The following is a 67,928-nucleotide window of genomic DNA, read 5'->3' on the forward strand; positions in this document are numbered from 1 at the left end:
TGTAAATACTCCATGGAATCAAGCATTTGGCTGATTACCATTCCATATATAATAATTTGAGCCTTGTGCTTTTCCTTTGCAATCTAGTCTTATTCAGTTTCTTGGAATGCATTTTAAGTTTAAACAGTCAATTTCTTGAAACAAATGTTTTCATAAAAATAAAATGAATTTACTTGCAAAAATAAAGGTGAAATTTCTTTCCGAGGTTTACAAACAATAGGAAGAATGCAAATAGTTGCTCCGAGAACGGTTGAGACTCCGGGAACCAAGTTTTCCCCATGAGGTCGCTTTGCGAACATCTCCCGATGACGGATCTTTACTTCAATTCATATTACTTACTTCGGACAGCGGACAACTGATAACCAGATATTCCCAACAGAGTTCGAACTCCAAGAAGAGGACATCTTCTGATCCACAAGAATTTCAGTCGTATCATAGGATTTTACATCCGCGACAATTCCATTCACATTCACTTTACATTTTATCATTGTCATAATATTCATGCATACATTACATCATAATTGCATAGCCGAATCAGGCTTTGATCCTTTGAATGCCCGAGTCATTGAGGCATGAACTCAAGTTTCCCCTGCAAGTTCCGGAGAAACTTTTTCCTTCGAGACAACAGTTCATACACAAGGATCTCCCCAAGCAAGCCAACAAATGGTTGTCTCCCTCAAGGAGATAGTTTGTTCACTTTTGGAATTCCTCAGCCGAGATTCTCCTGCAGAGCGACATTCAACAGTCTTCTTCAGATAAGATAGTCTGCTTCGCATTTTGGAATTCCCTACAGGTTTGGTATTTCCCCAGCGAGGTCGAGAGATGCCACTTTTTCGTCAAAGAAAATAATTCAGGAAATCTGCCAGCAGATCGACAAATGATTCCCCAGCGGAGTCAGCGAATGATGGTCTTCGTCCAGAAGATAGTTCAGATTCCCCAACAAAGTCAGCAAATGGCAGTCTCTTTCAGCAGAAGACAGTTTGCTCACTTTCCTTCACGACAGGGTCAACAAATGGCAGTCTTCCCCGGCAGAAGACAGTTTGTTCCTCTAGCAATTGGCAAATGGCAGTCTTTTCCCAAGAAAAGACAGTTTGTCTGTTAAATACTCAAGAGATCGACAAATGGCAGTTTCTTCAAACAGTTTGTCTGTTTCAGGGATGTTTAGTTCCCCACAGAGTCGATAAATGGTAGTTTTCCCCTTAGGAAAACAGTTTGTTGATTCCCCAGGCACCAGTCGACGAATGGCAGTTTCCACCCCGAAAACAGTTCGTCCGCCTTCAAACAAAGTCATTAGCCCCTCAAAAGAGCATGGGCCCATATGACAATCTTTCAAAGATGCCAGGTCAAAAGGGAAGATGGTGAAGTTTCTTTATTACCGTCAAATGGTATCTCATCTCCAAGTGCTGATGAGAAGTTTGATGAGGAAACAACCTTTGAAGTTTCTTTATTACCGTCAAGTGGTATCTTACCTCCAAGTGCTGGTAAGAAGTTTGATGAGGAAACAAACCTTTGAAGTTTCTTTATTACCGTCAAATGGTATCTCATATCCAAGTGCTGATGAGAAGTTTGATGAGGAAACAACCTTTGAAGTTTCTTTATTACCGTCAAATGGTATCTTACCTCCAAGTGCTGGTAAGAAGTTTGATGAGGAAACAAACCTTTGAAGTTTCTTTATTTACCGTCAAATGGTATCTTACCTCCAAGTGCTGGTAAGAAGTTTGATGAGGAAACAAACCGTTGGAAATTTTCTCTTTATCTGAGATATTGTCCAAACACAACTAAGACCAGTTTCGAGATATGGACATCCGAAACAAGGGGGACGTTGTTTACCTTTTTCTAAGTATCAACACTTAGTTAAAGAAGATGGATTGCGCATCCTACATTGCCATCCATTCACCAGAATCCACATCAAGTATTTCTGCAGGAGTTTGTCTCCTCATCCCCCGCCAAGTGCGACAACGGGATCAAATCATGCAAAGATTTTATCATCTCAGGAGCGCCCAAAATTCGGGCATTCTTTGATATTTAAGTCTCTTTTACGCAGGAGAAATCGAGATCTCAATCTCTCTCCCTCCAGATAAAAGAAACTTAAATAGGGGCATCTGTCATACCCTAATTTTTGACCCCCCTGAGATGACATATCTTCAGGATTTTCATCAAGTCAAAGTAAGTACCCAGGGCAGTCTGGCATTCAATCGAGGGTGTTCAAAGACAAGAAAACTCAGGCAAAGGATCAATCAATAGAGGGATTATTCTCTAATACAATCATAAGACTCAAAAGCCTCATTATTACACCTATAATTGATTAAGACACCCAGTCATCTAAGTACAGGATTACTCAGATCAACACACTAGGGTTTGGAGCCTATCAAGGACTAAAATCAGGGATCACCTTTGGGAAACCCTAAAAAGCCCCAGGAAACCATTCAAAGACATTAATCATCTTCAAATAACTCTTATGACAAGATCCACTGGACATTACACCTCAATTCAAAGTCTACACTCATCATTGTCCTCTGGTCGACAATTAGGGTTTTTGACCTAATTCACCAAGATAGTTGACTTTTAATCAGGGCATGGATCCAAAACTCAAGACATGATTCAAGAATCTCTACTACCTCAATATAATCCATTTACATCATTCATTTGAGGAGAAGATCTTGTTTCTACACAAAAGCCCAAAAATTCACTTTGTCAGGAAAAGTCAACTGTGTGGGATCATCATTGACTTTTAAGGTTTTGGGTCAAAAAATGACTTTCAAAGATCAATATCATCAATATATGTATGTCAAAGTCATTTGACCAAAGAAATTCAAAGAAATTCATCAAGGAGCAAAAAGTCGGGAATTAGGGTTTTTGAGGGCATGGTGAGAACTCAAAATTTCACCTACACAACTCAAAAAACTTCCAACATGAAAGTTGTAGATCTTGCAAAATAAAACAACATCTCACATAAGAACTTTTTTCAAAAGATCAACCATTTAAGGGTTTTGAAAATTTTGAAGTTTTAGGTCATAAACACTTAGAAAATTTTCTAAGTATTTTAACCTAGTTTTCATCCAACTTTGGGCTCATTTTTCACAAATTTCCCAAATGATTCTGAAGAAGACATAAACTAATGATTTGAAGTAGATGTTTAGGGCTTTCCAAATTGTGTTCAACCTTCTCCAAATTCAATTTGAGCTAAGAGTTATGCTTGTTCAAAGTTGGCCTCATGAAGTAAAATTATAGGTCATGCATCATTTTTGAACTTTGAAATTTTGTGCACATGACCTCAATTATGGATGCTACACGACCCATAACATATCTGAAACAATGCCATGCATTCATTTTCACCATGCCATAAGGATTGAAGAAGATTCTAAAAACAAGAACATGTGATTATGTAATGATTACATTTGTGAATTTATGGCAAATTGATGAATCACCCAAGGAATCTTCTCACCAACCAATTAGAGCTCATTTCTGGCTCAGAATTGTCCCCTAAGATCAAGCAAAATCGAGGGCTAGGGGATTGATCAAATGGAATCAAAATTCTCATCATTGCATAAGAGATATTTGCAAACTTCCTTCATGCTTAAGAAACCAAACTTCTTTCATTAAGCAAGCTCACTCTTCTGCAACTATACTGAACCAATTGCCTATAAATAGAGGCCTCATTCTCATTCAAAAAACACACCAAAGCAACAGAATTCTTGCTTTCTCTTTTCTCTCTTCATACTTAGTTTTTTCAAAGGTCCTTTGGCAAGAAGACTCGGATTCTTCAAACCAAAGCTCTCTCTTTGAAAATAAGTATTCAAACACATTGAGGGAGGCATTTGGAGGTGATCCAAACCTCTGGAACACTGCTGGGCGTGGAGAATCATCATCTCCACCTCTCATTTGGAGCACTTGCAGTTGGAGGACCACAGAACAATTCAGGAGGTTTCAAGCCAAGCCAATCATCCAGGCACACTCCTCAGGTCATAGTGAAGCTAACCAGATGGCTGCAGCTCATCTGTAACTCCAAATTCAACAACCTCCATGTTCACTTGAAGCTGAAATCGAGGGAGGTCCATAGAGCAATTCAGGAGGATTCAAGCTCCAATAAGCATTCAGTTAGCATCATTGAGTCTCAGGGAAGCTATTGAGATCATTCATTCAAGCCCAGGTGCTCTCTATCATCCTCACGACCTCCATTTTCAGAGGTAAGTTTCTGAACCTCACCTCTTTAATTTAAGCACTCTTTGTGATAAAACTCGATTCTATCTTGTTCAGCATCATCAGAGGATTGAAAACCCTCTATCATCATTCATTTATCTTTCAGTATAGTCATTTAATTTGATTTTTAAAATTTAGGGTTCTTCACGATTTCTGGTAAATTAGTTAGATGTAGTTAATATAAATAGATATTAGTTACATATTTAGATTCGTGAGGAAATTTGGAGTGAAATTCATCTTTACATCATCACGTTTGGTTGAGAAACGAGTAAGTTCAGAAGTTCAAATTTGAAGAGCTTGAGGTTGAAGATGAAGATGGTGGGTGGCGCCATTTTTGGATTCTCAGGGGAGGGTTTAAAATATATTTAACTGAAAGCGTGTTTTAAACGAATACATCGTTTGCCCTAGTGGCCTCACATGCGCTCTTAGTCTCCTCATGCCTCAAGTCTGGGGTTCGAATCCCCCTCGCCCCAGACTTTTTATTCCTTTTATTTTTTTCATGATTTACACGTTTATCTGAAAATATAATGTGTTGGATGTGTATCACTATCACCATGCGCGCGCTGGCCCAGTGGTTTGGTTTTGGGTATGTGACCTAAAGGGCGTGAGTTCAAGCCTTGGTGGAGACATTCCTAATTTTTTATCACTTGTCACACCTATTTTCTTCACAACTTCACACAATTAATTCACCTATCAAATTAAATCATTTTCACTTCATTTTTCATACACCTATTATTTAATATATCTATTTTGTGAATAGTCAAAAAAATCATAAAAATATTATTTATTTCATGAATTTTAATTAGGTTTAAAATAGTATGTTTTTAAGTGTTTTCTTAAATACTTTAAATATATATTGTCACTTTATTTTAACCTAATCACTTTGTAAATAATTTTATGATAAAACCCTAATTGTTTAGGTCTTAATTAGTTAAAAGTCTTTATTTTTACCTTAATTAAGTTGACTTTTGTCAATTTTCAAAACTGTTTTCAATCTCCGAATAAATCAAATGATTAGGGTTTTCAAACAACAAAACCTTGTATCATTCCAAATCATTTTTCAAATTGCTTTTACACCAGTACTGTAAAATACTGGGCCTCTAATAGAGTGTAAGTCCCAAAAACCTTCTCTTCTTAGCTTGTTTTCAAAACTGTATTTTCAAAATCTTCTTTCTGTTTTCAAAACATTCTTCTGGTATTTGAAGGGCATTATTCCCGGTGAAACTCTTCAGATACCTATGTGACCTTTGTCCATCTTCACTTCTTCTGTTTTCAAAAACCATTAACTGTTTATCATATATATATTCAACTGTTATCAACAAAACAACAAAAATTACTGTTGAGGCTCTGTACATATTTCTCCAAAGGCCTCCACTCCATCCAGGTTAGGCTTTACAAGCTTTCAATTTACAGTCTTTATTTAAATTACTGTCAAATATAAACTATGCATATATTAGTTTAGAACTACGTTTGAGTATAAACCCTAGGACAGTTAAACTATATATATATATATTATAGGAATATGGCCTAGGATTGAGAATGTCTTCCTGGTGAAGGCTCTTTCCTAATTAGAGATCTGTAGTTCAAACCCCCAAGATGAATTATTCCCGGTGAAACATCTTGGTAAAAACCTTAGAATCCAAATAATAGGACACATCCACCCAAAGAGGAATTATTCCCGGTGAAACCTCTTACCCATTTGCTTAGAGCCAAAATAAGTTCAAAACTACATAGCTTTCTCTTGTGCTATAACAAGGACCCTCGATTAGCCTCCTCTTGGGCTTTGTACAAGGACCCACAGGCTTCTTAAAAGCATTTCCAGCTTCCTCTTGAGCTTGTATACAAGGACCCATCAGGTTTCTTATAAACATAGGAACAGGTCTTTAGTCACCTTTTAGCCTACCCTGGTGAGTTTCTTCCAATTTAAACCAGACTTTAAACAAGCTAAGTTTGTCTCAATTCTACATTGAGTACATTTTTTGGAATGAGAGACATGGACAGTCTCTATCACCCTTGTCTTCATCAATCTTCCTTAGCAGAGTCTAGGATCTATGTTTATTTTCTCCTCAGCATGTGTCAGCCTTCATCTTGGGCTTTAAACAAGAAGTCTCCACTAGATAATCTTTCTGCCAGTCATTTCAACAAAATCCCTGGAAAGGGTTAGCTTCCACACATTCTTTCATTTTTAATATAAATCCCTGGAAAGGGTTAGCTTCCACACATTCTTTCATTTTTAATATAAATCCCTGGAAAGGGTTAGCCTCCAAAGTCAATTATTAAATGTCAAAAAAAAAAAATAAAGATTCATTTCTCTTAGGAGATAATTTCCCCAAAAGAGTCAAAACCCCTGGAAAGGGTCAGCCTCCAAAAAACATGATAAAGTCAGTCTTTTACCAAATAATTTCTCCAGCTGAGTCAAAATCCCTGGAAAGGGTTAGCTTCCAAAGAAAAACAGTCTTTCAATAAATAAAATCTCCTCAATAGAGTCAAAACCAACAAAAAACAGTTAGCCTCAACCTTGGGCTTCATACAAGGCACCCAAACAATAAAACTCCCCTGTCAAGAGTCAGCCTCAACCTTGGGCATTGTACAAGGCAGATAATAGAGTCTCCCCAGTGAGTTCTTCATCATTCAGTAGCCACAACCTTGGGCTTTGTACAAGGCAGATAAACCATACTTTCATGTGTCAAAGATTCCTAACACCTAGGATCTTTTCCCCATAGAGTCATCCATACTCAGTTTATTTAAGAGTCTGCCACAACCTTGGGCTTTGTACAAGGCAGAAAATAATGTTTTCCCTAGCTAGAGTCAGCCACAACCTTGGGCTTTGTACAAGGCACATAAAATAGAGTCATTCATTCAATTATCCTCAACAGTTAGCCACAACCTTGGGCTTTGTACAAGGCACATAAATAGAGTCTCCCTAAGTAGAGTCAGCCTCAATTCTGGGCTTTGTACAGAACACAAAAATACCCTGTAATTAATCCCCAGTGGAGTCATCTCCCAGAATCAATAATATTAATTAATCAATCAAAAAGCCTCAAGCTTGGGCCTCATACAAGCCAGCTAAAGACAAATCTTTTATACAGTAGATAGACATAGCTTATCTCTATAGAGAGATATTTTTACTACTCTACCACATTCAAACAAACAAACATTTCATTTCAATTTTAATCAAGTCTCCCATTTAGGATTTTGAAAGGCATGAGCTGGCAGTAAAACCCAGACATGTGGTAACTTTCCCTAATTTGGATGAGCATCTTTCTTTCATTTAAGAGGCATTTGACTGGTATACTTGCACATACACAAGTAAGGTCCCCCTCTTGAATGAAATGAATTCAGTTATTCTGTCACTCCTTTAAATGTTTGTGGTAGAATAGTACAAATACCTCTCTGTAGAGATGATTCCATGTCTCTTTACTGTAAACAGAGATTTAATTCCAAGCTTCAACCTTGAGCTTCAAGCAAGGCACCAAAAAATCATTAATTTCCCTAGTTAGTTCCCCGAACTACATTAAGCTCTGACTTCCACTAGGGATATGTAGGCATGAGGTTCACAAGGAATCTCAGCGAGCTAATAAAATACCAAAAATAGTCAGTCTGTCTATCTGTCTGTCTTTTCAAATCAATTCAATTCCTTCTCCTAATACAAAGGAGAAACTTTCCCAATCATTAGCAGCAAACACAATCACAAATGACACAGAGAAGGTTCCTGTAGAGTACTACAGATATGTAGGGTGTTTAAACACTTCCCTATGTATAACCGACCTCCCGGACTCCAGAATTTCTAGTCTAGGTGAAATCCCCACACTTAGCAAACTCCTAGGGTTTAGTTGAGATCTTTTTTTCCCTTTCCTACTCGTAGGACCAATAAGAAAGTTCGTGTGATATCGTAGGAAGAACTGAAACAAAATTCATCCCACCACGGGCGCATTCTCCTTCCAAATTTCGCGTGAAGGGTTTAGCGTGCCGTCCTCCCAAGTGAAACGGGGAGGTAAAGAAAACGACCACCACACCTCATAATTATCCACTCCTCCAGCATTCAATTTACCATTTTGCACCTCATCATTATGGACTCTATCTTCAATTTACCATTTTATACAATTTAGAAATCAAATCCTACTCATCAAGATTAATAATATTTTCGGGGTTTATATCTTTTTCCTCTATATAACCAATTGACCATCCTAAAACTCAAATTGAGACAATGAATGTTGTACATGAACATCAACACTCAAGTGCGCCTTACATAAATCTGCAATATCTTGTGCACATTTATCATCAGCCAAAATATGCATCCCAAATATTGGGTCCTTGTGCCATATAATATTTACTTCTCTATATCCCAAATTCTTAAATATAGCTACCAACTAGAAATAACTCCACTTATCAACATCATATTTTAATTCTAAAACTATACCCTTATAGATGAGGGATAAAAAAAGGGTATTAAGCTTTTGAAGTATTATCTTATTGTAAAATCAATACCATAACCTATTTTAAAATACAATACAAATTTGAAATTGTTTAAGTACTACACAAATATCTTACATAATAAAAACAAATAAAATACAAAAAAAAAAATTTAGGTGAAAAGTGAAATAATTAAATACTTTGATTATATTAATGTATAATATTTAAACATGGAAAGATTGAATAGAATAGAAGAGATCAAACTTAGTAAAGTGATGTAACCAAATATATTGTTTTTTAGTGAAACAACATAATATTATAATATTTTTAGAAAATTTAGTCATGTGTGCCATACGGGTTAGTCGTAATGGGAAGCAAGCTTTTTAGGACCAGGTTTAAAAAGTCTATACAAAATTCAGGCCCTAATTGTAAGGTCCAAGCCTTATATTTATTGGGTTGACGGACTGACCCATATGAGCTAACCCATTTTGACCTATCTACTCCCACTATATGAGGGGCTGCTTCGAATGAAGCGAGTCACCTTGCATTGGGATACTTCTAGTAAATGGAAATTGCAAAGTTGTAATTCTATGTTTTGTAAAACAATCTTCTTATTTACGTGCCAAAAAAAACTTTGTCGTTGTGGTAGGAGACTCCTAGTATACGTGGGTTATTTCAAATGAAGTAGATTGCCTTGCGATTGAATACTCCTAGTATATTGGGGTTACAATGTTGTAATTTCGTGTTTAGTAAAAGGTCATAAATAAAATAGAGTCATTATAGGTTTAATAAATTTTTCACATCTATGCGTAAATGATTCAAAATCGAAACTTAATCACTTTTATAAATATATTTATTAGCCATTAGTTAGAGTTCTAGATTAAGGATAACTACGCAAACCAATCAATCATGCTCTGCCCACTCCCCTTTAGCATTACACACTTGTTGCACTGAATTCACAAGTGCAATCACATTGTCCTTGTATTAGTTTAACACAATCCTTGTGGATATGATAATTTAGTTCGCCATATTGTATTTTTTTGGCACAATTACTACGACATTTTTTCCAGCCCAACATCGTTGATCACAAGAACTAAGAGTTCGTGATGTCCAAAGGTCATTATGCACAATATTGAAAGACAACAATGAAGATGGTAAAGACTCATAAAAGGGTAATTTATATGTTTTTCAAATTGAAAACACTGATAAATAAAATTATTTTGAAACTTATTACATAAGATGCAATTGTTGTGGTGAAGAAAATTCAAAATAGAAGCTCTTACATGTCCTAAACGATAATGCCATAATTCATTGGATTAAATGGGAGAGGTGGAAGGTGTTGAGATTTTATTATATGGTCTTATGGTAAGAGGATAAAGGTCACCCAAGTTATTATGTCTCATTAAAGGCATTCCTGTCTTTAAAATCCTTTACCAAAAACGAAAAGAATCAAATCCAACTGAAACTTCATTGTCAATAATAAATTTTCTCATAGAAAAATATATTTTTTGATTAATTTAGGTGCATGGAAGTCATTGTTTAATGATAAGGGATATTGAGAGTTAGTTAATAATGTAATACAACAACTAATAACTGGAATATTATGATCACTTCCGACAGTAATATTATTGCAAGTGAGTGGATTTTTCCAATTATTAGTTATAGGATATGAGTGAGAAGGAGTGGCTACGACTGCCACTGTGCAATCCAAGGAGGATAAGTTCAATGATATTGTGGTGCCTGTAGTTGATGCCATACTCCTTGCTCATTATATTGATATCGTCTGCCTTGACCTTCACCCCTTCTACAGCCATAACCACCACAATTATGATCATAACAACCACAACCTTCATAACTAGGTTTTTTGTAGATGCTATTGCGATTGGTGCGATGAGAAGACGAGAAACTCAAGTTGTCTTCTTAAGAAGCAATAAAGACGAAGTTGTCAGTGTTAACTGTCATTCATTTCATGTGTGTAGTTTCTTCCAAGAAAGACATAGAACAAGCCTTATGAAAAGGAGGAAGAGTGTCTGAATGACAAATTTAAGAGCCGACAATGATGTAAGCATCGAAAAGACTTTAGAAAAGTAGAAGCACCTTACATTTATTTGAAACTGGAACACCAACGTTGGAAAGTTGGTTAAAAAGAGATTTGATGTGTTGCTAGTATGATGATGCATTTGAAAATTGCTTCATGCTAACCCTTAATAATTATTGATCCAGTATGAGAGCTTTAGAATTTCTATCATCAAAAAATATATCAAAGAGACGATTCCAAGCAAGTTTTGCGAAAGAGTCATGTTCAATGAATGTATGGAGAATGTCATTAGATATAATATCATAAACCCATTGCAAAACAATAGCATCTAGTCATTTCCATATATATGAGTCAATTTCTTTTAGATATAGTGAAGAGGATCTGGCATCTCTTGGTTGAGAACTTCGTGCAACCTTGTTATTACAAGAACCTACTCACCAGAGTTTCCATCCCAACAAAAATTTTAGAAATACCGATGACCAAAGGTGTCCTCACATCAATTGCGAGAGATGAACTCACAACCTCTCGATGTGTGAGCCAACTCATTGCCAACTGAATCAACTTTCTTTGACAGAATAAAGGTAGTTTGATTGCTAGGGTAAATAAAGAAATAAATGTATTATAAGAGTGATTTGGAATCTCAATTGATATATTTTAGTTGGGCTAAATAATTATAAATTATTGGTTTCGAATTTATTCTCGTTTTTCTTTGTACTAGACATTAACTAGTGGGATGCACGAGTATATAAGAACATTATATTGTATATATAAATCAATAATATATTATCAAAAAATTGCAAACAAATATATAAAACAATATAATTTAATATAAAATTTAGATTTGCATAAAGCAAAATATTTCAAGTCATATAGTTGTTGATAAATAAGTAAACAAATAACTACTGAATATTACGAAAGACTTCTTTGTAAACAACATTTCCTGTTTCAGTTGTATCTTGACCTTCGTCATTGTTTAGCAATATCTTTAATCATTTCTTTGAAGTAACTCTGGATAGTGCCACATATAGTTTCCCATGGGAAAAAATTAACTGGGGTAGGTACACTTCAACCGATTTAAGTGATTGACCTTGACTCTTGTTGATAGTGATTGCAAATGAAACCATTAATGAAAATTGTCGATGTTGAAATTTAAAAGGAATTCTTTTATCAGAAGGAGTCAACGATAACCTTGGAATAAAAACCTTCTAACCAATATTACTGGATATAAACATACCTTCAAGTACGTATCTTCCTATTTTTGTAATTATCAACCGAGTGTCATGGCACAACCCTAAAGACTAATCAATATTTAATCTTAACTTGTGATTTGGAATTCCATAAGACAACAACTAGGACAACAATATATCATATCAAAATAGAGTTCTACAAACATACGACATCTTAAACAATAAACAAAAAGCCAAGTTATTTGACTAACACATTGTTCAGCAAGACTTTTTCAACATAAATAACTAAACATAAGGTGACATAATAAATAAAAATTAAGGCAAAATAAATTACAGAGGGGACTCAATCTTTCCAGCAACAATTCTAATAAATTATGTGTAATTGGGAGCCATTGCACTCATGTGAATGATGCTTTTGAATCACAATTTGTGAATAATACTTTGATGTTTTTATAGAAAAAATTGTCTGAAAGCATACATTCAAAAATTTATTAATGATTGTGTATCATTATTGCATTTAAGATTTAAAATATAAAACCGATATATTAACCATATTAAATTCTATCGATTTCAAAAAAAAATATATAACTATGGTAATACGTTTATTAATTAATTGTTATTAACCATTAGTATTTAAATTTTTTTATTGAGTATCATTATGCATTCAAGATTTTATAAATATAAAAATACTTATTTTTATTAAACATTTAAATAAAATTTAAAATGAAATTTAAATATAAATATTTGATATAAATATAAAATTTAAATAATTATTAAAATAAAATGGGTTTAATGGATATGCACTGACAGTATAAAATAGTTTTACACTATCATCCAATAGAAAATAAGGAGTATGCCATGTCATTAATTTTTTTTTTAAATAAAAGTGTGGAGAAATTAGATACATGGTTGTGATTGGTTGACAGTATAAAATTATTTTACACTGTCAGTGCATGACCCCTTTTCTCAAATGAAATTTATTAAGCATTCTTTATTTTTTAATTAAAATAGAATAATAGAGAATTTTATGAGTTTTATTTTTAAACATATTATTACTATATACTGTTAAACCATTTTTTAAAAAAAAACACATAGATAGTTGACATTATATCATATTTTATCTACAATAAAATATTTATATCTATAATATAATATTTATGATGTGATTAGTTATATAATAAAAATAGCATTATTAATTACCTATATGTTATTAATATTTTTCATTGTTAATTTAGTTATTATTTGAAACTGTTATTCATTGTTTAGCTATATTCGATTTTTCACATTTCAAGAATATACTATAAGTGTTTTTATTGTATTAGTATTTAAAAAATTATTAATGAATGTGTATCATTATTACATTTAAAATTTAAAATATAAAAATGTTATATTTAACTTTATTAAATTCTATTAATTTTTAAAAAAAGCTATAACTATGATAATACTTTTATTAATTAATTGTTATTACACATTAGTATTTAAAAAATTTTACTGAATGTTATTATGCATTCAAGATTTTATAAATATAAAATTACTACATTTTATTAACATTTAAATAAGATTTAAAAATAAATTTAAATACAAAGATGTTATATAAATATAAAAATCTAAATAATTATTAAAATGAAATTTATTAAACATTTTTAATTTTTTGAATTAAAATAAAATAATAAAGAATTTTATGAGTTTTATTTTTTAAATATATTATTACTATATATTGTTAAATATTTAAAAAAAATTACATAGATAGTTGACATTATATCACATTAGTATTTAATAATTAATCGCTAGTACACATTTAATAAATTTCACATTTTAATAATTAATCGTTATAAAATGTGTAATCGCTAACACCAAAGTTAATACTCGTGATTAGGGGTGGAAATAAGTCAGACCGACTCAGGGGCTTACGGCCTAGCCTACACAGGCTCAGATCAGATCGGACATTTTTTTAAATAGAAAACACTCAAATTTATTTACAAGTCTATTTAGTTCAGAATGCTAGGTCACATGCCATAAAAAAAAAACCTTTTAAGCATATTAGGCCGGCCTATTTAAGCAAATAAAAATAAATTTATTATTCATTATTAAATTTTATTTGTATTTTGAAATAAAATACAAAAATAAATCTTAGTTATCTTAAAGAACTTATGAGCATAAGCTGAAAAAACTTATGAACAATGTCATTTATTGTTTTAATAAGTTCTTTTAAACAAATAGTATGTCAAAACTTAAGTTAATAGGTAAACTTGAATAAGTAAATGCAAATAAGCATTTAGGGTCTGTTTGGTAAAGTTAGCGGTTGGGTGATAAGTTAGCTTATAGCTTATAGCTGATAGCTGATGGTTGATGGTTGATGGTTGATGGTTGATGGCTGATGATTGATAGCTTATAGCTGTTGGCTGATGACTGATAGCTGATAAGCTAATTAAAGTGTTTGGTAAAATTAGCGGTTTATCTAGCTGATAAATGTAAAATGACATAAAAAGATATTTTTTTAATTATTAATTAAATGCACATTTAAAATAATTAAAATTTATAAGAGTATTAACGGAAGAAAAAATACAAAGCTATAAGCTATAAGCTAAAATGCTATTTAAAATTGTGTTTGAAAAATAAGCTATAAACTAGTAAAATAAGCTATACACTCGTGATGAAAAGACTGTTACCAAACAAGTATTTTATTATCATACGAGTTTATAAGATATAAGCTCAAAATATGGCTTTCCAAAAAGAGCCTTAGGGTTTGTTTGGTAAAAATAGCGGTTGACTGATAAGCTAGCTTAAAGCTTATAACTGATGATTGATAGCTTATAGTTTATGGCTGATGGTTGAGACTGATAACTGATAAGCTAGTTGAAGTGTTTGGTAAAATTAGCGGTTCAAGTAACTTATAAATGTAAAATGACATAAAAGATATTTAATACATAATTATTTAATTTAAAATTAAAATAAATTATAAAGGATAAAAATGAATTTATGCTAAAATAATAAGGATAAAAAAGGAAGAAAAAATTATAAGCTATAAGTTATAAGCTAAAACACTGTTTGAAATAGCGTCTAGAAAATAAGCTATAAGTTAGTGAAATAAGCTATAAATTAATGATGAAAAGACCGTTATCAAACAGGTCTAAATCATTATATGAGCTTATAATATGGCTTTCCAAAAAGAGCCTTAGGGTTTGTTTGGTAAAAATAGCGGTTGACTGATAAGCTAGCTGATAGCTTATAACTGATGATTGATAGCTTATAGTTTATGGCTGATGGTTGAGACTGATAACTGATAAGCTAGTTGAAGTATTTGGTAAAATTAGCGGTTCAAGTAACTTATAAATGTAAAATGACATAAAAGATATTTAATACATGATTATTTAATTTAAAATTAAAATAAATTATAAAGGATAAAAATGAATTTATGCTAAAATAATAAGGATAAAAAAGGAAGAAAAGATTATAAGCTATAAGTTATAAGCTAAAATACTGTTTGAAATAGCGTCTAGGTATGCTAATAAACCAAATAAAAATTCAAAAAGGTCAGTACAAGCCAATAAATAAACTTATGATAGGTCATAGTCCATACTTAGGCTTGCTAATTTTTAGCAGACCGAATTCAGGCTTAATAAAGTCTAACTCGACCCAATCTATTCTCACCCCCTCCTCATGATCTTAAATTTCTAACAAGGGATATAATCGGATCGGTTTGGACCGGTTTTTGGTAAAAAAATGTCCGAACCGATGATATTTTCATCGGTTTGGTTTGGTTTTCAACATTTTTCAAAAATGGAACCGAATCAAACTAACCGATTTGGTTCGGTTTGATTTGGGTTGGATGGTCGGTTTACAGTATTTATTTTTTAAAACATTATATTCATTATTATATTCTCCACTATCGTGTTTTTTGGTATATTTTATGCTATTATTTTTTTAAATAATACATTTCATGTCATCTATTTCATGCTCTATTTTTTCAAACAAATTAGAAGTTGCTCTTAATCCATATGAAAGAGTTACATGATTTCTATTGCGTCATGAAATAAGTTCACTATCAAATATAAAAGTTAACACTTGACATCAGAATCTTGGAAAGAGATTTCAAAGCTTAAAAAATAGAACACAACAAAATACACATCAATTAACATGTTTCACACCTCTAACACGCATTAAAATTATTTTGTAACAAGACTAGAAGGAATTTAATTGAAGAAGAAGAAACAAAAAAGGTAAAAAAAGTTGAAAATTAATGAATAGAATTTGAACACGAAGAAGACGACCATAACATATCAAAATGATGGTAGTGAGAGGAACAATGGTTGCGGGCAGCCAGAGCAGCAGTTAAGTGAAAGCATGTTTTTTGTGACTTATGGCTTCTACTTTCTATGTTTTAGAGTTTGGTTCTAGCTACGTGTTTTTGCTGAAAGGAAGTGTAAACAAAGATGGATAATAGTTGTACCAATAAAAAATTTGAGCTTAAGAATAAAATATTTAGAGCGTCATTATTTCTATTGGTTCGATTCATCGATTTGGCGGTTCATAAAAATTAAAACCGAGAACCGAACCAAACAATATCGGTTTTCATTGGTTTGATTCGATTTTAGTATTAAACCAAAATGGTTTTATTTCAGTTTGGTTTGGTTTGGATTCTCAGTTCAATTAGATTTTTCTAATCCGCTTACCCCTAGTTCTAACGCATACCATAGCAACACATACCATAGCGGGTGAACACTTTTATTGGATTAACCTTTAAAGTTGATACTAGTATCATAGAAAGAAATTATTTGGAGGCCTTTTTTTCCTTATAAAGGAAATATATTATTTATGATAGACATTATACGTATACATACAATATTTTGTTATAACTAAAAATTTATTTAAAGAAAACTCTTAAATGTTTACCCGAAAAAAAATGTGAAACGTATATCAAAAAAACCATCTAAAGTAACGGGGCAACACTCTTATTTTCTCATTTGAATGAAGGTGAAAGCACACTATAAAAACCACACAACTTTTTGCCGAATCCGTAGAACAAAAAGAGCAACAGCTACGAAACCAAACAAGAGAAACTCTGGTTTTCTAAGTTTTGATTTTGAATATGTCGCTACTCTCAGATCTAACAAACCTTAATCTCTCAGAAACCACCGAGAAGATCATCGCTGAATACATATGGTACGTTCGTTCACAAACTATGTTTTCCTCCGAAACCTTAATCTCTCCGAAACCAACGAGAAGGCCATCGTTTTTATTTCTATATTTATTTATGTTTGCATGTATTTACTTTTTGTAGGAACGTTTTTTCAAATAAGTTTCATAATGAGTTTGATTTTTTTCCTTCATTTTCCATTTGATCAATCTTTTGTTCTTGTTTTTGTTCTTGTTTTTTTAGGTTAAGTAGTTTTGATATATAGTAAATGTTTTCCTTAGGCATGATTTCTTCAAACCCATAATTTTCTCAGTTAGTTTCTCATTTTGTTTACCAAATTATCATACTCCACGTTCACATAAAAAAATACTATGTTTACCTATGCATGTAACTTCTTCTTCTTTTTTTTCCGTATTTTTGTAAAATGTAACCACTCTTACCCCTTTTCTTTCCACTATTATAGGATCGGAGGATCTGGTATAGACTTGAGGAGTAAAGCAAGGGTAATTAATTTACTTCATATTCATAACTATGCAACAAAAAGTGACAAAATCATTTTCACTTTATGGCACATTTATTCTTTATTATTCTAAACATTATGACACATTTATGGTTTTTAAATTATAATTAGGAAACATTTAAAATTCATTTTAACCTTTGAATTGTTTTGAATATAGACTCTACCTGGACCTGTTGATGACCCTTCTAAGCTTCCCAAGTGGACCTATGATGGTTCCAGCTGTGGTCAAGCTTCTGGAGAAGATAGTGAAGTGGTCATACAGTAAGCTTCTTTTCTTTTCTTATTTTCTTTCCATTTTTCATAAACTTTTGTTATTAATATTATTTATTTATACAACAGTCCTCAAGCAATTTTCAAAGATCCATTCAGGAGGGGTAACAATATCCTGGTACATGTTTCTTCCTCTCTACTATGTTATGTAATTGTATACAATGTCGTCGGTTTTGGGCCAGCTTTTAGGGCTATCGTTCAAATCGTGGCAAAATAGAATTTCATAAGATATTGTCGATGTTAAATCGTGATCAAATACGACTTATTTTGCTATGGTTAAATTGCGCTAACTTACATAGAGCCTCTAAAATTTTGAGACGCCTTTCTCTATATTAGTCGTAGTTCAACCGTGACAAATATTTTATGAAACTCTATTGAATTAGGATTTAACCGTGACAAATTTTGTGCCTTGGTCTTCCTGCACGCCCGTTCAAAGACGGCCCTCATTGTATATGTTCACTAACATTACTATAAAAGAACATTTTTTTTGAAATTGAACTTGTGATTTTAGGTTATGTGTGATACTTATGCCCCATCTGGAGAACCCCTTGCCAGCAACAAAAGACATGCAGCTGAAAAGATATTCAGCCACCCAGATGTTGCTGCTGAAGAACCATGGTATGGTATTGAGCAAGAATACACCTTGATGCAAAAGGATGTTCCATGGCCTTATGGATGGCCCAGTGGTGGTTTTCCTGGACCTCAGGGACCATATTATTGTGGTATCGGTGCTGACAAGGCTTTCGGGCGTGACATAGTTGACGCACATTACAAAGCATGTCTTTATGCTGGCATTACCATAAGTGGCGTTAACGCAGAAGTTATGCCTGGCCAGTGGGAGTTTCAAGTTGGTCCAGCTCTTGGAATCTCTGCCGGTGATGAGATTTGGGTTGCTCGTTATCTTCTGGAGAGGATCACCGAGATTGCAGGAGCTGTTTTGTCCTTGGATCCTAAACCAGTGAAGGGTGATTGGAATGGTGCTGGTGCTCACACGAACTACAGCACGAAATCGATGAGGGAAGACGGTGGATATGAAGTGATTAAGAATGCGATTTCGAACTTGGAGAAGAAACACAAAGAGCATATTTGTGCTTATGGAGAAGGCAATGAGCGACGTTTGACTGGAAAACATGAAACTGCTGACATCAACACGTTCAAATGGGGTGTTGCGAACCGTGGTGCTTCTGTTAGGGTAGGAAGGGACACTGAGAAAGCAGGGAAGGGTTACTTTGAGGACAGAAGGCCTGCTTCTAACATGGATCCGTATATTGTTACTTCCATGATTGCAGAGACAACCATTCTCTGGAAACCATGAACAGCTTTGGATTTGGAGTAATCATCATCACATTTGGATCTAGTTGTTTCTTCTTAATTATTATGGTATTGTTAGTACTAAGATGTGGACTTTTGTTTATATCAGTTTGTTTGTTTAGAATTTGTGTGTGAAGTCTTGTTTTGATTCGAATGATGTTTAAGGAAGGCCTTGTTTCCTTGTGGTTTTGACTAGTTTGAACGAGTGGTTTGTTTTACCATGTTGCTACTTGTCATGTTAAGTTTATATGAATTAAGCTTCTCATAAAATAGGCCTTGCTTGCTTGTAATAAAATAGGCTTTTAGTTGGCTAATAAGCCAAATAGACATTTGAAAAGGTCAGACTCATGTCATGTGTCACAGTTCAGACTTAGGTTTTATAATTTTTAACATATCAGACTTCAAAAAACCTAACTCGACCCAACTTATTTCTTAAAGTTCTATCACATGCCATAGCGGGTGAACACTTTTATTGGATTAACCTTTAAAGTTGATACTATTATCATAGAAAGAAATTATTTGGAGGCCTTTTTTTCCTTATAAAAGAAATATATTATTTATGATAGACATTATACGTATACAAATATTTTGTTATAACTAAAAATTTATTTAAAGAAAACTCTTAAATGTTTACCCGAAAAAAAATGTGAAACGTGTATCAAAAAAACCATCTAAAGTAACGGGGTAACACTCTTATTTTTTTATTTGAATGAAGGTGAAAGCACACTATAAAAACCACACAACTTTTTGCCGAATTCATCGAACAAAAAGAGCAACAGCTACGAAACCAAACAAGAGAAACTCTGGTTTTTTAAGTTTTGATTTTGAATATGTCGCTACTCTCAGATCTAACAAACCTTAATCTCTCAGAAACCACCGAGAAGATCATCGCTGAATACATATGCTACGTTCATTCACAAGCCCTGTTTCCCTATGTAACCTTAATCTTTCCAAAACCTTAATCTCTCTAAAACCAACGAGAAGGCCATCGTTTTCATTTCTATATTTATATATGCATATTAATTTTTTCTACGAACGTTTTTTCAAATAATTTTCATAATGAGTTTGATTTTTTCCTTGATTTTCCATTTGATCAATCTTTTGTTCTTGTTTTTTTTAGGTTAAGTAGTTTTGATATATAGTAAATGTTTTCCTTAGGCATGATTTCTTCAAACCCATAATTTTCTCATAGTTTGTTTCTCATTTTATTTACCAAATTATCATACTTCACGTTCACATAAAAGTACTATACTACGTTTACCTATTCATGTAACTTCTTTTTTTTCTTCTGTATCTACTTAATATAAATTCAAGGTTGTCATGATGACAATCTTGAAGAGAACCCTAGTCCTAATGCTTATGTGGCATGATTTTAGCAACTCAGAACACAACTCTAATCTATGTGGCATGATTTTAGAATTTTCAATTTTTATATACCAATTTTTTTCTAACAATATTATTAAAACCATTGTTCTAACAACTATTTTTTTAATAATATTGATCATCTTATATAACAATTTTTATGTTCAATTTTTTTTATTAAATCATCTTTCTAACAATAACATCGAATAGTAAAATATTAATAAACAATCATTACTTTATTACTGATTCTTCAATAATTATAAAATATACACTTATAAAAATAAAATTTTTGAAATTTTACTATTTCTTTATATATTATCATAAGAGTTTAAAGGTAGTGCACTGACAGTATAAACAAACTTTACACATACATCCAATCAAAATCCTTACATTTGCCATGTCATATTAATTTTTTTAAATTAAAATTGTGTTTTAATTGGATGCATGGTTGTGATTGGTTGACAGTGTAAAAATATTTTACACTGTCAGTGCATATCCCTTTTTCTCTTATCATAATCATAATCCACCCACACTTCTTCAATTAATTAAATAATATAATAATAATAATAATAATAATAATAATAATAATAATAATAATAATAATAATAATAATAATAATAATAATAATAATAAGTTCCTATGAATCCACCTCTTCAACTAATATAAGTAACCTCTCCTATTAATTAGATAATAATAATTATCATTAATAGTAATAATAATAATAATAATAATAATAATAAATAAATAAATAATCAATTAATTAATTTTATATAAATGCATTTTTTTAAGTATTTCCACTTAGTTATAACCTCCTCCCAAATATATTCCTCTATTAAATTAAATACTTTAAATAAATACTAATAAATTTCTATAAATCTACCTCTTCAAATAATATTTATAACCTCTATTATTAATTAAATAGTAATAATAATAAATAAATAAGATTTAGTGGAAGGTTAGTAAAAATTAGCAATAAATAAGACTATAAATTCAAACGCATACAATTCATACCATTAAAAGGTTTCTATATTTAAATTTTGACATTAAGTGATGGTTATGAATTTCAAAGGTATATAGTATACCTTTTGCATGCAAGAGGATTGATAATTAACAGCATGTTGTTTCAATTTAGTTTTTCTATATTAGAATTAGAAGAATAATCCGATATGAAAATTTTGATATTTTCTTTTAATTCTCCCTTTTTTTTCCCTCTATTCAGTGACTACAAATATTTAATTTTGTTTATTTTTATATATTATTTATATTTATATATTATTTTTAGAATTTATTTTAATTTCCTCTTTTTTAAATCTATACGTTGATTTAAAATATTTAATTTAATTTATATAAATTGTATATATTTTTTTCCCATGCTAGGTCATAAGAATAAATGGTATGTATTTTATAAAATTTTATTTCGTATTTTTTTAGGTCTGTATTTTATTTTGGAATTTGTTATGTCTTATATTTTTTTTCAAGCTTTTTCAAGTTATATTTTATTTTTGAATCTACAACGCCCCAACACCTCATAGTAGATTAGTTTATGGGTCAGAAGAACAATAATATATATATATATATATATATATATATATATATATATATATATATATATATATATATATATATATATATATATATATATATATATATATATATATATATATATATATATATATATATATACTTTAAAATTCTCTTTTCTCTTTATACACTCCATACATTTATTTAATATATTTATTTTTGTTTTTAATATACTTTTATGTTTATATTTTTATGCTAGCTCAGAAAAATAAATTGCATTAAAATTATTAATTTATGTTTATATTATTCTTAAAATTCAACTTTTTCTCAAATATATATTTATACTACATATAATGATTATTCAAATAAAATTATTTGAAAAATACTCTATAATCAAAATAATCTCATTAGTAAAAGCTTTCTCATTAGTAACTTTCATTCCCTTAATTTCCCTTTTCCAAGCCCGTGGGTAAGTTAATTTTGTTGTCTTTCAAATAATCTCCTTCAACTTATTTCATGTATACTTTTTCATAATGTTGTTGTACAAGTGAAGAATCCAAAATATTTGTTCGGAACTTGGTCGAAACTCATCTATAGTAGGTAATATACCCTACGATATAAGATTAACTTAAATACAAGATAAACAAAATATTAAAGTGAAATTAACATAAATACAAGATTAAAGTGGAATTAACTAAAAACAAGATCATTAGTTGAAGTTACCTTTTGTTGATTAGATATGAAAGTGCAGGTATAACATTGAGTCCCACCCTTAAAATCATCAATCAAAAGCTTCAAAAACCGTGTTCATATATCCTTTGTTTTCCCCTCAACAACAACAAAAGCTATTTGCAAGATTTGGTCATCAGGATCTCTCCCTATAGCTGCTAATTTTCATCCTCCACAAAGACCCTTTAAAAAGTACCCACCAAGACCAATCACGGGCCTGCAAAGCTTGAAACTATCCTTACATGCTTCTTAACATATGTATAATATTTTCAATTGCGGCATTTTATCAGTTTCTTCTTTTGGTGTAGGTTGAACATTTAACTTGAATGGTTACCCAAGATTTATTCATAGGACTTCATGGACGTAATCATAAATTTTATATTATTTTTCTAGGATGAACCATCTACCATATATCTCGTTGCACATCTTTCACTAACTTCCTTTGTCTCTTTTATCCCTAAATTATTTGAGCCTTTTTCTTGATATCCTTGATCTTCATTTTAAGATTATCTTTTAAATAATTTTGAATCCTCTTACTCAACCACTTTGTAGTTATCATCTTAATATTATAATCTTTAATACAACTATGAATGTCTACTACTTTCCTTATAAGTCCTCCTTTGGCAACTTGGTACAATAGGTTTTCCACTCACATCCCTTTTTACATCTAACTCTAATATTTTGCTTTTCAATTTTAATGAATTTAAGGTTCATATTTAATTGGAAAATATACATTGGTATAGCTTCCTTAAAATCACACTTGGAAGTAAAATAAGTCCCTAACTCCCATTTATAATTTGCCACGTCTTTCTGCAACTAGAAAACTAATGCTTCTTCCTCTTTTTTTTTACTATTCTCATTAGTTTCACACCTATTTTCCAACTTCTTGCTGTCATTTTCACATTAATCCCCCCTTTATGCTTCCATTTTTTGTTAGTACCCTGTGGACCATGATCCAATTCTAACAGATTACCCCTTTCCTCTTTAATAAAATTACTATTATCATTGTAGGTTTCAAATGTTTTATCAAATGCAGTGTCATAATTAAAACTCATATCATCATTATCATCCTTACTTTCAGAACCAACCATCCCACCCTTATTTATCATACCTACATTAACCTCATAATTATCCACTCCGCCAACATTCAGTTTACCATTTTGCACCTCATCATTATGGACTCTATCTTCATGCACATTTGTTTCATTGTCTTTCAATAAGTTTTTATACAATTTAGAAATTAAATCCTACTTATCAAGATTAACAATATTCTTGGGGTTTATATCTATTTCCTCTATATGACCAATTGACCATCCTAAAACTCGAATTGAGACAATGGATGTTGTACATAAACATAAACACTCAAGTGCACCTTACATAAATCTGCAATATCTTGTGCACATTTATCATCAGCCAAAATATGCATCCCAAATATTGGGTCCTTGTACCATATAAATTTTACTTCTCTATATCCCAAATTCTTAAATATAGCTACCAACTAGAACTAAATTCACTTATCAACATCATACGTATTTCAATTCTAAAATTATACTCTTATAGATGAGTGATAAAATATGGTATTAAGCTTTTTAAGTATTGTCGTATTGTAAAATAAATACCATAACATATTTTTAAATACAATACAAATTTGAAATTGTTTAAGTACTACACAAATATATTACATAATACAAACTAATAAAATACAAAAACTTATTGTTAGGTGAAAAGTCAAATAATTAAATATTACTTTGATTATATTAATGTATAATATTTAAACATGGAAATATTGAATAGAATAGAAGAGATCAAACTTAGTGAAGTGATGTAACCCAATATATTGTTTTTTAGTGAAACAACATAATATTAAAATATTTTTAGAAAATTTAGTCATGTGTGCCATACGGGTTACCCGTAATGGGAAGCATGTTTTTTAGGACCAGGTTTAAAAATTCTATACAAAATTCAGACGCTAATTGTAAGGTCCAAACCTTATATTTTATTGGGTTGACGGACTGACCCATATGAGCTAACCCATTTTGACCTATATACTCCAAGTATATGAGGGGTTGTTTCGAATGAAGCGGGTCACCTTGCAATGGGATACTTCTAGTAAATGGAAGTTGCAAAGTTGTAATTATATGTTTTGTAAACCAATCTTCTTATTTACGTGCCAAAAACCCTTCGTCGTTGTGGTTGGAGACTCCTAGTCTATGTGAGTTGTTTCAAATGAAGCGGATTGCCTTGCGATTGTATACTCCTAGTATATTGGGGTTACAATGTTGTAATTTCGTGTTTAATAAAATGTCATAAATAAAATAGAGTCATTATAGGTTTAATAATGAGATTTTTCACATTTATACGTAAATGATTCAAAAGTGAAACTTAATCACTTTTATAAATAGATTTATTAGCCATTATTTAGAGTTGTAGATTAAGGACAACTATGAAAACCAATCAACCATGCTCTGCCCACTCCCCTTTAGCATTACACACTTGTTGCACTGAATTCATAAGTACAATCACATTGTCCTTGTATGAGTTTAATACAATCCTTGTGTATACGATAATTTAGTTTACCATATTGTGATTTTTTTTGCACAATTACTACGATATTTTTAAGCCTTTTTAAAATTAAAAATGAACTTTATTTTGATGCATGTCTCTCATTGGTTGACAGTGTAAAAATACTTTACACTGTCAGTGCATTACCTTTTTTCCCTTATTCTAATTACATGAATTTTATTAATCCTTAATATATTAAAACAAAATACAAGTTTCCCTCCTAATCCTTAATAAATTTCCCTCCTAACTTTTTCCTAATCAGTCATGTGCATCGCACAGGTAAAAGTACTAGTATTTTTAGATATTGGACATCCTAATGGGCGGGAATCCCACATTATTATTTATAATGGGCGGGAATCCCACGGGATTAAGGTTATTGCACACATTCTTATTTTATATATAATAAATTTTTTTATTGTGTAGAAATATGTGTTTATACTTATAAATCAACAATTAAAAAAAACAAATAAATCATATTATCTATTAGTTTTAAAAATGAATTTGTATCAAATTAATAAGTAAATGATTTTTATCTATAAATAGGATAGATTTTTTATATATATAAAAATCAATAATAAAACAAATTTTTAACACCAAAGTTAAACTCATGATTAGGGGTGGAAATAGGTCAGGCTGACTAACAGGGGCCTACGGCCTAGTCTACACAGACTCAGATCAGGTTAGGCTTTTTTTAAATAGAAAATGTCTAGACTTTTTTATAAGGCTATTTATTTAAGAAGGCTAGGCCACGTGTCATAAAAAAAAGTCTTTTAAGCCTATTAGGCCGACCTATTTAAGCAAATAAAGATAAATTTATTATTATTATTGTTCTGGGCAGGGCCGAGCAGGTCCAAGGACAGACAGGTCCAATCCAATGTCCAAGCCCAAACGCGCTTGCTTCCCTTGGTGACCGTTGGAGCTTCAGCCCCACGTGCTCCACGAAGAGCACGTGGTCACCCACTAGCGGAAATTTTTGTCACCACCTCTGAATCCTACGGTCAGTTCAACCAGGATATGAGTCACTTGCTGCCTTACCATGTGGCATCCTGGCAGTTTCCTTTGTTTTAGGCCTCCAACAATCCAACCCAAAATGGGAAATCTTGGACCAGCTCTTGGGACTATAAATACATTCTTTCACTAGAAGGTAAGATAGTTCATTCGTTCTTACCTAATCTCAGTACTTGCACTCCCTTGCTATCCTTCTCACTTTGACATCGGAGTACCTTTCAGGTGCACCCCTCATTCACTCAAAGACCAGTTGTTGAAGGCCATCGACGATCCACTCTGATCATGTACGATCAATTATTATTAAATTTTATTTGTACTTTGAAATAAAATACAAAAATAAATTTTAGTAATCTTAAAGAACTTAAAATAAACTGAAAAAATTATGAACAATGTCATTAGTTGTTTTAATAAGTTCTTTTAAACAAATAGTATTGCAAAACTTATGTTAATAGGTAAATTTGAATAAGTAAATGCAAATAAGCATTTAGTCTCATTGCTATTTTAATTTGTTAGTCTGTTTAAACATTAACTGAATTTTGTATTTATAAATGTTCAAATAAAACAGGCTTTTGATAAAGGAAAAATGTACAAAGCCTTCAATTGCTCTTTGGTATCTCTTATACCCAAAAGTACCACTTCCAAATACATCAGGGACATCATGACTATTTCTGTTTGTTCTACATTCTACAAAATCATTTTATGGATTTTGACAGCTAGATTCAGCCAAGTCACGGAGTATTATTAGTCTTAATAAAGCAGCCTTCATACCTGGCCAGCAAATTCACAGTCACATTCTCTTGGCTTATGAGCTTCTAAAAGGATATAACTATAAACAGGGCCCCCTAGGTGTATGTTTCAGGTTGACTTACAAAAAGCCTATGATATGATCAATTGGCAGGCCTTGGAGATCATCTTGCAAAGAACTCGGTATTCCTCCAAAATTTCATAACTGGATAATGCAGAGTCTTACTAATGTTTCTTACAGATTCAACATAAATGGAGTCATGTCCAAGATACTCATTTCAAAGAGAGGAATTAGCCAAGGGGATCCCATTTCCCCTTACCTTTTTGCAATCCTTATGGAATTAGGCAAGGGGATCTTATTTCCCCTAGATGCAATTAGATCCTAATTTTAACCACCATGCCAAATGTGAAATACTGCAACTTACTAATTTAATGTTTGTAAATGATGTGCTACTGTTGGCTAGAGGTGATTCCATATATGTAGAATTGTTATTGACAGCCTTTTACAATTTTCTGAATTCCACATGTATGAAGATTAATAAGAGCAAAAGCAAAATGTATTTTGGAGCTGTTTCTCATGAGATAAAAGACATTTTTCTCAGGTTCTCTGGTTTTTAGGAAGGATCTCTGCCTTTCAATTATCTAGGGGTCCCTATCACATGTAAGAAGCTCTCTAGTCATCACTATATGGCCCTGATTGATAAAATAGTTCATAGGACTCGTATCTGGACTTCTAAACTTTTGACATATGCTGGAAGGCTGCAATTAATCAAGAGTATTTCATTTGCTCTTGTCAATTATTGGATGATGTGTTTCCCTCTTCCAAAAGCTGTTGTTTGCGAAATTGATGCTATCTGTAGGTATTTCCTCTGGACAGGCAAAGATCGTATCAATCGCAAGAGTTTAATTGCTTGGAAAACTATTTATAAGCCTCTGAAACAGGGTGGTCTGGGTGTGATTAACTTGAGTTTATGGAACAAATTCACAATGATGAAGCTTCTTTGGAATATCTGTAATAAGCCGGATAGTTTGTGGGTTAAGTGTGTGTATTCCTACTATATGAAGAACCTGAATATTTTTTAGGTGTGTACCAAAACTACTAGCACATGGATCATGAAGGAAATTCTGAGTGTAAGAGAATTAGTCCAAGTTTATCAAACTGTGTGGGATGAGATGTGTCTGAAGGGTACGTTTATATGTGGAGCAATGTATCAATCCTTTAATAACAGTCCTAACATTCAATGGAGCAAGCTTTGTTTTCAAAATCCAGCTAGACCGTGTGCAGTAATGATCATTTGGTTGCTCTGCCATCGAAGGTTAGCTACTAAAAGTAGGCTTTGTCATCTTGGATTCATCAACACAAATAGTTGCAGCTTTTGTGGTATGGAAGAAACGGATAATCATGTGTTCTTTGAGTGTGAAGAATTCAAGAAAATTTGGCTAGCTGTGCTTCAGTGGTTACAAATTATACACACCCCAAAGAAGTGGGACGATGATATGGCTTGGATCATGAACATGGGAAAGGGCAAAGGCTGGCGGGCTAAACTTTTCAAATTGTCCATTACTGAATGTGTCTATGGCATTTGGTACCATAAAAATAGATTTGTTTTTGGAAACACGAGTGATTACAATCAAATTGTACATGGGATCATAGACAAAATTGTGTACAGAGGCAGGGTTTGTACGGATTTAAAATCTCACATAGCTTCTGTTATGGTTATGTAGATTTTTTTCCTTAGGCATTTGTCTTCCTAGATTGTTGTATCCTTTGGATCGCTTTGTACCCTACTTATTTTTGGATCAATAAAGTATTTTGCTTCCAAAAAAAATAAAAATAAAATAGGCTTTTAGGTAGGCTAATAAGCCAAACAAACATTCAAAAAGGTCAGACTAATGCCATGTGTCACAGTTCAAACTTAGACTTTATAATTTTTATCATATCATACTTCAAAAAACCTAACTCGACCCAACCTATTTCTTAAAGTTATATCACATACCATAGCAGGTGAACACTTTTATTGGATTAAGCTTTAAAGTTGATACTATTATCATAGAAAGAAATTATTTGGAGGCCTTTTTTTCCTTATAAAAGAAATATATTATTTATGATAGACATTATACGTATACAAATATTTTGTTATAACTAAAAATCATTTATCTTAATATATATAAATGGAAGGTTGTCATGATGGCAACCCTAGCCACGTGTCATCATGATAGCCAATCTTAGCAAAAACCCTAATGTGTTATTTACTAATTTAACCCTACATCTAATGTGTTATTTACTCATTTGTCCCTACGTTAAAAATAAATAATAATAATAATAATAATAACTATAATAATAATAACTATAATAATAATAACTATAATAATAATAAACATAATAAAAATAATAATAATTACACTTAAAACTTAAATAATAATAATATAATATTCAGCCACCACTATTAATAATAATAATATAAATAATAAATTATAATATAATATTCATCTAATAATAAAATTATTATTATTATTATAATGATATGATATAATATAGTACAAAATTTAACTACAACAATTAAAAATACTATTATTTATAAAAATTAGTTTATTTATTCTATTATGCACCCAACTATAATATTTAACACTATATTAGTAATTATTAAAAATATATGAGGAATAAATAAAACAATTATTTAACAATATAACAAAAATATATATGTTAAATAATTGAAGTAGCAAAAATATTATAAGAATAATAATAATAATTTAAAAACATAAATAAAGATTAACTGATATAATAGTTTAAAATTTATCAACATTTTATTTTAATACTTTCTAATATAATATAAAAATATTTTTTAAATATTCTATCTAAATATAAATTTTATTAATAAATAAATTTGAGAATTCGAATTTTGAAGTGATAAAATAAAAAAATAAAAAGAACTTTAAAAGGTATATTTTGATCTAATATTATTTACAAAATCTAAAAATAATTTATTTTTGGTTAATATCAATAAAGTTTTTAATAACTATTTTACACATATTTTTAGAAAAATGTAGTAATTTAGAATTTATATAAAGTAAAAAATCATTTTAATTATTAGAAATTTATGTGGAATAAATAAATAAATAAATAAATATATATATATATATATATATATATATATATATATATATATATATATATATATTAAAAAATTTAAGTAGAAGAAATGTTATAAAAGTAATAATTTAAAAAAAACACTAAAGATTAACTGGTATAATAGTTTAAAATTTATTAACATTTTATTTTAATACTTTTTAATATGATATAAAAATATTTTTAATTATTGTATTTAAATATAAGTTTTATTAGTAAATAAATTAGAGATATCGAATTTTAAGAAAAATGTAGTAATTTAGAATTTATATAAAGTAACAAATCATTTTAATTATTAAAAATTTATGAGGAATAAATGAACAAATCATTTTAATAAAACAATTAGTAAAATATATGAGGAATAAATAAAACAATTATTTAACAATATAACAAAAATATATATGTTAAATAATTGAAGTAGCAAAAATATTATAAGAATAATAATAATAATTTAAAAACATAAATAAAGATTAACTGATATAATAGTTTAAAATTTATCAACATTTTATTTTAATACTTTCTAATATAATATAAAAATATTTTTTAAATATTCTATCTAAATATAAATTTTATTAATAAATAAATTTGAGAATTCGAATTTTGAAGTGATAAAATAAAAAAATAAAAAGAACTTTAAAAGGTATATTTTGATCTAATATTATTTACAAAATCTAAAAATAATTTATTTTTGGTTAATATCAATAAAGTTTTTAATAACTATTTTACACATATTTTTAGAAAAATGTAGTAATTTAGAATTTATATAAAGTAAAAAATCATTTTAATTATTAGAAATTTATGTGGAATAAATAAATAAATAAATAAATAAATATATATATATATATATATATATATTAAAAAATTTAAGTAGAAGAAATGTTATAAAAGTAATAATTTAAAAAAAACACTAAAGATTAACTGGTATAATAGTTTAAAATTTATTAACATTTTATTTTAATACTTTTTAATATGATATAAAAATATTTTTAATTATTGTATTTAAATATAAGTTTTATTAGTAAATAAATTAGAGATATCGAATTTTAAGAAAAATGTAGTAATTTAGAATTTATATAAAGTAACAAATCATTTTAATTATTAAAAATTTATGAGGAATAAATGAACAAATCATTTTAATATAATATGATAAAAATATATATATGTTAAAGAATTGAAGTAGAAAAAATATTATAAAAATAATAATTTAAAAAAACTAAAGATTAACTGGTACAATAGTTTAAAATTTATTAACATTTTATTTTAATACTTTTTAATATGATATAAAAATATTTTTTTAATTATTGTATATTTTATTTTAATACTTTTTAATATGATATATATTTTTTTAATTATTGTATTTAAATATAACTTTTATTAGTAAATAAATTAGAGATATTGAATTTTAAAGTGATAAAAAAATGTTTAAAGTTATATTTTGATCTGATATTATTTTTAAAATCTAGAAATAATATTTTTTTTGGTTAATATCAATAAAGTTTTTAATAACCGTTTTAGACATTTTTAGAAAAATGTAGTAATTCAAAATTTATATAAATTAACAAATCATTATATTTTTACTCGATTTATTTTATTGAAAAATGAATTTCAATAATAATTACTAACTTATATAATTTTTTTTCTTTTTAGTTCTTAATGTTGTCATCATTGTATTTTAATTACAATTTATTTTTGGAACAAAAATCAGTTACAACTTTTATAATTATTGCAAAAATTAATATTTATAAAATGAATAGTTTTATGAAACGGCCAATAATAATATCATTTTATTATATTGAAACCGATAAATTTGTCCTATTTTTTACCTTAAATAGATAAACTCTTATCAATTTCTTCCTCACACGTATATTTTAGAATTCATGCAAAACCTGACAAAACATCCAATATATATCTCTTGCAGTATCATCTACTATTCTACGCCGATTCAAAAAATGAATTGATTTTTTATCTTTATCTAATATTCTAATCCAAAATCTCTTGGAAGGTTTCATCTTTTTACATCTATTCAAATCTATTTCATGTCCATGTTTTTCCGAATAAATTTTATTTTTATCATTTTGATCATATTTATATTTATTTTATATATATTATTTTGATCATTTTTAAATTAATTTATACTCATATTCATATTTTATAATATAATTTATAATTATAATTTTGCAGGTTTTACAATTTGAATGAGAGTCTAATCGGCACAAGCTCCTACAAACAAAAATCTTAGCATCAATTTTGAAATATACGTCTCTTGCAATCATCTAGAGAATCTAAATTCTAGAAACAAATATATATGTTTATGTTAAGATGTTTTTATTTTTTATATTGATTTTTTATTTTTTTAAATTTAATTTCCTTCGTTTTTTTTATTTAAATCCTAGAAACAATAATATATACGCTTATGTTAATATAATTTCTAATTATTATTTTGCAGGTTTTATAATTTGAATGAGAGTCTAATCGACACAATAATAAATATGCATATGTTAAGATGTTTTTATTTTTTGTATTGATTTTTAATTTTTTTAATTTAATTTCCTTTCTCCTTCTTCACACTTATGTTTTCTTTAGAATATAAATATATGTTGTTTAGTATTCTTATAATAAATATGCACATAAACTTATCAGCCTTCCCATTTAAAAGTTTGTAGACTTCTATGAATAACAATCTTTTAATCAATATTAAAATATACGACTTTTACAATCATTTGGATAAGCAAATTTCTATAACAATAATACATATGATTTCGTCCATATATAACCATACCGATTAGATTATTATTTTTGTTTTTCGTCTTCCACTCATTATTTCTTTCGAATATAACCATACCAAATAGATTATGACTTCTTCCACTTATCATTTTTCTTTGGAATAATTTCCTTAATCTTAATTTCAAAACATTTTTGTGGTATAACAACATCGAATGGTTGATATTGTTATTCTTTATAAACAAATTCTATTCGTTTATAACAAACTATTTCTAACATTCAAGATTCTTACACTATAATTAGTACACATTGACAAATATTTAATTATCATTTTAATTTTTATGAAGTTTTGTTTCTTATTTTTTTCTAACTGTAATACACTAACCTACATTCCTATTAAACCATTAATGACTTATTAAAAATATTAAAATATTTTTCTCACTATTTATGATTATTTGTCATTTCAAATTGTATCTCTAAAAAAAAATGATAATTCTATTTTACTATACTAATGACATAATCAATCAATGAAAACTCTCTATAATAATATTCGAATATTATAATAAACTCATATATAAAATAATATTTGAATAAACTCATTAGAAAAAATAAATCCTATAAGCATAATAAAGTGATCCTCTATATTATTTTTAAAATTTAACTTTTTCTCAAATATATCTTTATAAAACAACATATAATAATTACTTAAATAAAATCATTTAAAAAAATTCAATAAACAAATTAATAATCTAAAATTTTGAAGTTTAAAATATTATATACAATAATAATAATATATTATGGGACAACCGTGCAACGCGCGGGTTATATACTAGTAATAATAAAGCTAGATGAGTAATTAGGCAAGTGAGACACATGGCACTCCCAGGTGCTTTGTTACACTTTTTCAATTTTTCTAAACTTTCTATTAATGGAAACTTATTCTTAATTCAATTAATAATTTTATTTTTTACTCAATTAATTATTTTATTAAATGAATAAATGCATTTGTCTTTTTGGGAAGCTGAAACATCATTTTTTTTCATTCAAGGGTTACACGATAAACACAAATATTTGGGGAAGAGCAAATAAATTGATATGAAAGTGAAACGCTCGAGGTATCGTATCTCAATACAAATTCAAAACTCTTTCACTCTATCTTCAATTTCATCATGTTCAGAAACAACACATGCAGCGGCGGCGCTCCATGTTCTCTCTCGGTCAAGTTCTCCGTTGTTTCAATCTCGCGTCCGTTTCAAACATGACGGCCGAAGAACTCATACGAGTTCTCTTCTCCGGCAAACTCTCGGTCTCAATCTCTTCTTCTCCTCTTTTCGATTTCTGATTCATTGTTTGTTGGTTTGATGATGATGGTGACACGGAATCGATGATTTGTGTTGTTGTGTTCTGTGATTCTATCGAAGCTTGATTCGGTGAAAGTGCAATGATGATGATGGTTAATGTTTGTTTTAGGTTTACATCTGTGATTTGTTCATCTCCATGGTTGTTTTCATAAATCTAATTAGTTTATTGTTATGTTTGAGGGTTTATTTCTGATTTTTATTCTTTTGTTATTTATGGTTAACGTTTGTTTCAGGTTTAGATTTGTGTACTTGTTCATCTCCACGTCTGTTTTCATAAATCTAATAAGTTCATCCATTTTCTCTGCTATATATTGAATTAAATTAAGGCTACATCATATAGGATTTAATCTCAATAGCCGGAAAGGTTTGTGACTGGTAAAATTAAATTATGTGTTTTTTGAAATTTGATTAAGGGTTTGGGTTTGGTGAACTGTAAGCTTTGTGATCTCTTTTAGTATGTAATGTTTGGATCTGATGAAGTATAATATTTTTATTTTAATAATGTTTGTTTTGATCTTGCAGCTTGAATCATTGTAGAATTTTTAGTTATTACATGGATTTGAAAAAGGAGCACTTTCCTTTGTATACGATTTCAAGTTAAAGCTTATCTGTTGTAACTTAAAATTCCGCAGGTTAAAGCTTATCTTGCAACTTGAATAATGTTTGTATACTTTTTAAATATTAATATTTCTTTTGTATACGATTTCAGGTTAAAGCTTATATGTTGTAACTTGAAATTATGCATATGAAAATCATGCAGGTTAAAACTTATCTTGCAGCTTGAATAATGTCAGTATACTTTTTAAATATTAATATTTCCTTCGTATACGATTTCAGGTTAAAGCTTATTTGTTGTGAAAAATATCATCTTTAAAGTTTAATTTAAAATGGGTTTTGCTTACTCTGTTAACAAATATAGTTTCAGGTGATTCTGTATTCTGATCCCAATTCAACGATCCTACACAATTGAATATTGATTAATGATTTTTTTGTAGGTATAAGGAAAGCAAACGTGTTGCGTAACAATTGATGGGATATGGTGGAATATCGTCTTCACATTCAGATATTGTTACTGCTGTTGCTATGGCGGTTGAATTTCATGAAGGATTTGGTGGACTGTTTTCGCTACTGCATTGGTTCTAGCTATGATTGTATGATTTTTTTTTGTTCTAACCATAAAATCTATAAACATTTTGATCTAGATATTTTATTTTTTATGTGTTTGATTTAATACACATGGAGTTTGTTAATGATTGGCAAGTGATGTATGATGCTACTGGTGTAAGATTGCAAGCGAGACGGCAAGCAGAGGTTTGATTGCGGTTTATGAGATCTCTATTTATTTTGATTGATCTTAAATTGTGCTTATCGAATATGACTGACTCTCTATTTATATTAAAATAGATTATAGAATTTTTCTCATGGTCTTGTGGGCTGGTGATATTGCACACACAATTTGACAGTAGCAACACCTGTGAAAAGTATATGAAGAATAAATGAAGAAGATAAACTTAGAAATTTGAAAATTAGTCGGATCACTTCACTCAATCCTTCTGATGTTCAGGCCATTCTTCTACTATTCATGTTGTTTCTGACTTTTCCTGTGCTCTTCTGCATTGTGATACAAATGTTAGATTTTATATTCAATTTTCTCTTATTTTGATTGTGTTTGTTGTGTAATTTGACTGATAAGTTAAATGAAATTTGATTATGGTTTGTATCAGCATTCAATTGTATATTTCTATTAGAAGATAGTATTTCTTAAATCTATTATTTCATATTCATGTTTATGTGCATTTAAACTTCAATTAGTCTATTGAAATATCAAATCTTTTCTAAGTCTATTATTTCATTTTCTATTTGAAGTTTAAAGATTTTTTTGTTTGTAATAATTCAAAATAATGATTTTATTTGATAAAAAATATATTTAATACTTCAACTAAAATCTTTTTATTATTAATAAAGATGTCCGACATATTTAATATTATTAACTAAAATAAATGATGTTAATTGAAATTTATGACCATATAATTATTAACTAAGTAATTTTTAAATTAAATAATAATATTATTTTTATAATTAAAGGTGGAAGAAATAAGTTTTATAGTATTTTATTTAAAGGAATGTCAATTTGAAATTTTTTTAATATTTTAAATAAGTAATTTAATAGTATTTTATTTAGAGGAATGTCAATTTGAAAATTTTTATAAATCATTTTCAAACTAAAAGAAATAAGTTAACCGTATAAAATTTTGATGATGATATAAATTAAAATAGTAATTATAGAAACCACTAAAATTATAACGATCCTATAATATAATAGGAATTTTGAAATATTATCATAAATTAATAATATAGGAACCTTTATACTCAAAATATAATAATAACGTTTATTTTTTGTTTAAAACATTAATGTGAGTTATAAATACAATTAATTTCAATGACCCATTTTTTTGTGCATTTAAAATATTTATGAAATTATTATGTTAATTTAAATCATTTTTCTGTGCATTTAAAATAATTGAAGTTTAAAGATCTTTTTTATAATAACTCAATATATAAAATTTATAGGATCAATAATATATAATTTAAAATATTCTTACTATTAACATATTAATATACTACTATAATTTTAATACATAATTTAAAATATATTTACTATAACACATTATCCTATTTTTTGTGATCATTGCGTATGTTTAAATTTGATTTTCTCTGCATTTTTTTTTATGTTTTTAGCTTTCCTCTATATTTTTTTGTCATGTTTTTTTTAGTAAACAACATAAATTTATAACTTTATGTAATTAAGAATGCAATATTAAATATTATTATGTAAAATTTAATAAATATAAATATAATTTTTTGTCAAGTTTTCTATAATTATGAATATAATTAAGAATGTAACATTAAATATTATTATGTAAAATTTAATAAATATAAAATTAAATTAATTTTTTTAGATCATTCTCTTTTTTAAAAACATTTGTGTTTAATTTTTTTTTACGAATGTTGGTTTTTTTAAAATCATTAACATTGATTTATTTATTTCATATCGAACAACTTTAAAAAATATTTTCGTTTTAATTTCTTAATTGATATTATATACTTAAAGCCTAAATGATTTTTTTGTTAACTTATAAAAAAAATTTAATAAATTTTATTCTTTTTAAATTAGCATCATAATTTAAAAATTTAAAAATTATTTTGTAGTTAAATATATTAAATTTTTAAGTAATAGAAATGTTTTTATAAACAAAATATAGTTTATTAGTGATAAAAAAACGTGTATGCAACTAATAACAAAGTCAAATTATAATTCTAATATAATTTTATTTATAAATTATAAATATTTATAAAATGTTTTTTTTAATATATGAATTTTTAATATAAGAATTTTTTAATATAAGAATTTTTATTTATAAATTATAAATATCAAAAAAACCATCTAAAGTAACGGGGTAACACTCTTATTTTCTTATTTGAATGAAGGTGAAAGCACACTATTAAAACCACACAACTTTTTGCCGAATTCGTCGAACAAAAAGAGCAACAGCTACGAAACCAAACAAGAGAAACTCTGATTTTCTTGATTTTGAATATGTCTCTACTCTCAGATCTAACAAACCTTAATCTCTCAGAAACCACCGAGAAGATCATCGCTGAATACATATGGTACGTAAACCCTGTTTCCCTATGTAACCTTAATCTCTCCAAAACCTTAATCTCTCTGAAACCAACGAGAAGGCCATGGTTTTCATTTCTATATTGATTTATATTTATATATGCATGTATTAATTTTTTCTAGGAACGTTTTTTCAAATAATTTTCTTAATGAGTTTGATTTTTTCCTTCATTTTCCATTTGATCAATCTTTTGTTCTTGTTTTTTTTAGGTTAAGTAGTTTTGATATATAATAAATGTTTTCCTTAGGCATGATTTCTTCAAACCCATAATTTTCTCATAGTTTGTTTCTCATTTTATTTACCAAATTATCATACTCCACGTTCACATAAAAGTACTATACTACTTTTACCTATTCATGTAACTTTTTTTTTTTTTTTTTGTATTTTTGTAAAATGTAACTACTCTTACCCCTTTTATTTCCACTATTATAGGATCGGTGGATCTGGTATAGACTTGAGGAGTAAAGCAAGGGTAATTAATTTACTTCATAACTATGTATCAAAAAGTGACAAAATCATTTTCACTTTATGGCACATTTATTCTTTATTATTCTAAACATTATGACACATTTATGGTTTTTAAATTATAATTAGGAAACATTTAAAATTCATTTTAACTTTTGAATTGTTTTTAATATAGACTCTCCCTGGACCTGTAGATGATCCTTCTAAGCTTCCCAAGTGGACCTATGACGGTTCCAGCTGTGGTCAAGCTTCTGGAGAAGATAGTGAAGTGGTCATACAGTAAGCTTCTTTTCTTTTCTTATTTTCTTTCCATATTTCATAAACTTTTGTTATTAATATTATTTATTTATACAACAGTCCTCAAGCAATTTTCAAAGATCCATTCAGAAGGGGCAACAATATCCTGGTACATGTTTCTACTTCTCCACTATGTTATGTAATTGTATATAATGCTATCTCAAATTTTTGGAACCTCTATATAGGTTTGAGACCAGCTTTGAGGGCGAGCAGGCTATTGCATATGGCCGAAAATTTGTCATTGGTTAAACTGTAGGAAAATAGAATTTCATAATATATTGTCAATGTTAAATTGCTCTAATATACATAGAGCCTCCAAAAATTTGAGATATCTTTGTGTATGTTAATCTTAGTTCAACGGTGACAGATATTTTATGAGATCTTATTTAACTGGGATGTAACCTGGACAAATTTTGTGCCTTGGTCTGCCTGCATGCCCTTTCAAAGACGACCCTGGTTGTATATATTGACTATCATTACTATAAAAGAACATTTTTGTTGATGTTGAACTTGTGATTTTAGGTTATGTGTGATACTTATGCTCCATCTGGAGAACCCCTTGCCAGCAACAAAAGACATGCAGCTGAAAAGATATTTAGCCACCCAGATGTTGCTGCTGAAGAACCATGGTATGGTATTGAGCAAGAATACACCTTGATGCAAAAAGATGTTCCATGGCCTTATGGATGGCCCAGTGGTGGTTTTCCTGGACCTCAGGGACCATACTACTGTGGTATCGGTGCTGACAAGGCTTTCGGGCGTGACATCGTCGACGCACATTACAAAGCATGTCTTTATGCTGGCATTACCATAAGTGGCGTTAACGCAGAAGTTATGCCTGGCCAGTGGGAGTTTCAAGTTGGTCCAGCTCTAGGAATCTCTGCAGGTGATGAGATTTGGGTCGCTCGATATCTTCTGGAGAGGATCACCGAGATTGCAGGAGCTGTTTTGTCTTTGGATCCTAAACCAGTGAAGGGTGATTGGAATGGTGCTGGTGCTCACACGAACTACAGCACGAAATCGATGAGGGAAGACGGTGGATATGAAGTGATTAAGAATGCGATTTCGAACTTGGAGAAGAAACACAAAGAGCATATTTGTGCTTATGGAGAAGGCAATGAGCGACGTTTGACTGGAAAACATGAAACTGCTGACATCAACACGTTCAAATGGGGTGTTGCGAACCGTGGTGCTTCTGTTAGGGTAGGAAGGGACACTGAGAAAGCAGGGAAGGGTTACTTTGAGGACAGAAGGCCTGCTTCTAACATGGATCCGTATATTGTTACTTCCATGATTGCAGAGACAACCATTCTCTGGAAACCATGAACAGCTTTGGATTTGGAGTAATCATCATCACATTTGGATCTAGTTGTTTCTTCTTAATTATTATGGTATTGTTAGTACTAAGATGTGGACTTTTGTTTATATCAGTTTGTTTGTTTAGAATTTGTGTGTGAAGTCTTGTTTTGATTCGAATGATGTTTAAGGAAGGCCTTGTTTCCTTGTGGTTTTGACTAGTTTGAACGAGTGGTTTGTTTTACCATGTTGCTACTTGTCATGTTAAGTTTATATGAATTAAGCTTCTCATAAAATAGGCCTTGCTTGCTTGTAATAAAATAGGCTTTTAGTTGGCTAATAAGCCAAATAGACATTTGAAAAGGTCAGACTCATGTCATGTGTCACAGTTCAGACTTAGGTTTTATAATTTTTAACATATCAGACTTCAAAAAACCTAACTCGACCCAACTTATTTCTTAAAGTTCTATCACATGCCATAGCGGGTGAACACTTTTATTGGATTAACCTTTAAAGTTGATACTATTATCATAGAAAGAAATTATTTGGAGGCCTTTTTTTCCTTATAAAAGAAATATATTATTTATGATAGACATTATACGTATACAAATATTTTGTTATAACTAAAAATTTATTTAAAGAAAACTCTTAAATGTTTACTCGAAAAAAAATGTGAAACGTGTATCAAAAAAACCATCTAAAGTAACGGGGTAACACTCTTATTTTCTTATTTGAATGAAGGTGAAAGCACACTATAAAAACCACACAACTTTTTGCCGAATTCATCGAACAAAAAGAGCAACAGCTACGAAACCAAACAAGAGAAACTCTGGTTTTTTAAGTTTTGATTTTGAATATGTCGCTACTCTCAGATCTAACAAACCTTAATCTTTCAGAAACCACCGAGAAGATCATCGCTGAATACATATGGTACGTTCATTCACAAGCCCTGTTTCCCTATGTAACCTTAATCTTTCCAAAACCTTAATCTCTCTGAAACCAACGAGAAGGCCATCGTTTTCATTTCTATATTTATATATGCATGTATTAATTTTTTCTACGAACGTTTTTTCAAATAATTTTCATAATGAGTTTGATTTTTTCCTTCATTTTCCATTTGATCAATCTTTTGTTCTTGTTTTTTTTAGGTTAAGTAGTTTTGATATATAGTAAATGTTTTCCTTAGGCATGATTTCTTCAAACCCATAATTTTCTCATAGTTTGTTTGTCATTTTATTTACCAAATTATCATACTCCACGTTCACATAAAAGTACTATACTACGTTTACCTATTCATGTAACTTCTTTTTTTCTTCTGTATCTACTTAATATAAATTCAAGGTTGTCATGATGACAATCTTGAAGAGAACCCTAGTCCTAATGCTTATGTGGCATGATTTTAGCAACTCAGAACACAACTCTAATCTATGTGGCATGATTTTAGAATTTTCAATTTTTATATACCAATTTTTTTCTAACAATATTATTAAAACCATTGTTCTAACAACTATTTTTTTAATAATATTGATCATCTTATATAACAATTTTTATATTCAATTTTTTTTTATTAAATCATCTTTCTAACAATAACATCGAATAGTAAAATATTAATAAACAATCATTACTTTATTACTGATTCTTCAATAATTATAAAATATACACTTATAAAAATAAAAATTTTGAAATTTTACTATTTCTTTATATATTATCATAAGAGTTTAAAGGTAGTGCACTGACAGTATAAACAAACTTTACACATACATCCAATCAAAATCCTTACATTTGCCATGTCATATTAATTTTTTTAAATTAAAATTGTGTTTTAATTGGATGCATGGTTGTGATTGGTTGACAGTGTAAAAATATTTTACACTGTCAGTGCATATCCCTTTTTCTCTTATCATAATCATAATCCACCCACACTTCTTCAATTAATTAAATAAATATAATAATAATAATAATAATAATAATAATAATAATAATAATAATAATAATAATAATAATAATAATAATAATAATAATAATAATAATAATAATAATTTCCTATGAATCCACCTCTTCAACTAATATAAGTAACCTCTCCTATTAATTAGATAATAATAATTATCATTAATAGTAATAATAATAATAATAATATATAAATAAATAATCAATTAATTAATTTTATATAAATGCATTTTTTTAAGTATTTCCACTTAGTTATAACCTCCTCCCAAATATATTCCTCTAATAAATTAAATACTTTAAATAAATACTAATAAATTTCTATAAATCTACCTCTTCAAATAATATTTATAACCTCTATTATTAATTAAATAGTAATAATAATAAATAAATAAGATTTAGTGGAAGGTTAGTAAAAATTAGCAATAAATAAGACTATAAATTCAAACGCATACAATTCATACCATTAAAAGGTTTCTATATTTAAATTTTGACATTAAGTGATGGTTATGAATTTCAAAGGTATATATTATACCTTTTGCATGCAAGAGGATTGATAATTAACAGCATGTTGTTTCAATTTAGTTTTTCTATATTAGAATTAGAAGAATAATCCGATATGAAAATTTTGATATTTTCTTTTAATTCTTCCTTTTTTTTCCCTCTATTCAGTGACTACAAATATTTAATTTTGTTTATTTTTATATATTATTTATATTTATATATTATTTTTAGAATTTATTTTAATTTCCTCTTTTTTAAATCTATACGTTGATTTAAAATATTTAATTTAATTTATATAAATTGTATATATTTTTTTCCCATGCTAGGTCATAAGAATAAATGGTATGTATTTTATAAAATTTTATTTCGTATTTTTTTAGGTCTGTATTTTATTTTGGAATTTGTTATGTCTTATATTTTTTTTCAAGCTTTTTCAGGTTTATATTTTATTTTTGAATCTACAATGCCCCAACACCTCATAGTAGATTAGTTTATGGGTCAGAAGAACAATAATATATATATATATATATATATATATATATATATATATATATATATATATATATATATATATATATATATATATATACTTTAAAATTCTCTTTTCTCTTTATACACTCCATACATTTATTTAATATATTTATTTTTGTTTTTAATATACTTTTATGTTTATATTTTTATGCTAGCTCAGAAAAATAAATTGCATTAAAATTATTAATTTATGTTTATATTATTCTTAAAATTCAACTTTTTCTCAAATATATATTTATACTACATATAATGATTATTCAAATAAAATTATTTGAAAAATACTCTATAATCAAAATAATCTCATTAGTAAAAGCTTTCTCATTAGTAACTTTCATTCCCTTAATTTCCCTTTTCCAAGCCCGTGGGTAAGTTAATTTTGCTGTCTTTCAAATAATCTCCTTCAACTTATTTCATGTATACTTTTTCATAATGTTGTTGTACAAGTGAAGAATCCAAAATATTTGTTCGGAACTTGGTCGAAACTCATCTATAGTAGGTAATATACCCTACGATATAAGATTAACTTAAATACAAGATAAACAAAATATTAAAGTGAAATTAACATAAATACAAGATTAAAGTGGAATTAACTAAAAACAAGATCATTAGTTGAAGTTACCTTTTGTTGATTAGATATGAAAGTGCAGGTATAACATTGAGTCCCACCCTTAAAATCATCAATCAAAAGCTTCAAAAACCGTGTTCATATATCCTTTGTTTTCCCCTCAACAACAACAAAAGCTATTTGCAAGATTTGGTCATCAGGATCTCTCCCTATAGCTGCTAATTTTCATCCTCCACAAAGACCCTTTAAAAAGTACCCACCAAGACCAATCACGGGCCTGCAAAGCTTGAAACTATCCTTACATGCTTCTTAACATATGTATAATATTTTCAATTGCGGCATTTTATCAGTTTCTTCTTTTGGTGTAGGTTGAACATTTAACTTGAATGGTTACCCAAGATTTATTCATAGGACTTCATGGACGTAATCATAAATTTTATATTATTTTTCTAGGATGAACCATCTACCATATATCTCGTTGCACATCTTTCACTAATTTCCTTTGTCTCTTTTATCCCTAAATTATTTGAGCCTTTTTCTTGATATCCTTGATCTTCATTTTAAGATTATCTTTTAAATAATTTTGAATCCTCTTACTCAACCACTTTGTAGTTATCATCTTAATATTATAATCTTTAATACAACTATGAATGTCTACTACTTTCCTTATAAGTCCTCCTTTGGCAACTTGGTACAATAGGTTTTCCACTCACATCCCTTTTTACATCTAACTCTAATATTTTGCTTTTCAATTTTAATGAATTTAAGGTTCATATTTAATTGGAAAATATACATTGGTATAGCTTCCTTAAAATCACACTTGGAAGTAAAATAAGTCCCTAACTCCCATTTATAATTTGCCACGTCTTTCTGCAACTAGAAAACTAATGCTTCTTCCTCTTTTTTTTTACTATTCTCATTAGTTTCACACCTATTTTCCAACTTCTTGCTGTCATTTTCACATTAATCCCCCCTTTATGCTTCCATTTTTTGTTAGTACCCTGTGGACCATGATCCAATTCTAACAGATTACCCCTTTCCTCTTTAATAAAATTACTATTATCATTGTAGTTTTCAAATGTTTTATCAAATGCAGTGTCATAATTAAAACTCATATCATCATTATCATCCTTACTTTCAGAACCAACCATCCCACCCTTATTTATCATACCTACATTAACCTCATAATTATCCACTCCGCCAACATTCAGTTTACCATTTTGCACCTCATCATTATGGACTCTATCTTCATGCACATTTGTTTCATTGTCTTTCAATAAGTTTTTATACAATTTAGAAATTAAATCCTACTTATCAAGATTAACAATATTCTTGGGGTTTATATCTATTTCCTCTATATGACCAATTGACCATCCTAAAACTCGAATTGAGACAATGGATGTTGTACATAAACATAAACACTCAAGTGCACCTTACATAAATCTGCAATATCTTGTGCACATTTATCATCAGCCAAAATATGCATCCCAAATATTGGGTCCTTGTACCATATAATTTTTACTTCTCTATATCCCAAATTCTTAAATATAGCTACCAACTAGAACTAAATTCACTTATCAACATCATACGTATTTCAATTCTAAAATTATACTCTTATAGATGAGTGATAAAATATGGTATTAAGCTTTTTAAGTATTGTCGTATTGTAAAATAAATACCATAACATATTTTTAAATACAATACAAATTTGAAATTGTTTAAGTACTACACAAATATCTTACATAATACAAACTAATAAAATACAAAAAATTATTGTTAGGTGAAAAGTCAAATAATTAAATATTACTTTGATTATATTAATGTATAATATTTAAACATGGAAATATTGAATAGAATAGAAGAGATCAAACTTAGTGAAGTGATGTAACCCAATATATTGTTTTTTAGTGAAACAACATAATATTAAAATATTTTTAGAAAATTTAGTCATGTGTGCCATACGGGTTAGCCGTAATGGGAAGCATGTTTTTTAGGACCAGGTTTAAAAATTCTATACAAAATTCAGACGCTAATTGTAAGGTCCAAACCTTATATTTTATTGGGTTGACGGACTGACCCATATGAGCTAACCCATTTTGACCTATATACTCCAAGTATATGAGGGGTTGCTTCGAATGAAGCGGGTCACCTTGCAATGGGATACTTCTAGTAAATGGAAGTTGCAAAGTTGTAATTATATGTTTTGTAAACCAATCTTCTTATTTACGTGCCAAAAACCCTTCGTCGTTGTGGTTGGAGACTCCTAGTCTATGTGAGTTGTTTCAAATGAAGCGGATTGCCTTGTGTTGCACCCTGATTTTTACCCTACGATTCTATTTCATTCACATCATTGCATCTCATCTGGTTATATCATATTTTTACTAATTTTATTGTTTCACAATCATTTGCTTCATTTATTTAAGGCATTAATATATTTGCATCTCATTCAAGAAAATTCAAAGAAAAAAATATATACGTATATAGCATCATTCGCATTAGCATTCATTTACAAAGTCGAAATATACATAACATGTTCATTTTGCATATTTTATTCATTTTTACTAACCATGATTTTGTAATTTTAATTTTAATTCGATTTAATTATTTAAATTGAATTTCCATTAAAGTTATGAAATTATTTTCTTTATTGCATATTTCTTTTGCTATGTTTGTTTATTTTAATAGGTCCATATTGATTTAAGATTTGTCTAAGGCCCATTTGTCAAATTTGAGGATCCAAGCCATTTTTCATCTTTTCTTCTAAGTTCACTATTGACAAAGATTGGGGACCACACACAATGCTTTCCACGGTTTCTTTCTCAGCACAACAAAACCACTTTTCACTACCAATCCCACTCTTTCATCTCCAAAGTCAACTCCAAAGAAACCTGTACTAGCTCTGGGTCCAGTAGCTCTGCATAATACAAACAAAATAACCTGTCCTATTCCTGAAAAAAAATGGCCAAGAGTTACACAAAATGGGAACAACAAAAACTTGCACCAAAAAGCATTGAGACAGTATATCAAAAGAGTTCAAACTCTATTTCAGTTTTCTCCACCACCTTGTCCTTCCTCACTACCATTTTCAAAAATTCTGCAAAGAACCAATTCCACTACACCGAATCAGCCACCAAATTGTACAATATAACAGCTCTTGTCCCCTTTGATCTTATCCCAATCCTCACTCAAATTTCTTATTTACCCTCACTCTTATTGTGCTATAAAAGAACACACTCATACACAAGCAAAGGGGGGAAGAAATACACTAAAAAAAACTCTGCAAATTTGAAACTCTTCCTCCAAAATGCTTCACCTTCATACATCTCTTCATTAATCTTCAACAATAATCACAGAGCTTCCATTGATTCACACAACTACCAACGTTTCAAATCAATTTCCAATTGCAAACAGTTCTATCAAACCTTCAGATTCACAAAACCAACATACATCACACACAACGTCAGCACCTTCATCAACATCAAACCTACAGTAGTTACGTTCACACCTTCAAAGCCAAAGAACATCACTGTCTTTCGTTAGCACTGAACCAAGCTTAAAACGCAACCATCATCATCAAGTTGAATCACAGCTCATCTCCAGCTTCAACGGTTTGCATCTCCGAAACTGTGAGGTCACCTGCAAATTCAACTCGCGTCACCAACGCAACAACACCGATCCATTTCTTTCAGTGTCATCACCGCACGGCAACAAATATCATCATCAACGCTTAGCTCCACATCAAATCAACAGCGACATTTTCATCAACTCCGACGAACACGAGGTGGAAGAGTTAAACCGAAGCTAACGAACCAGGAGCACTGCACTCGCTTCAATTTTGGCAAGATTTGTTTCTCCGACGGTAATCCTATCCCCTTTCTGTTTGTAAATTGATACGCCTAAATGATTAAATGCTTGTTGTTGCTTCTATGTTATTATTGTTTGCCAAATATATGTGAATCATGATTAGAGTTGATTTGGGATAAGAAATATAGTTAGGTTGAGAGATAACAGAGAGATGAGAGATTAATCGCTGTTGTTGGTATTGTTTGTACGTGATTTTGTGTTTGAATAGCATGAACTAATTGATCGAGAGAGAGGGAGTTTTATTGTGTTCAAAATCTGAGAAGCAGGGGCTGAAAGAAAGCGTGGCATTGGTGATGAAAGGAAGCCGAGAGAGTTTGAGGAGGGAGGCGGACTCCTTAGTTCTTTTTAGGATTATAAGTTTGTTTTGGGCTTGATCTGTAAAGGCCCACCGATTTTCTTTCATATATCCCATACTACACCACCCTGGCAGTTTCTATTATTTTATCTTTGGGCCTTCAAGTTTAATGGACCAGCATCAATTTCTTTTTGTTGATAATTTTCAATAGTATAGTAGTGTTTGTTTATTTCTTTATTTTAGTTGCTAACATTTTAATCCATATTAAAAATAAAAAAAAACATGTCTTTTAATTAGATTTCTTTTATTTTCTCTTATTATTAAAATTCCAAAAATATTAGGTTAGTCTTTTAATTTCTAATATTAAGTAGAATTAGCATAATTTTAGATTTAGAATTCCCCTTTCGTTTAGCTTTTAGTTTTCTTTCCTTTTCAACCTTTTAAAATACTTAATAATTATCAAAAGTGGAGAACGGTGAGTATCCTTGCATTGGGATTTAATTCACCACTATTCACATTTCCCTCTAAAAAATACCCAACCATAAAACACATTTAATTTACTTAATAATTTTCAGACTTTAAAAAAGTAGAGAAGGGTGAGTATCCTTGCATTGGGATTTAATTCACCATTATCTACATCAAAAAAACACAAACCAATTCAAATTTCTTTTCTTTTTAAGAAGATGTTAATTCCTTTCCACGACAATTGTATAAGTCTCCAAAGGTCGAGCAGCAGTGGAATGCGACGTTTAACATCGTTCATTTAAAAAACACAAAACATACAAAAAAAATTATAAGCCGAACTACGGCTGCTCTGATTCCTTAAAGGGATACGTAGGCATTGGGTCGCGGGGCCTGAACGAGCACATCTTTGTATATATTTCTTTCTTTTCCCCGTGTTTCTTTTCTCTTTTTCTTCGTGCGTTTTCCTTTAGCTTTTATCTTTAAACTTTTAGACACCCATAGATTTTAGACTAACAATAGCGGATCCCGTCGAGTACGATGGACGTGAGGAGTGCTAATCCCTTCTCCTTGCGTAACCGATACCCTTACCCTTTTCTCTGGGTCGTAAGACCTTTTGTTTGTTTTACCCTTTAGGTTTTACTCGATGTTTTCCTTTCCCGTTTTTTGGGATAAATAAATAATCGATGGCGACTTCATTGATCTTTAATCATCAGTTGATGTTCGATCCGGTTGTCACAGCTGGCGACTTCACTGGGGACCTTAGAGTGTCGATCCTAGTTTTTGTTTGTTTTATTTCTTTTGGGTGTTTATTTGTTTATTTCCTTATGTTTTATTTGTATATATGTTTATATTTCTTTATTTATTTTTATGTCTTATTTTTTGTATATATTATATTGTTGTTATGTAGTTTATATTTTCTTTTGGTGGGTTGGGATGATACCATGAGGTAAAAGGCCCCGTACCCCGGCCATGAGTTGTTACCTAGGAAACCTAGGAATAGAGTGGAGACATGACGGCTATTCAGGTGCAGGTCTGTTTAGTGCGGTCATGTGAGCCATGCTCAGACGAAGGTTCGTTGTGAGATATTATTGTCATGCACACTATGCTGCTACGATGATAGTACTTTCACACGTGCCGCTAGTAGTCTGTGGACCTTTTGACCTACCCAAGCCTAGTTTCAACCTGTGAGATGGGATGGGAATTTCTTTACAGGTACAGGTACATGCTGTTGACCGTCGTGGTACTTGGTTACTTTATACACCGTTGGTGTTGATCTTTGACCCTGTGTGCATCTTGCATTACATCTTGCATTGCATATCATTGCATAGTTCTCGCAATTGTCCAGGTTGCCTAAAACCTCATTTTCAGTTGTTGCTTCATTCCAGTTAGCTGTTGACCGTTAAGTTGATTCCTTGACACGTTGAACTAAGAAGCATGTATCTGAAGACAATGGAAGAACTTCAACAAGATCAAGAGTTGTTAAGAGCTGAAGTTAACCAGTTGAAAAATCAGATGAACCAAGTCATGGAAATCCTGCATGTATTGTTAAAGGGAGAATGCAAATTTCCTCCAATTGTTACAAACCAAGTGAATGGCGCTTTAGCCTTTTCCGTTGCTACTCCAACTCAGGGGCAGCCATCTGTTATGCCATGTAATTCATCTCTTGGAGAAGAGACAGAAACTCCAGTTTGCTTTCCTCAATCAGTGCTTCCCATGACCCTACATCAACGTCCATTGTCTGTTCCTTCTCAAGGCAACAGAAAGCAAAAACATAATCAGAAGAACCGAGATAGGACTCACTTTGATCCTATTCCCATGACTTATACTGAATTATATCCTGCATTGTTTCAGAAAGGGTTGATCACGACTAGAGCCTTGACTCCTCCAAATCCTCTCCCAGATAATTTCAGAGTTGATCTTCATTGTGATTTCCATCAGGGAGCTGCTGGTCATGATTTAGAGCATTGTTATGCACTGAAGGCTAGAGTGCAAGATTTGGTTAGAGGAAAAGTGATAAGTTTTGCTACTCATACTCCGAATGTGATTTACTATCCACCTCCAGAGCCTGATAAGTGAAGCCTCAGTCGGAATCACATAATCTTCCTAAAGCCAAGTGTTTCAGACGGGACAACTCATCCTTGTTGCTGATTAGTCACTAGGCCATGTTTCTTTACTGTTTGCATTTCTTTCAATTGTAATGTCTGTTTAAATTCAAACTTGTTTGTTTCTTACTGTTAATCTTAATGAAATGAGCATTGCATATTTTGATTCAATTCTTCTCATTTATTGTTTTATTTATTTAAAAAAATATATATGTTTCTCCCATTAGCTTTCCTTACCATGTTGTTTATGCAAAGATTTGAGGGAGGATGATGAAAACAAGATACCCATAATTGTTGTTAGTGTGCTTTTGAATAGAACTTTGCTGATGATGTACAGGCATTTTTTTAACTCCCAAACACTAGAGAAATAAGGAAGTTTACCCTTTGTCAACCCCTTTGAGCCTTCGCAGTTGGAGTTTCTTTTTAAACGAAAAAACCCACAATTTTTAACCTGGGGGTGGGTAGTTTTCAGTTTATTCATCCATGCATTCAAATACAAGAGTTTCATTCAAGATACCTTTCAATAAGGTTGCAATCACAAGCTTTCCTTCGCACACATCAAAAGAAGTGTCGAAGATGTCCTTCAAAGTCAAAGTGATGATGATGGTTCTCCGCAATCATTAAACAAGGCAGTCACTATCTTTCGAAAAAATGTGTATATAATATAAAAAAAAAGAATCAAAGAAAAGCCCGCTAAGTCAAAACCTATGAAGGAGACTTAGGCAAAACAAAATTGGGGCATCCCGCTGACTGTAATCTTAAATAAAACAGTTCTAGCAAAAGTTAGGGATATCAAAAGAAAAAAGTCAAAAATAGAAAAGTCAATAAAGTCTCAAAACAACAAAATGTTGTAAGATAGAAGTGACTGCCATATCAAAGTATATTTCTTGGCTTCTGAATCATCATTGTCAAACAAATGCTGCAAATTCCAAATTCTCCTGAAAACCTGAATGCATAGTTTGAATTTACTGAACATAGGATGGAAGTTCATCACGAAGAAGGGTTGGGCACCAATAAATTTTGAGCCGTATATCCTTTGTTTCTCAAACCGTGAACCAAACCACGTTACAACCTTTAAAAGTCCTAATTGAGGCCAGGTTTATTTTGAAAGCATACTACAGCAAGGTTGCGTTAACCTGACTCCTAAAAGTTGTGCCAATCATTTGTCTTGATCTTTTTGCTTTTCACTTTCAAATGCCATGTTTCTTTGCCTTTTCTTTTGCTTTACAATTCCATTCCTGTTGATTTCAAAAACTCGCATGCTTTGCATTTAGATTACCAGTTTTGAACAAACATTTTTGCTTGTAAACAGCATTTCCTCATCAAGGAATTTCAAACAATTGAGAAATTAGTTCGTGATCTCATCAGGGGCATTTCATTTCAAGGTCCTGTTCAAAGGTTTATCTCAGTGCAAGCTATTCCCAGATTTGGTTTATCATATCTCTTTCAAGATTAATACTGGGGCAAGTGTGTCCAAGCGCCCAGTAAAGCTGTCATTACAAGAATTATTCAGGCTGAAGCCATGATCAGTTGTTCTACATTAATCACTCAAGCTAGGGGCAATCTTCTTCAAGAGAATCTCCGAGCAGTTTATCAATCCTTCTCAAAGGATCATCATTACAAGTTTGCAAGTGTGATAGAAGAGCTTTGGGCAGTGTTCCATGTGTTGAGAAATCAGATTTCCCTTTTTGCCGCACAAAAAAGTCTCTCTCAGTTGTCACAAACCATTGCATTGCATTAATCATTCATATCATGCATAAAAAAACCATACTCATATTCATTTGCAATCAACATTCTCACCTTGAGATCAAAGTCCAACTCACTCGGCACTCACGAAAACAGTTTATCCTTTTGTTTCAATGTCTTTCTGATGTTCTTCTGGATATGTCTCCGATCATTCTAATGCTTTTCTAGAATGTTTCGTTGGTTCCCTTACAACCTTGCTTTATCTTGGTTCCCTTTACAACCATGTTTTATCTTGGTTCCCTTACAACCATGTTTTATCTTGGTTCCCTTACAACCTTGCTTTATCTTGGTTCCCTTTACAACCATGCTTTATCTTGGTTCCCTTTACAACCATGCTTTATCTTGGTTCCCTTTACAACCATGCTTTATCTTGGTTCCCTTTACAACCATGCTTTATCTTGGTTCCCTTACAACCCTGCTTTATCTTGGTTCCCTTTACAACCATGTTTTATCTTGGTTCCCTTTACAACCATGTTTTATCTTGGTTCCCTCACGACCATGTTTTATTTTGGTTCCTTACGACCATGTTTTATCTTGGTTGCCCGAATCTTGTTTTATCTTGATTGTCCGTTGATGTGGCTTCATTCATGTTTTATCTTGAAAGCCTCAAATCATTTCTCATCTTATTCAGACCTATTCCCGAATACTGTGATTTCTCACCTCATTCAGACCCATTCCTGAATGTTGTGATACTTTTCTTCACCTGCCTCTTTCATCAAGTTTTCACTCATTCCATCAACAGTTTGTCTCTCGTGGCGCTATATTCCCCACGAAGATTCGAGTTTGTCTCATACCATGTCATTCAAAAGAAAAAAATTCATACATTCATATCATTCTTGGGGCATCGTAGGCTAAAAATCTGGTTATGTTTGTATTTAAGTATCTCCTATCTCCTAATAGAAGAAACTTAAATAGGGGCAGCTGTTGCACCCTGATTTTTACCCTACGATTCTATTTCATTCACATCATTGCATCTCATCTGGTTATATCATATTTTTACTAATTTTATTGTTTCACAATCATTTGCTTCATTTATTTAAGGCATTAATATATTTGCATCTCATTCAAGAAAATTCAAAGAAAAAAATATATACGTATATAGCATCATTCGCATTAGCATTCATTTACAAAGTCGAAATATACATAACATGTTCATTTTGCATATTTTATTCATTTTTACTAACCATGATTTTGTAATTTTAATTTTAATTCGATTTAATTATTTAAATTGAATTTCCATTAAAGTTATGAAATTATTTTCTTTATTGCATATTTCTTTTGCTATGTTTGTTTATTTTAATAGGTCCATATTGATTTAAGATTTGTCTAAGGCCCATTTGTCAAATTTGAGGATCCAAGCCATTTTTCATCTTTTCTTCTAAGTTCACTATTGACAAAGATTGGGGACCACACACAATGCTTTCCACGGTTTCTTTCTCAGCACAACAAAACCACTTTTCACTACCAATCCCACTCTTTCATCTCCAAAGTCAACTCCAAAGAAACCTGTACTAGCTCTGGGTCCAGTAGCTCTGCATAATACAAACAAAATAACCTGTCCTATTCCTGAAAAAAAATGGCCAAGAGTTACACAAAATGGGAACAACAAAAACTTGCACCAAAAAGCATTGAGACAGTATATCAAAAGAGTTCAAACTCTATTTCAGTTTTCTCCACCACCTTGTCCTTCCTCACTACCATTTTCAAAAATTCTGCAAAGAACCAATTCCACTACACCGAATCAGCCACCAAATTGTACAATATAACAGCTCTTGTCCCCTTTGATCTTATCCCAATCCTCACTCAAATTTCTTATTTACCCTCACTCTTATTGTGCTATAAAAGAACACACTCATACACAAGCAAAGGGGGGAAGAAATACACTAAAAAAAACTCTGCAAATTTGAAACTCTTCCTCCAAAATGCTTCACCTTCATACATCTCTTCATTAATCTTCAACAATAATCACAGAGCTTCCATTGATTCACACAACTACCAACGTTTCAAATCAATTTCCAATTGCAAACAGTTCTATCAAACCTTCAGATTCACAAAACCAACATACATCACACACAACGTCAGCACCTTCATCAACATCAAACCTACAGTAGTTACGTTCACACCTTCAAAGCCAAAGAACATCACTGTCTTTCGTTAGCACTGAACCAAGCTTAAAACGCAACCATCATCATCAAGTTGAATCACAGCTCATCTCCAGCTTCAACGGTTTGCATCTCCGAAACTGTGAGGTCACCTGCAAATTCAACTCGCGTCACCAACGCAACAACACCGATCCATTTCTTTCAGTGTCATCACCGCACGGCAACAAATATCATCATCAACGCTTAGCTCCACATCAAATCAACAGCGACATTTTCATCAACTCCGACGAACACGAGGTGGAAGAGTTAAACCGAAGCTAACGAACCAGGAGCACTGCACTCGCTTCAATTTTGGCAAGATTTGTTTCTCCGACGGTAATCCTATCCCCTTTCTGTTTGTAAATTGATACGCCTAAATGATTAAATGCTTGTTGTTGCTTCTATGTTATTATTGTTTGCCAAATATATGTGAATCATGATTAGAGTTGATTTGGGATAAGAAATATAGTTAGGTTGAGAGATAACAGAGAGATGAGAGATTAATCGCTGTTGTTGGTATTGTTTGTACGTGATTTTGTGTTTGAATAGCATGAACTAATTGATCGAGAGAGAGGGAGTTTTATTGTGTTCAAAATCTGAGAAGCAGGGGCTGAAAGAAAGCGTGGCATTGGTGATGAAAGGAAGCCGAGAGAGTTTGAGGAGGGAGGCGGACTCCTTAGTTCTTTTTAGGATTATAAGTTTGTTTTGGGCTTGATCTGTAAAGGCCCACCGATTTTCTTTCATATATCCCATACTACACCACCCTGGCAGTTTCTATTATTTTATCTTTGGGCCTTCAAGTTTAATGGACCAGCATCAATTTCTTTTTGTTGATAATTTTCAATAGTATAGTAGTGTTTGTTTATTTCTTTATTTTAGTTGCTAACATTTTAATCCATATTAAAAATAAAAAAAAACATGTCTTTTAATTAGATTTCTTTTATTTTCTCTTATTATTAAAATTCCAAAAATATTAGGTTAGTCTTTTAATTTCTAATATTAAGTAGAATTAGCATAATTTTAGATTTAGAATTCCCCTTTCGTTTAGCTTTTAGTTTTCTTTCCTTTTCAACCTTTTAAAATACTTAATAATTATCAAAAGTGGAGAACGGTGAGTATCCTTGCATTGGGATTTAATTCACCACTATTCACATTTCCCTCTAAAAAATACCCAACCATAAAACACATTTAATTTACTTAATAATTTTCAGACTTTAAAAAAGTAGAGAAGGGTGAGTATCCTTGCATTGGGATTTAATTCACCATTATCTACATCAAAAAAACACAAACCAATTCAAATTTCTTTTCTTTTTAAGAAGATGTTAATTCCTTTCCACGACAATTGTATAAGTCTCCAAAGGTCGAGCAGCAGTGGAATGCGACGTTTAACATCGTTCATTTAAAAAACACAAAACATACAAAAAAAATTATAAGCCGAACTACGGCTGCTCTGATTCCTTAAAGGGATACGTAGGCATTGGGTCGCGGGGCCTGAACGAGCACATCTTTGTATATATTTCTTTCTTTTCCCCGTGTTTCTTTTCTCTTTTTCTTCGTGCGTTTTCCTTTAGCTTTTATCTTTAAACTTTTAGACACCCATAGATTTTAGACTAACAATAGCGGATCCCGTCGAGTACGATGGACGTGAGGAGTGCTAATCCCTTCTCCTTGCGTAACCGATACCCTTACCCTTTTCTCTGGGTCGTAAGACCTTTTGTTTGTTTTACCCTTTAGGTTTTACTCGATGTTTTCCTTTCCCGTTTTTTGGGATAAATAAATAATCGATGGCGACTTCATTGATCTTTAATCATCAGTTGATGTTCGATCCGGTTGTCACACCTTGCGATTGTATACTCCTAGTATATTGGGGTTACAATGTTGTAATTTCGTGTTTAATAAAATGTCATAAATAAAATAGAGTCATTATAGGTTTAATAATGAGATTTTTCACATTTATGCGTAAATGATTCAAAAGTGAAACTTAATCACTTTTATAAATAGATTTATTAGCCATTATTTAGAGTTGTAGATTAAGGACAACTATGAAAACCAATCAACCATGCTCTGCCCACTCCCCTTTAGCATTACACACTTGTTGCACTGAATTCATAAGTACAATCACATTGTCCTTGTATGAGTTTAATACAATCCTTGTGTATACGATAATTTAGTTTACCATATTGTGATTTTTTTTTGCACAATTACTACGATATTTGTTTTTCAGCCCAACATCGTTGATCACAAGAACTAAGAGTTGGTGATGTCTAAAGGTCATTATGCACGATATTGAAAGATAACAAAGAAGATGGTAAAGACTCATAAAAGGGTAATTTATATGTTTTTCAAATTGAAAACACTGATAAATGAAATTGTTTTGAAACTTATTACATAAGATGCAATTGTTGTGGTGAAGAAAATTCAAAATAGAAGCTCTTACATGTTCTAAACGATAATGCCATAATACATTGTTTAACGATAAGAGATATTGAGATTTAGTTAATAATGTAATACAACAACTAATAATTGGAATATTATGATCACTTCCGACAGTAATATTATTGCAAGTGAGTGGACTTTTCCAATTACCAGCTGTAGGATATGAGTGCGAAGGAGTGGCTACGACTGCCACTGTATAATCCAAGGAGGATAAGTTCATTGATGTTGTGGTGCCTATAATTGATGTCATGTTCCTTGTCTATTGTATTGATATCGTCTGCCTCAACCTTGTTTAAGAAGAAAGAAAGACGAAGTTGTCAGTGTTAACGGTCATTCGTTCCGTGTGTGTAGTTTCTTCCAAGAAAACATAAAATAGGACTTATGAAAAGGAGGAAGAGTGTTAAAATGACATTTAAAAGCCGACAGTGGTGTAAGCGTCAAAAAGACTTTAGACAAGTACAGTAGAAACTCTTTAAATTAATAATGTCAGGACCGGAGAAATTTATTAATATAGAGAGTTATTAATTTATCGATAAATTAATAATTATTAATTTAAAGAGTTTTTAAGTAATTATACTATACATACCAAACAAAAAGGAAAATTAGTCTATGACTCTTAGAATTGCGTTGCAGCGAACCTTAGGACTCAATGTAAATTAGTAACTACTGTGTCCATATGCTATTGGATGCAATAAGAAAAGTTAGAGATGAGATCCAAATAGACTTGAACTTTAAAGTAAATCAGACAACTATTGAATTATATTTCAATAGAGTGTAATATATTTTTTTCAGTTTCTATGAATTATTAATTTATCATTTTCTTGGGACCGAAAATTATAAAGGGATCTCCCGAAAAATTATTATTTTATTATTTTATCGAGTTTTTCAATATTTTACATTGGCCCAAATCGGGACCGGAAAAATTTATTATTTTAGAGAGTTTATTAATTTACCGAGTATTAATTTAAAGAGTTTCTACTGTATAAGCACCGTACATTTATTTGAAACTGGAACACCAACATTGGAAAGTTGATCAAAAAGAGATTTGATGTGTTGCCAGTATGATGATGCATTTGAAAATTGCCTGCCTCATGTTAACCCTTGATAATCGTTCATCCAGTATGAGAGCTTTAGAATTTTTGTCATAGAAAAATATATCAAAGAGACGATTCCAAGCAAGTTTTGCAAAAGACTCATGTCCAATGATTGTGTGGAGAATGTCATTAGATATAATATCATAAATCCATTGTAAAACAATAGCATCTTGTCATTTACATATATTTGAGTCAATTTCTTTGAGATATAGTGAAGAGGATGTGGCATCTCTTGTCGAGAAGTTTGTGCAACCTCGTTATTACAAGAACTTAATCACCAGAGTTTCCATCCCAACAAACATTTTAGAAATATCCACGACCAAAGGTGTCCTCACATCAATCGTGAGAGCTGAACCCATAACCTCTCGATGTGTGAGCCAACTCATTGCCAACTGAATCAACTTTGTTTGATAGAATAAAGGTAGTTTGATTGCTAGGGTAAATAAATAAAAAAAAAGATAAATGTACTATAAGAGTGATTTGGCATCTCAATTGATATATTTTAGTTGGGCTAAATAATTATAAATCGTTGGTACCGAGATTATTCTCGTTTATCTTTGTACTAGACATTAACCCGTGTGATATATTAGAACATTATATTGTATATATAAATCAATAATATATTATCAAAAAATTGCAAACAAATATATAACACAATATAATTTAATTTTTTTTTTGGCAATTCAATATAATTTAAATTTGCATAAAGCAAATTATTTCAAGTCACATAATTGCTGATAAATAAATAAGTAAACAAATAACTACTGAATATTATGAAAGACTTCTTTGTAAACAACATTTCTCGTTTCAGTTGTATCTTGACATTCGTCATCGGTTAGCAATATCTTTAATCCTTTCTTTGAAGTAACTCTGGATAGTGCCACATATAGTTGCCCATGGGAAAAAATTGACTAGGGTAGGTACAATCCAACATATTTAAGTGATTGACCTTGACTCTTGTTGATAGTGATTGCAAATGAAACCATTAATGGAAATTGCCGATGTTGAAATTTAAAAGGAATTCTTTTATCAGAAGGAGTCAACGATAACCTTGGAATAAAAACCTTCTGACCAATATTTTTATCGAATATAACCATACCTTCAAGTACAAATCTTTCCATTTTTGTAATTATCAACCAAGTGTCATTGCAGAATCCTAAAGACTAGTCAATATTTCTCAATAGTATTTATGGTACTCCAATCTTTAATTTTAACTTGTGATTTGGAAGTCCAGAAGACAACAAATAGAACAATAATATAGCATGTCAAAATAGAGTTCTACAAACATACGTCATCTTAAATAGTAAACAAAAAGCCAAGTTATTTGGCTAACACATTGTTCAGCAAGACTTTTTCAACATAAATAACTAAACATAAGTTGACATAATAAATAAAAATTAAGGCAAAATAAATTGTAGAGGGGACTCAATCTTTCCAGCAATAATTCTAGCCACTTTTGTGTAATTGGGAGCCATAACAGATTGCACTAAGTGAATTATGTTTTTGAATCACAATTTGTGAATAATACTTTGATGCTTTTATAGAAAAAATTGTCTGAAAGCATACATTTAAAAATTTATTAATGGTTGTGTATCATTATTGCATTTAAGATATAAAATAAAATATGAAACCGATATATTTAACCCTATTAAATTCTATTATTTCAAAAATATGTATATATATAACTATGGTAATACGTTTATTCATTAATTGTTATTACACATTAGTATTTAAATTTTTTTTATTGAGTATCATTATGCATTCAAGATTTTATAAATATAAAAATACTACATTTTATTAAGCATTTAAATAAAATTTAAAATGAAATTTAAATATAAATATTTTGTATAAATATAAGTTTTAAATAATTATTAAAATGAAATTTATTAAAAAATATTATTTTTAATTAAAATAAAATAATAAATAATTTTATGAGTTTTATTTTTTAAATATATTATTACTATATATTGTTAAATATTTTAAAAAATCACATAGGTAGTTGACATTATATCACATTTTATCTACAATAAAATATTTATATGTATAATAAAATATTTATGATGTGATTAAATATATAATAAAAATAATATTATTAATTACCTAATTGTTACTAATATTTTTCATTGCTAATTCAGTTATTATTTGAAACTGTTATTCATTGTTTAGCTCTATTTGATTTTTCACATTCCAAGAATATACTATAAGTGTTATTATTGCATTAGTTTTCAAAAATTTATTAATGATTGTGTATCATTATTGCATTTAAGATTTATTAATGATTGTGTATCATTATTGCATTTAAGATTTAAAATATAAAATATGAAACCGATATATTTAACCCTATTAAATTTTATTGATTTAAAAACAAAAACTATAACTATGTAATAGGTTTATTAATTAATTGTTATTACACATTAGTATTTTATAATTTGTATTGAGTATCATTATGTATTCAATATTTTATAAATATAAAAATACTAAATTTTATTAAACATTTAAATAAGATTTAAAATTAAATTTGAATATAAAGATTTCATTTAAATATAAAAATTTAAATAATTATTAAAATGAAATTTAGTAAACATTTTTATTTTTTTAATTAAAATAAAATAATAAATAATTTATGAGTTTTATTTTTAAATATATTATTGCTATATATTGTTAAATATTTAAAAAATCACATAGATAGTTGACATTATATTACATTTTATCTACGTTAAAATATTTATACTAATAATAAAATATTTATGATGAGATTAGTAATAAAATTAGCATTATTAATTATCTAATTGTTATAAATATTTTTCATTGCTAATTTAGTAATTATTTAAAATTGTTATTCATTATTTAGCTTTATCGAACTTTTCACATTCCAAGCAGAATATACTCTAAGTTTTGTTACTGCATTAGTATTCAAAAATTTATTAATGAATGTGTATCAATATTGCATTTAAGATTTAAAATATGAAACTGGTATATTTAACTCTATTAAATTTTATTGATTTCAAAAATAAAACTATAACTATGGTACTACGTTTATTAATTAATCATTATATTACACATAAGTATTTTAAAAAAATTTATTTTATAAACTAATCACACACTACTAGAAATACTCTGTTTTCCTGCGGATTTACCTGCGGATTTTAGCTAAATTTCCGCAGGAAACACATTTCCTGCGGATTTTCCTGCGGTTTTATGTCCCCAGCTAAAACCTTCGTGGGTAAATTTTTCGGCAGGAAGTTCCGCAGGTATTTCCGCAGGTAAATCCGCAGGAAATATTCCGCAGGTAAATCCGCAGCTAATATATGTCAAAATTAAAAAAAATAAATAAAATTTAATTTATAATTGATAAATTGAGACTACATCTTTCCTATGCAATAATTTAGAATACTCTTGAATTTAAAAGAATATTGCCCTTCTACTCAAAAATTTACACACAATAGTGACATTCCCCAACTTAGCAATCATAATAAATTCTCAATCAGTAGAGATGCTGCACTTTTCTGCCAATTTGACCATGCTGTCAAGCTCTGCAACAAGACCATTGCTGGAAGAAAAAAATAGTCAGAATATCATTAACTTGGGACATGGATAATTTCAGAAGACCATTACAACATCAGTACCAAGAAAATGAGATGCATGCTTATTATTTGAAGTAGGTAAATGATAAAACATGCATATTTTATCTGTTAAAAAAAATAGAAAAATAATGGTTTGAAATTTATATCAAGAATCTAAACTGCTTTGGAAAAGGGGTCTTCAAAATTTTCACATCATGTTGATGCAAAACCCAAGCCAATAAGATTCCACTGGAACTATAACAGAGATCTCCTGAAACCCAAGCCCAAGTAGTCCATCAAACTTAGCTAGCACAAACAAAATACTTCCTTCACGGGTAGTCTCAATGAAATACTACAATTCCAAGGATAACATCATAGTTAAGTCAGTAAGAAATGATGTATAACTAACTGTGTACAGTATTTCTTGATACACAAGATCTTAGATGAATAAGCACTCAACATCACCAAGTTTAACATTATCTTGACTGAAAAAAACCATAAATTGCTCCAGATCCATATCGTATTTTAACGATGTTCCTAAATTGACAACGATAAAAGGATATTCGAATGTATTAATTGAGCATGTTAAAGCCCACAAACAGCAAGCCACCAACAAATACTTGTGCTCCATAGGGAAAATCTACTAGACAATGTAAGAAGAAAGTAAGTGGAGCCGCATATAGTCCACAACAGATTATTTACTTGTTACATAACAATCAATCAAAGACAACAAATCTTTAACAACCATCATAATTTACCTGATGGCCACCAATAACTAAGGACATATGGTATCAAGGATGAAATATCGTACGACCACCAATGTCAAAGAGATGATGATGATGCAGAGCTTCAACAACTGAAACATCAATGCCAAAACCATTCTCATCATCCCATTCTAATCTCCTCAATAGGCAATTGTACAGGCATTCCAGGTTTCCAACCAGGCGAAACAGAAAAATTGGGAGGAAGCAAGGCTAATTCAACTCTTCAAAAAAAAGGAATTCCTCTTGAATATTATCAAACCAAGAATAAAAATAAATAATGGAATACTTGGTAGTAACAGAGAAAGCCACAAACACATACACCAATTTACATTTCTTATATGTATGTATAGTTTGATATTATTTAGAAACAAGGCTAATCGAACTCTTTAAAAAAAAGGCAATTCAATTACTTATATGAATAGTTTGATATTATTTAGAAAAAAGGTTAATCGAACCACAGTATTTATAACTACAAGAAGCACTACAATGAAACAGAAAGTGGGAATTCAATTACCTAATCATTAGTTCATAATAAATTCGCTTCAACTCCAGTAGAGATGGAATGTCTGCAGGAGCCTCTTCAACCATATTATCGCCTTCTTAAACAAGGAAGATTCTCAATCAGTAGAGATGGACTAATCTTTCTTGAGAGTATTTGTGCCCGAACATAATCCTGAGATCTAGGCACAATCAAACCTACACAATTTAACAAGGAAGATTCTCAAATCAGTAACTTATTAGCAACATAAGAAATTGATAGCCTACTATTTAGTGGATACCTACAAAAAATACGAGGAAGTAAACAGTAACTTTTGATAAAATATGCATCATAATTAATGAAATAAACATATAAATCATTAAATAGAATCTGTTACTAGTTCCTTTAGAAAAATATGGCTACAATTCAAAGGAAAGTCAAATCTTAATCTTGTTGGAGGTTTTAGGTACGTACTTGCATTAATCCAATATGAAAAAATAATCATAGTGTCTTAGTACAACACTCATGTATGAATCTTGGACAACTAAATGCTTTTCTCAACTTTCGTATCGACAAATTGCCAAGTTTTTGTTCCATCTTTGAATATTTTTTAGGCATGACATATACGTCTCCTATGAAGAACCCTTGGTAAAAATAATAGCCATTCTTTAAATTTAGAAATTTTCTGGCTAGCTTAAGGTACTAAATGAAAAAGGTGCTTATGACAAAGTAATAATATACATATGATATCTAAGGTATGTAGCAAACAAAAAGACAAATCTGAGGGACTTACAGAATTGAAAGTTTGAGAAAGGAATTGTGATGAAATACTCACAAGACCGGCTATGCAAGATGGTACTCGCTTAGGCCTCATTGAGAGTGCGTATTTATAGAAGGTTGCGGACTTCAAAGTCCATCTTGGAATTTGGCATGAGAAGTTTATGATGACATTTCTATTTGAAGGAGAAAAAAGCCATAGATTTAAAAGAAGTATCATCTCCACCAGCAGCACCAGAACCACCTCCGCCGCCACGAGCCCTCTGTTCATAGTCAGGGTCATCTGTTGGCAACTCATGACGACAAATAGGGCAAGAATTATGCAATTCCAGCCACGACAAGATACAATCAGCATGATAAATGAGCTTACACAGCATCTGCTTTGAGGAATTCGACTCGAGCAACTCCCTGGTAACTTCGATAACAGGGAGCTTTTTCTCTATTTCATTTACATATGAAATTCTATATTAACAATGTAGTTAGATAATTAACATAGTTATTGATATAAACTCAAAGTATACAAAAATAATAAAAATACACCTTAATTACTCATAACTAAAACTATGAAGCTGTAGATTATTTCCTGTCACCAGTTTGTTTGGAATTCGATAACAAAATGAATATTGTATCAAATCTGTCGTTCCCTATGGTCAATCTTTGATGTGAATACACTTAGAGCTACACCTCTCAATTCATTCTGCAGCTCCTATATGATTGAGATAAGAAATTTGTTAGGCACTATGACAGATTCGAAACACGGGATCATGACCCCTTCCGAGTTCGAAACAAGGCGAATGACTCCAAATACCCTACTAGTTTAGGACTTCTCCATGCAGGGCTGTTATGGTTCATGTCAAAGCATCATCATCATCAGCATAAGCTCATGCAGTTTGGAATGAACATGCAGTTTGGAAAAAGGATTTAAAAACAGAGAAACAATGCAACTAAATTTTCAACCAACTAGGTTACTCAATACAAGACTAGTATCAACACGATGACCTAAATCATGAGGTGAAAAAGTAAGCATAAGCTCATGATATTTCTACACACAATTTTACTATTTTAACTTTATGACTCCTATATTCTAATGTCAAGAGAATCATGAATTTGTGTAAGTTCTAACCTATTCACCACAATGGCTTTAGTTCTCTCAGTAACATCATATCCCACTGTATATTCCAACAATCTCTTCAAATAATAAACTACACAACCACAAAGTATAGATAACATTCACTTTCAAAACCTAATAAGCAAACAACCCATTACAATCTTAAATTTTAACACGTAAGGGTCAGTCTAAAATTTTATTAATTTACCAATATGTAAGTGGCATATTCAAAATCACATAAGTAAACTCATTGTGGCATTTCAACAAACATCTTGTTTACAAAAATCACCTAAGTTTATACTCAATCTAACTTAAAATCATCTAATTTCAGAAATGAATAGGAACAAATTTACCACTTCAGCAAAACAGGAATAAAACCTGCCATGGATCAATACAAAGTTCAATTTAAAGAAGAGACAACATGTACAAAATGAGGATCATTGAGAGTAAATGTTTATGTACATTGAAACCCTAACTATGGAAACTGAAACTCTTGTAACATTCATGATTTCAATTGATTTTTAGCTTAAGCCATAACTTGATAGCACGGAGGTACGAAGTGTATCTAATGTCAAGAGAATACCTGAGTTGAAGTGTGAAGATGAAGAAGACGACAACGCTAGGCTCCGGCGAAATTGCGGCAACAGAACACGGCGAAGATGGGACTCCGAGGAACGGGCTACGGCTATGGCGAGGTTGGGACTCCGAGGAACACCGGCGAAGTGTAAATAAATTGATTTTTAGGTTTTTGAATTGTGTTTGGAGTTGAGTAATTTTGTTGAGCAAAGTAACGTCGCAGGAACATTGAAGAAGTACAATATCAGTTTATATATAAATCCTATTTCAAAAGAAAGAACAACTTAATCTAGTGTTTTAGTGGTAGTGACTTAGTCAAGTAATTAGTTTTCAAACGTAGTTTCGATTCTCAACTATAAGTTCCCATCATATTAAATTTTTTTAATTTAATTTTTTAAAAACTTTCATACCTATTATTTTTTTATAATTTTATAATTTTATTTTTTAAAAAAATTATACTTATTAATAAAATATAAGTTAAGTAAAATAAATTATAAAAATAATTAATAACATAAAAAAAATTAAGATTAAAAAGTAAAATTAAACTAAATAAAAAAGCACCATAAATATAATTAATAAAATAGAAAAAATAATGATAAATTTTTTTACAAATTTAAATATTGAAATATGCCAATTCCGTAGGTAATACCGCAGGAAAGTTTCCTGCAGAATTACCTGCGAATTCTGTATTACAGTTTGGTTTTAATAAAAGTTAATATTCGCAGGAAGATCCGCAGGAAAGTTTTCTGCGAAATTACCTGCGGAAATTTTATTTTTGTTAGATATTTTGTTTAAAATATATATTCCGCAGTAAAATCCGCAGGTATTCCTGCGGAATTTGCTGCCAAATCTGTATCCGCAGAAAACTTATTTTATTTAACAAAGTCCCAGAAAAATCCGCAGGTATACCTGCGGAATATTTTCTGCAGGAAATTCCGCAGGTAATTCGAGTATTTCTAATAGTGACAGTTTATTAGTATATTCCACATAAGTATCAATGTATTACACAATCATTATATTACACATAAGTATTTTAAAACTATAACTATGGTACTACGTTTATTAAATATTTAAATAAGATTTAAAATGAAATTTAAATATAAAGATTTTATAAAATATAAAAATTAAAATAATTATTAAAATTAAATTTATTCAATATTTTTTATTTTTTGAATTAAAATAAAATAATAAAAAATTTATAAGTTTTATTTTTTAAATATATAATTGAAGTTGGAATAGTTATTATCATTTTTATTATATACCATAACTCATTAAGTTATATTAATTTTATGATATTATAATTACATGAATTTTAATAATATTTTAAAATATTATAGAGTTTAAAGATAGTGCACTGTCAGTGTAAATCAGTTACAGGGCTTAAATAATGCTTCTGTAAGTTAGCGTGTTTTTTTTTGTCCAAGTCCCCATGGTCCCTGACGTCCAACTTCCGTTTTCCATTTTTTAATTTCTTACGTGGCAGCCACTATTTTAATTGGATTATATTTTATTTATTTGAAATTAGCCACTATTTTAATTGGATTATATTTTATTTATTTGAAATTCCACATTTTTTTTGTTTGACGATGTTAAAATGCAATTAAAATTTTAATCCCAACAAGGTTTGAAACCATGCCCCTTACCTTCACACAATACTCTTCAACCACTAGGCCATGCATTCATTTTTGTTATTAAAATGCAACAACATGTATATTATATAAATGCTTCAGTATTTAATAAATAATTGAAATATTTGAATGATTAATGCTTCAATATTTAATAAATAATTAAAAATAGTTAAAGGGTTAATAAAAACAAATATATATTTATTTAATACTAATATCAAATAAATATGAAATACTTAAATATTTAATAAACAAATTGTTTAATAAATTAAATGTTTAATAAACTAAATATTTAATAAACTAATTGTTTGATAAACTAAATATTTAAAATATTAAATATTTGAAATATATTTATCTTTTAACTATGTGGTATAAATATTAATGTCTGAAATATTAAATATTTTAATACATATTTTATTTAATAATTAAAATGTTATTATATAATATATTTAATGCATTTGCTATTATTATTTAACTATATTAATTTATTGTTACAAATTAATTATTTTGCGTTAATTATTATTTAATTATATTAATTTAGTGTTATTATACTAAATTATTATTTAAATCTATTAATTTATTGTTACAAATTAATTATTTATCGTTAATTATTATTTATCAATTATTAATTATCAATTATTATTTAACTATATTAATTTATTGTTACAAATTAAATATATTGAAATAATTAATAAATTATTTAGCGTTAATATTTATCAACTATTAAAATATTATTAGGAATATACTTAATCATATCTAAAATCTTAAATATTTGAATTATTTATTTTAATTTATTAAATATTTTATTCATTAATTTTTTAAATTGAAGACTAGTAAATATTAAATATTTGAAACATTGCATAGTGAAAATAATATGAAATATTATGTAAAACATTTGCAGTTATTAATTATTGTATACTATTATTTATTAGAGCAAAACCAAAATTAAACCAAAATTCAAAAAAATTAACGCATTATGTAATGTATACAAACAAATGGCAAATATATTTCAAATAAATGAAGTGGCTGGGTGGGATGCCTTTAGTGCTATTAAGGTAAATGTCATGGGTTCAAAACCCACTGGGAACATTTTAAATATTTAAAAAAGAAGAACATGCACGCCACGTCACTTCCGTTAGCCATATAAGCATTTTTTTTACAGGGACGAAAACACTATTTAAGCCTTTTTAAAATTAAAAATGAACTTTATTTTGATGCATGTCTCTCATTGGTTGACAGTGTAAAAATACTTTACACTGTCAGTGCATTACCTTTTTTCCCTTATTCTAATTACATGAATTTTATTAATCCTTAATATATTAAAACAAAATACAAGTTTCCCTCCTAATCCTTAATAAATTTCCCTCCTAACTTTTTCCTAATCAGTCATGTGCATCG

At 29.9% G+C, this 67,928-nt stretch overlaps 2 protein-coding genes across 2 annotated transcripts; both read left to right on the forward strand.

Moving 5' to 3' along the window:
* The first annotated feature begins 16,860 nt into the window (after positions 1-16,860).
* Positions 16,861-19,362, forward strand: LOC131640393 (glutamine synthetase nodule isozyme-like). The gene is made up of 5 exons (XM_058910791.1): positions 16,861-17,001; positions 17,439-17,478; positions 17,653-17,756; positions 17,835-17,883; positions 18,277-19,362. Exons 1-5 carry the CDS (start codon positions 16,928-16,930, stop codon positions 19,078-19,080), a joined length of 1,071 nt encoding a protein of 356 aa, XP_058766774.1. The 5' UTR covers positions 16,861-16,927; the 3' UTR covers positions 19,081-19,362.
* Positions 19,363-37,769: 18,407 nt separating this feature from the next.
* Positions 37,770-40,310, forward strand: LOC131640394 (glutamine synthetase nodule isozyme-like). The gene is made up of 5 exons (XM_058910792.1): positions 37,770-37,883; positions 38,327-38,366; positions 38,535-38,638; positions 38,717-38,765; positions 39,179-40,310. The coding sequence occupies exons 1-5, from the start codon at positions 37,810-37,812 to the stop codon at positions 39,980-39,982; spliced, it is 1,071 nt and encodes a 356-aa protein (XP_058766775.1). The 5' UTR covers positions 37,770-37,809; the 3' UTR covers positions 39,983-40,310.
* Positions 40,311-67,928: the final 27,618 nt, after the last annotated feature.

This window comes from Vicia villosa, unplaced genomic scaffold (assembly GCF_029867415.1).
Source record: "Vicia villosa cultivar HV-30 ecotype Madison, WI unplaced genomic scaffold, Vvil1.0 ctg.003093F_1_1, whole genome shotgun sequence".
Classification (NCBI taxonomy): domain Eukaryota; kingdom Viridiplantae; phylum Streptophyta; class Magnoliopsida; order Fabales; family Fabaceae; genus Vicia; species Vicia villosa.

Coding starts and splice junctions, on each gene's coding strand:
- LOC131640393 (XM_058910791.1), top strand. CDS start 16,928: ATGTCGCTACTCTCAGATCTAACAAACCTTAATCTCTCAGAAACCACC. Junction 17,479..17,652: donor ACTTGAGGAGTAAAGCAAGG/GTAATTAATTTA, acceptor TTTTGAATATAG/ACTCTACCTGGACCTGTTGA. Junction 17,884..18,276: donor GGAGGGGTAACAATATCCTG/GTACATGTTTCT, acceptor TTGTGATTTTAG/GTTATGTGTGATACTTATGC.
- LOC131640394 (XM_058910792.1), top strand. CDS start 37,810: ATGTCTCTACTCTCAGATCTAACAAACCTTAATCTCTCAGAAACCACC. Junction 38,639..38,716: donor GATAGTGAAGTGGTCATACA/GTAAGCTTCTTT, acceptor TTTATACAACAG/TCCTCAAGCAATTTTCAAAG. Junction 38,766..39,178: donor GAAGGGGCAACAATATCCTG/GTACATGTTTCT, acceptor TTGTGATTTTAG/GTTATGTGTGATACTTATGC.